Source organism: Onychostoma macrolepis, chromosome 07 (assembly GCF_012432095.1).
Source record: "Onychostoma macrolepis isolate SWU-2019 chromosome 07, ASM1243209v1, whole genome shotgun sequence".
Taxonomy (NCBI): Eukaryota; Metazoa; Chordata; class Actinopteri; order Cypriniformes; family Cyprinidae; genus Onychostoma; species Onychostoma macrolepis.
In genome coordinates, this window is record NC_081161.1 from 13,316,812 (window position 1) to 13,388,900 (window position 72,089).

The 72,089-nt window shown below is 36.4% G+C and overlaps 1 protein-coding gene and 1 long non-coding RNA gene across 2 annotated transcripts in view; both read right to left on the bottom strand.

Annotated features, from left to right (window-relative positions):
* Positions 1-2,942, bottom strand: part of LOC131543604 (collagen alpha-1(XXV) chain) — a 471,411-nt gene extending 468,469 nt beyond the window's left edge. Inside the window, exons 1-2 of the mRNA XM_058781122.1 lie at positions 2,342-2,942; positions 2,090-2,162 (exon numbers count right to left, since the gene is read on the bottom strand). Coding sequence (XP_058637105.1) covers positions 2,090-2,162; positions 2,342-2,638 — 370 coding nt within the window. The 5' untranslated portion in view covers positions 2,639-2,942. The remainder of the gene's footprint in view (positions 1-2,089; positions 2,163-2,341) is intronic.
* Positions 2,943-10,882: 7,940 nt separating this feature from the next.
* Positions 10,883-18,300, bottom strand: LOC131543269 (uncharacterized). The gene is made up of 4 exons (XR_009271862.1): positions 18,184-18,300; positions 17,543-17,575; positions 17,059-17,439; positions 10,883-11,376 (listed from the first exon to the last, which is right to left on the bottom strand). It is a non-coding gene; the product is annotated as an uncharacterized LOC131543269 (long non-coding RNA).
* Positions 18,301-72,089: the final 53,789 nt, after the last annotated feature.

The following is a 72,089-nucleotide window of genomic DNA, read 5'->3' on the forward strand; positions in this document are numbered from 1 at the left end:
TGTGGGGTTGGAGGGTGGGCAAATAAATAAATAAATATCAGGCCTGCAAGCAGCTGCCAACTTTTTTGAGGCATTACTAAAAGGAGGAAGAGATAATGTAAGATTGAGGAACCTGCTGGCCGACGGCACCTTTCTATTAAATAACCTATTGAACAACAACCTGCCCCCCTTGCAGAATGCAGAAAGTGCTGCCAATGCTAAAAAAAAATAAGGCAGTTTGAAGAAACACCCTTTATCAATGTACGAAGTACATGAGTTGGCAATCAACACTGTTGAAAGCAAAGAAGGATAATACAGTCAGTTATTTCCTTCAACTGTAAAACTATAAATTAGTAGTGCTAATAGGAGATATTGTTGGGGTGGTCCAGAGATACAAGTTTTGTTGATGTAATTCATCTGGTGTAAAATATTTCACTTGTTTCATTTTTGCACAAACCAGACACCCATCAAGCAAAAATTAAGAAAGTGCTGTTGATGGAGACTGTGACTTATTATAGTTGTATTATACTTACAATAACTCCTTTCTACTTAATATGACATCCCTCCAAATTTCCTCTCAAAAGGTTGTGTGTAATAGACTATTGATCATTGTTGATGTTGCCATTTTTTCAGCACTAATGATTACCTTTACTTAATTGTTATGGAGGGGCTTAGTACCATGATTTGACTCTGGCTTGCCCATTCAATTTAATTTGACTGAATATGTTGTAATGCATTTTAACCCGTTTGACTAGTCAAACTAATCACAAAAAGTGTCTTCTGTGAAAATTTCTTATTAAACTCATATCTTCTGTGTGCTTGTTTTCTGTTCATGTCCTATAAGCGCACTTTATTTGCTCTGCTACAACATTCAGTCAGTGTTAGTTCAGCCTGACTTTGGATTAATGAACCTCAGCTACAAGTATTTTTTTGTTTCCATCTCCTGGTTGAATTAAGCATTTTCAGTGTTTCAGCCCAAAGACATTCACTCAGCTTTGAAACTGACATATTGTAGTTAGAGGATAAATTACTATTTAGTTGTCATTTGTCATGCAGCAAAATTTAAAAGTAGACTAAAATACACCTTCCACTTATGTTTTGTATGCCTTACAATCAAACAAAAATGAGTGTTGCAAAAAGCACTATTAAAGAAAATAATAATAGGGCACTAGATCATGTAATACAGCAGCTTTGTCCCGCTGAGTGCCCCAAAATGATATACTCCAGAATCTGAATATTAAATTCACATTATCGTCACTTGCCAAATTCATGATGACATTTCTTCTTATCTAGGCCTATCAACCAGACTGATTTCAATCCTGTCTTCTGCATTCTGGTGGACATTACATACCATCAATAACCCCATCACAAACTGCAACTTAAATTTTAGAATGGCAAGCATTTACTCCTCAAAATTAACTAGTATATTTTATGTAACTGATTTTTTTATCACTACTAAATCATATAGTGACCATTACTTTGTTTTGTTTTTTTTAGTAAATATTCATTAGATAATTTCCAATGGCAGTGATTCTTAACTCCAGTACTGGGTACCCACCTACCAGAATGTTTTAGATGTCTCGCTAATTAAAACACCTAATTTAAAGCATTGCTTTCTTAGTGTGTTGAATAGGTAGACATCTAAAACATACTGGGAGGTGGGATCCAAGGACTAGATGAGAAACACTGGTTTATAGCATAGTATAGTTTATAGTATGTATTCCAGTTCTAGTAGTTCTTATTTGTTAGATTATTGTACTTGTTTAAAGACACTAGTTTTAATTTGTTTATAACATTTTGTATCTTTTTTACCTGTCATATATAACAATTAGTCAGAATGGCTAGTTTAATCAAAATATTACTAATAAGATTAACAATATAAATAGATATAATTGTACTACATGTACTTCAACAATTTAAAAAAATAAAAAATAAAATACTAGTCTAAAAATTGGGTACTAGTGTCTTTTGAGTACTAAGAAAACTGGAATCCTAGTTAATAAAAAACACTAATAGGCTAAATAAGAAATAAATACTATATCAAATGAATAGTTAACAGTGAAATTCCACCAGTGAAAACCAACAAAATACATATATATAAAGGCAGTACCTGGTGGGCAGTTGCATTCAGGTGGTGAGACTTGACGGGCAGTCCTTATTCTAACCAAGTGTTCATAAGAACGCTGTCAGAATCAATAGATAAAAGAAACAAGTAAATATTTAGCCCTAAATGAATGTAGGTGACATGAAGGTGCACTGACCACTGTCATACACGAGTGTGGAGTGTTTCGTTTTTGTAAGAAAAGATGACCATGCTGTTAACTCCAATGTCTTGAGTTGAAGCTGTGGATGGAATGCTCACCTGTGACAGCAGCTCGTCCACTCGCTCCTGGATCATTGCATTGAATTGATCCATAGCGATCCCATGAAACGGGTTTAAGACCCCCGCGCCACTTCCAATCTCCAGATCCACGATTCTGTCCTTCATATCACTGGTCTGAACACTCAGTAAAAAGCAAAAGGCGAAGGACACAAGAGAAAACACAAACTGCATCACATCCACTGTAGCTCCAAGACAGTGCCGTCGCTTGCCTTGATCGGTTTCGTTCTCCATTTTCGCCGCGTTTCGGGAATCCTTATTTGCTCCTAAAACCCTCATGACTCACTCTCAACCGTATACTACTATGTGCAATCACCAGTACTGTCGGGAGTAGAATGACCGAGTCTATCACTATGTATTATTTCAATTTGTCTCGGGGCGGTGGGCGCTCATGCACTGAAAGACAGTGTGAGCGGCGACTGGTTTCACGGCTTGTACTAGCCCTCTGCGAACTTGTTGCACTACTGGAAAGAACCCCGTGCACGCGTTTAGCCCAGCCTAAGTCTTACGACGAAGCCGTGACAGATTTTGTGGCAAGAAATGTTAAACCGCAGACGAGTGGCAAATGCTTTGCGCATTCCACACAATCCATTCAACATAACGCCTCTGAATCAACGCGATCCATCAAAAACCTTTAGACCTCACAGAGTCACTCTTTAAATCACCTGGGTGGCATTAATGTTTCTCATGAGAGGTAGTAAGAGCGTATAAAATGTTTCAGTGGGATTTTCCATTGAACAATGATGTTCATAATTATGCACAAATAGGGCATTGTGAGTAAATATATGAGGGACTGTTGATGTTGTTTTAGTTAAGTGTCTTGTAATAAACTACATCACCATATTTGCCTGGTACACGTGAAAGCAGTAAAGAACCTACAGAACCACTACTACATAATTAAAGTAAATAATAATAATAACAATAATAATGTGAAGAACAGAGAGTCAACTGTAATATTAATTGATTGATTGATTGATTGATTGAAAACATGAACACTGTAAATTTTGTGCATAATAACAAATTTTGTGCATAACAACAAAAATAATTCACATCCTTAATGAAGGCATGGACTGCATTAATCTTGTGTTAAGCAAAGACTGCATATTCCAGATTACAGTGTCTGGTAAAATATCACTAGTGCCTCACACAAATGTATGACTATACTATGTGTCAGATTTAAATGTGTTAAATAACATATTCAATTACTTAGTAATTACTGAGTGGCTAAGGTGTTATTTAACGTTTTATATCTGACATTTGTGCTTTAATTTTAGTGGTGACAGCTATTATGGGGGTGGCTTGATGGAGCGCAGGAGATGCAGATAACTTGATCTTGACCCTTAAGAAACTTTAATTAATGCTGTCACGTAACAAATCTGTTTCAAAGATAAAATTAATGAATTGCTAATTACAAAATTGAAATAAAAATGTAAAGCCTGCACTAATACTAGAAATCATGAATACAAATAATTGGGAATCATGTAAAAAAAAAAAAAAAAAATGAAAAAGTAAAATAAAAACAGTGCACATTTCATTTATTGATTATAACATTTATGTAGTTTTGTTCGCTTGGCTGTTTCCTTATAAAAGTCCAGAAATTTGTCAAGTTTTTCATCAGGTGTCTTTTTTAATTATATGATGTCATTAAATTGCTGTCTTGCCGCCAGCCAATCGCTGCATTGCTGATCGTGTTTTCGAGTATCGATATATAGCCCCTGTTAAACCAACCCATGAACACGCAATTATCTCAGATAACTCAATCCAGCCATACTATTCATCAACAACAGGTGCATTCGAAGAACCGAATTAGCCAGATCCTGATTAGCGCGATGATATCATCTTGGATGTGTCATTTGATCTCGGATGTAATAAGCAACGTACGAAAAACAGGCCCCAGTTCTGTTATTGCAACATTCATCATCAAATATTAAAGTTGTTAGCTTCTGTGTAAAAATATAAAGGATTTTCAAGACAAACATAACTCCAAGGTGAGAAAGTGTACTATTATAGATACATATTGTGTTTGTTCTGTAAATCGTTGTTAATATTTAAACAGAGAACAGCCACAGTCTCCACACACTTCTACCTTCAACAGCCTCTTGTAAGTCTACATCACAACAGTGTAACCCATTTATGCAACCAGGTAATTTATAGGTTTTTATTTATAGGTTTCTGTTTGTTTCTTAAATTCTGTTGGTTTTAATATTACATTAAAGGTAGAAAGCTGCAATTTTAACAGGGGTGTGTTCTGCCGACTTTTTATACCCACTGAAGCTACTACTATAGAGCTCCGGATGTCACATGACCCATTCTGCACCACCATGCTGGCAGGCAGGTACAGCAGGGAGCGAATATGAAATGAATGGTGCCAGAATGAGTTTCAAGGCATCAGAGTTCACTTCGCACTTTAATTCGAAAGACATAGACCTGTACATAACAAAACTTAATAGATTAAACATAACAGATCCCTATAATGCCCCCGGGGTATTTTCAACGTGTATCAATAAAGGAACAGACAGCTTTCCTGACCTGCAGTATCCTGATATCTACAACTATCTCATCGGCTTTCCCTCGTCCTACTCTGGAGACTCTTTAAAAGCCTACAAAAGCCTGGAGGGGTACAAATGGACACAATCAAATTTTTTTTGCTGAATATTCAACTTTGGAGTCTGCTGACTAAAAACTGTTATGTCGTCATTGGAAGGGTAAGTCAACTGTGTTGATAGCTGACGTAATCGACCCTATAGCTATCCTTGTAGGTAGCAAAGCATAGCTATATCACTGTGAGTACAGTAGACATCATAAATGTCATGAAGTCTTACCATTTAATTCTGTGTTGGCTAGAACGTTTTATTGCAGTGAACCATTTAGTCGTCTATCGGTATCCTAGAATACGATAAAATTATTTCCCCTTTGCTTTATGGGACAATCGTGTAATATATATATATATATATATATATAAATATATATACAGTATACAGTATATGAAGAGTTCCAATGCAAAAGCCTCTAAAAGCCATCTTGGTCAAAAATTAGATAACGATACTGAGTGAATGATCTCCTCACATAGTTTATGTTCATCAAGAACTTTCCCTTAAAATGCACTAAATCCCAGCCTCAACCCATTCAGAAGTACCAGTACTTACATAGAAACCTATACATACAGCCAGAAAGAAACTAATTTTAAAGAAAAACATCAGATGTACTTAGAGGCTTTTGCATCTGAACTCTTCATATAGTAAATGTATTTTTCAATTAAAGATAACTTATAGATTTAACATTGGCTGCTTTTGGTGCTTGACACTTTTTTATTGGTCATCGTGTTTTACGAATAAGACAGGCTACAAGGTTAAGAAGCTATTAGTTACTTAAATGTAAAATGTTTTTTCTCTATTTTGCAGTAGTGAAAGACGGCTTCCCTTATTGATCACGTCTCGGGTAGATTGCATGTTTTCTTGCGCAGCTGGATGTTGGACTCATAAAAAATAATCACGTTGTTTGTATTTGCCAAAATTGATTTACTGAAGTCAGAGGTGGAAAGTCCAGTGGTCAGAAAGTAAAAGTACTGCCATACGTTTATTCCACCCATGAACTCAGCCAGCTGATTTCACCAGAGATGGAACCAAGTCATTTCTTTCAAGTCACAAGCAAGTCTCGAATCAAATCCCAAGTCCTCAAAGAGGTAAAGTTAATTTAGAATTTATTTGACTGTTTTCAGTTTATTTACATATTAAAGCTTTGTTATACCCTTATCAAGCTACACATGAGCATCCATTTTTATCCTCTTGTCTGTCCACTATACAGTACTCTGTCTTACATTGAACCTAAGGTTAGAAGTCATCCAACAACACCACTTACACTAAACAGAGTTCAATCCCAAAGCTTATGTTGAGATGCCAGAACTGTATTGCTTTCCAATGACCAGATGTGTGCCCACGGCAGGCCAGTGTCCCAGGGGAGAGATGCCCAAGATCTGGCACACTTCCTAAATGACTATCAGTATTCAACCTTTCTAAACAGATATAGAAGAAAGAAAGAAAAAGAAAGAAAGAAAGAAAAGATAGACTGGAGTCATTTATGTGCTGAGGCCATACCATGAAAGGACCAACAGCACAATCTAGTGTTCATAACATGTAGCGCAGTCTACCGAGAGACTAGTAATATCTCATATTTAGTACAATTACACCTTCAACTTCACTGCAGGATTACTCAGTATAAATTACCCCTTTGACTGTGGGCCAACAAAGTGACTACTGAAGAACCATTGCAGAACGAATTACTGATATGGCACAAGACATTGAAACAACACTGAAGCACACCACAAAAAAAAAAAAAAAAAATTCTCTCTGGCCTACGATGAAACAACAGACATAACAAACACCGCCATAACAAATACAGTCATTTGTGTGCATTGAATTACTGCTGAGTTTTATACGACCACGGAACTGTTTTCTCTACAAGCCATGAATGTCACTACTAAAGATGAGGATTTGTTTGAGTAATTTGCAGAGGTGGATAGTCCAGAAAGTAAAAGTCCTGCCGTATGTTTATTCCACCCATGAACTCAGTCAACTGATTTCACCGGAGATGGAACCAAGGCATTCCCTTCAAGTCACAAGCAAGTCTTGAGTCAAATCCCAAGTCCTCAAAGAGTTAAAGTTGAGATAATTAAGTGACTAATTAAATGATGATTGTGCATTAGTGATGAACACCTGCTGTTAACAAGCAGCATCAGTGAAGAAAAGAGAAACACAAGAACTACAACTGACTTCAGCCACAGCCTTGGATGAAATCAGCTGTAGAAGAAGAAAAAAAAAAACACGTTGCCACCATAATTGTGGTCAGTGTTTGCTTTAGTTGGGCTCTTGAGCCTATTAGAAATTTAAAGTAATTTGCTTTTAAGAAAATACAATGTTGGTTCACAATCAACATTTGTGTATTACTGAATCAAACATTGAAATAGCAAATTAATTTACGCTTACTGCTTACAATTCATGATGAACAACTTTGATTTATTGACTAACAAAAGATAAAGTTTTATTAAACAGATGCCACCTTAATGCTTCAATGTAGGCTCAGGCTTTTAGATATGGACACTTATACAATCCTCAACAGTGGTGACAATTATTATTCATACTGCAGTGCATGATAGGAGGTTTTACTATGGTGTTACCCAGCATGCATTGCAGCATGAAGCATTTTGTTGATTGTCACCATTGTTGAGATTCATATGCTGGTTCTTGATGTCTGTGTGTGTCCAAAAAAGTGCAGGAGTTCAAATTTTTACATGCATTACATAGATTTAAAATTCATTCGTTATAACTGTTAGAGCAACACTCTGCTTGCACGCTATAGCTTCACAGGGTTGATTATGCAAAACCTAAACAAAATAAAAGTTATTGTGAATGTAGCCAGGCCAGCTCATGATGACTAATTCATCATATAAAACAGCTAACATCTCCTCTTTGTATAGCACTAACTTCTCTGTCTTACGACACCACATGCATTGCTACAGAAAGAGATTTAACAAAGGAAGTCTAGAGCCCAACTAAAGCAAACACTGATCTCCATGATGGTTGGCATCATTTCAACCAATAAAACATCAACGGCTGATCCTCTGTAATTCTCAATAACAGCAGGTGCTCATCACTAATGCACAATCATCATTTAATTAGTCACTTAATTATCTCATTAACTTTACCTCTTTGAGGACTTGGGATTTGATTCGAGACTTGCTTGTGATTTGAAGGGAATGACTTGGTTCCATCTCTGGTGAAATCAGTTGACTGAGTTCATGGGTGGAATAAACATATGGCAGGACTTTTACTTTCTGACCCCTGAAATTTCCACCTCTGTTTAATTGTATGCCACTGTTCATACATCAACGTCTGTGTGCACATTCCCTAAAGCTTCACAGTGTAATGACAACTGTCATTTCCACCATAAATTTCATAAAAGGCAGAGGGCTAAACAGCCACCAGTTCAAAGAGTTACTGAGTGATCTTGAGTCCGAGAATGGAGATCTGGTTTACCATTGTGAGGTGCAATGGCTGAGTTGTGCAGACATGCTCACATGGTTTTACAAACTGAGGAAAGTAAAAAAAATAAAAATAAATTTTAAAAAATCATGGAGATTAAGGGAAAACATGTTTTGGAACTCAGTGATGACAAGTGGCTGTGTGATTTGGCCTTTATGGTTGACATAACCAAGCACCTGTCAGAGCTGAATGTCAAGCTCCAAGGTCCGAACCAGCTTCTCAATTATCAAACCTGTTACTGTCATCGCTGTTTCATTTCAGGGTAACAGGTTTTGACATTTGGGTAATAGGGATGACATAGATTAGGTGTCACCCTGTTTTTAAAGATTGTCTGTGTAAAATGTAAACATTTTTAAAGGTCACCCTGGGTGTAATTTAAATTCTAATGCTTATATCATCCAGTGGCATATGATCATGAGTTACATTTTAGTTAGTATTATTGGTATTGTTACTATTACTGTTGTTGTTAATGATCAGAATAGGATGATCAGTCTTTTTTTTCTCCATAACTCATTGTCAATAATGCATACGTGTAAATTCAATTGCAAACAAGAGCAGCAAGGTGACTCTTGAACACTGCAAGACTGGGGTGAATGTCTGCAAAGTCAAGTTCTTGGTCTGCTTTCAGTTGATCACATAAAGACCAAGATCTGATCATCTTCCTTGCCTAATAATTGAACCAGATCAGTATGTTTTAAGTTCTATGAGGGAACACAGACAAACAGATGGGCGCATTATCTAATTACAATACCCTTAAAACATTAGATCTCTTAGAAATGTAATGTGCAAAACCAGCAATGAACTGACTTAAACTGAAAAAATTGACTGTTTACTATTGTCATACAACTATGATAAATAAGTGCAAAACAATATAATGCAATTTAAAATTTAAAATTGTAAAACTATACAGTATTATGTAAGCAAATGTGCAGTGTGCTGAAGAATGTGTGTCCTGTCATCCCTGTTACTCTGGTCAGTCCTGTGACTATCATGTCAATCATGTTACTGTCATTAATTTCATAAAAAATATTAAAAATGATATTTGATACAGCCTTCCAGGTTTTTCCATTGTAACTTTAACTATATTTTATTTTGGACAAAGCCCTTTTTTAATGTATGCAGATGGGAGTTTTACTTACTCAAACATGTTCTGAGGGCAGAAAGGAAAATGATTGGTTCACAGATTCAACCAATGAAATTGAAGCAGAGGCGGGGTCAGGAAATTTAAACGTGCGTGTGTGTGGAGGAGGGAATACATCAGACAGATACGTTACGCTTCGTGGGAGGAATTTATAACAAGGTAAGTGAATTTACCATGTATTTTAATGAAACAAACAAAAAAAAAAACATCTCAAACCTTTAGTGAGATAATTACTCAGCTAACACAGTTACGTCGTGACGACGTAACTGGACCGGACCATATACGTCGCAGCGACGTACCAAATAACGTTCCAGCGACGTAACTTTGTGATTCCCATATTCGTCGTGGCGACGTTATTTGTTACGTCGCTGGAACGTGCTGAGAACGTCCTAACAACCAAACCGGCACGTCGTGAGGACGTCACTCTACCGTACCATATTGGTCGCAGCGACGTACCAAATAACGTACCAGCGACGTAACTTTGTGATTCCCATATTCGTCGTGGCGACGTTATAGTGGTACATCGCTGGAACGTGCTGAGAACGTCCTAACGACCAAACCGGCACGTTGTGAGGACGTGACAGTACCGGATCATATTGGTCGCAGCAACGTACCAAGTATGTCCTAAGGACTAAAATACCACGTTAATTTTTAATTTTAATATTTACACCTCGCCTTTAGTCTGGGTCCTGAGAATGTGTTCCGACTATTACCTTGAAAACTCATCTTTGGTGCAAAAAAGAAAACTTATAAAATCTAACAGTAATTTAATTATAGGGGATTTATAGTAAATACATTCATTACATACATGCAGTGCAAACCAATTCAAAAACATTAAATTCTAATAGAAAATAGACAAAAACACAATGCATTCATTCATGAATCAACATTTATTCAGTGTTACTTTCTACAAATACTAAACCAAAACATTACACCTGTTCTTTAACCATGCAAAGTGTTACCAATCAACTGAAAAAGTTTGTGTCTCATTAAGGTTGGGCATAGTTAAATAATGCTGTTATCAGTGAAAATTATCAATAATTATCAGTACTCTTATTGATACAACTCCCTTAATTTGGTGCAAAAAAATAAAGACATGATAAAAAAGATATGAAACAATTCAGTAGATACTTCATTAATATCTGGTGCTGATGTGCTTTAATACAGCTTCACTATCAGAAGATAAACCTAAACAATGTTACAATTACCAAAGAACCATAGTTCTTGGGCTTCTCAGAAGATAAAATAAATAAAGAAAATAACATTCATAAAGAGTAAAGATATGTAAAATGAACAATATAAAGATTTCTAGCATCACTCCTGTATAATTTGGCCCACCCACAAAACATAAACAGTTTTGTTTAGGAAAATGAGCGTGTTGACTTTCTCTGGAGAATGTGTGATCTCTGATTACTGACTGTGGAGAAGACTCTTTCAGACAGTGCTGAGGAGGCAGAGTTAGGTGCTGGACGGCTGTGAGAGACGAGGAAGAGTGTCGTTCTTACCCCAGCAGCAGAAGACAGGCTCTTCTGAGGGAAGGACAGGAGGAGACTCTTCACTCTTCATCTTGTCATGGAGGGTTGATGCAGTGTTTTGCTGTAGAACAAGGCTCCTCCTCAGCACTTGGTCTTCCTCAGCAAAGAGTTCCTTTAGGGCAGAGTCAGAGACTCCAGATTCCTTGCAAACTGGAATCTTTTAATAAAATTTACCATATTATTGTAGTCAGGTTTATTGTTTTTATTATAACACATGACAAAGGTATGAGAAAATTATGTTAAAGGTGTTCTTCCTCCTCTTCGCCGTCCTGAGCCTGCATCGTCAATATCCTTCTCCGGCAGCTGAAAGGGAGGATATCATCATGTTAATGTTGCTAATGTATGAACACAACCAGTCAAAAATCTGCAATCTTTTTTCTTTTTTTAATGTTTTCAAAAGAAATCTCTTCTGCTATATTAATTTGACCAAATTTACAGTACAAAACATTAATATTGTAAAATATATATATATATATTTTTAATTTAAAATAACAGTTTTCATACCCTTTTTCTAATACACTTTAAAATGTATTTCATTCCTGTGAGGCAAAGCTGAATTTTTCAGTAGCCTTTACTCCAGTCTTCAGTGTCACATGATCATTCTCACATACTGATTTGCTGCTTAAGAAACATTTCTGATTATTATCAATCAGTGCATTTACATGCACCTAATCACATTTTTGCCTCTCTGACCAGTGTGCATGTGCTCGTGACGTACGTGAATGACGTGACACGCACCTGCAGGGGTGCGTTTCCCAAAAGCATCGATAGCTAACTATGGTCGTTAGTTCCACGGAACTCTATTGGTAAGTATGGAACTTGTGACCATAGTTGCTTTTGGGAAACGCACCTCAGATTAGAAATGATGGGGAAGAAAGCTTTGCATTTCTGGAGAGCCGAATCACTAAACTCTGTCAGCACACCAGTCTCTGCTCCTTACCCTCATCCAGTGCAGGCAAACCCAGCTGAAGTGACACTGCCATCACTTTGCTATGGTGGCGAAAATGTATGGAATACAAACATACAAACATGTTTTGCATTAGACAAATTAAAACAGCGGCTAGTAACACACCTATTTGTGCTGAGCAGTGGGGTTATGTTATGTGAATAATGGCGGTAAAAAATAACCACAACTCAAATAATACGAATAATGGAAATTGCATATAAGCGGGAGTGAAGAGCTTTGCTCTTGACATGTAAACATCATAATGTGATTAAGTCCTTACTCTGATTATTGGAAATAAATCACATTATTTGTGCACATGTAAACGTAGTCTAGAAACAGTTGTGCTCCTTAATATTTGTGTAAATCGTGATATTTTTCTTCATGATTATTTTATAATATAAGTAAGTTCAAAACATTAAAAAAAAAAGTAAAAAATTAAATCAAATCTTTTGTAATATACGTATTGACCCGAATATAAGGCGATGTTTTTTCTTGGAAATACATCTGAAAAAACGCGGTCGCCTTATATTCGGGTCTAGACTTTGACATGTCAGTAATACACCCACAACAATAGGTGGCGCCAAAAACGCATAAAACGAGTGTGCCATGAAATGTGTAATGTAATGTGTGTTGTAAAGATCGCGAGTGAAAACAAAAGAAAAAGAAACGCTTACAGCGGCACAGTCGTGACTGTCATGTTAGTCTGATGGGAACAAACTTGCTCTGTAAGTGATTTAAAAACATAACACAGTACCCAGATTTGAAGACTACAATAAGATTTCACTTCTACTGATAATAAAATTTTGGTAGGCTACTCTGAGATGGATAGACTAAATGTTATATAATTCAGATGGGCTACCTGTTATTTCAATGGTGTATCAAAAAGTGTATATTTTTCAATGTCATTGTTGGTACATTTTACCAGTATTTACCATACTTTCAAAACAAAAATTAAAATAGGAAAAATATGCAATTTGAAAATAATTTAAGAAAAAATGTGTTTTACTGAGAGAAAAACAAAAACAAGATTTGGTTTTCAAAAAGCCTTTTTCCAAAAGGTACATCTGGAAAAAGGGGGGTTGTCTTATAATCAGGGTCGTCTTATATTCGGGACAATACGGTAATAAGTATTTTCTATCACTTTAATTCAATTTTATGCATCCTTGCTATTAATGTCTTCCCAAAGAAAAAAAAAGAAAAAAATCTTAGTCACTCCAACCTTTTGAACCGTCGTGTAGACCAGTGTTTCCCAATCAGTGTGCCGTGACAGGTCAGGTGTGCCATGGAAGATTATCAAAAGCTTCCTTCTCTATTATATTTCGTTGTTATTATTTTAAATCAGTGCAGTTGGTCATTGTTATCATTAACAACAAGAGAAACTGAGTGCCCATATAGCTACAATAAACTTTATAACCTGCAAACTGATGAAAACGCTAAGCTATTAATTTACTGTCTCAGATGCGGCCGTTCTAATGATGGAGAAAACACAGATCTCTGTCAATCGCTCGTCAAAAACCTTGTTAACTCCATTTGAGTATGATTGTCAGAAATTAAGTGCAAGTGTCTGATCATAGATAAAGCCAAAATACCAACTCTGATGACGCAATGTTTAATTATTGAGAAAAACAACCTTTTCCCTTGGTTTTTATTTTTATTTTTATAATACTTAGTGGTGTGCAGCGGATTTTTACAGGTCAAAACTGTGCAGTGGCAGAAATAAGGTTGGGAAACACTGGTGTAGACAAAAATATTGGGCAGCACAACTGTTTTCAACATTGAAAATAATCATAAATGTTTCTTGATTTCTGAAGGATCATGTGACACTGAAGACTGGAGTAATGATGCTAGAAATCCAGCTTTGATCACAGAAATAAATTATATTTTAGAATATATTTCAATCTTTTGACCAGCTGTGTACATTGCTACATTTAAATGAAAACACAACTTGTAATAAACAATGCACACATTCTCAAAGAACTTACATTGTGATGATTACTTCCTTCCTCGCTGCGGTCTTCTTATTTTTCATCTTTCCTTGAATCTACACAAAATAAACAAAAAAAATAATTAAACAAATAATTTTATAGACAATTTGGATAAGTCACCCGAGACTTTTTGATGGTGGCCACAAACTGTGAATCTTCCTTTTGAAATCTTAAGTGGTTCTCCAGCTTCTCAAGGAAAGGCAGATTCTGGGGCCATTTTCACAGAGAATTTTATCTTACTACTAGGTGTCCTAGCTAGGAGATTTAGCTTAAAACCTATTAACAAAACTCTTAAGGGTCTACAGTAACTAAAAAGAGGGTTGAGTCATTGCATTGACTTTTTTCTTTGTTAAGTTTCCACGCTGAGCATGCATTGAAGCTCTTAATATTGAACTCTCAAAGTGAACCAGATAGACAAATGTAACTTTAAAATGTACATAATTTCTTAAATGAGACCATGCCCCCAGATCCCCCAGACAGAACAAGCAAAGTGATGTGGTTGTGTAAGGTTTAGGAATAGGGGAGAGTCTTTACATTGGTCAAATTTAGGCCAACTCCAATATTTTTTAAACATTTAAAAATGACTAGGAGCTCGGGAGGTGCTCATAAAGGCAGTGGTTCACAGCTGTGGTCCTGGGGACCCATAGCACTGCACATTTTGTATGACTCTCTTGTTAAACACACTTGATTCAGATAATCAGCTCCTTAGGAAAGAGCTCCATGAACTAAACTAAGCTTGTGTCAGTAAAGAGAGATGTATAAAGTGTCCCCAGGTTCAGAATTGAAAACCACTATCATAAGGTACTCTGCTCAGTTAGTAATTTTTCTCATAACAAGACCATATGAACATCAACGATTTAAGCAAAATTCCACCTGACTGGGGAAAAACAAAATCTCTCAAAGCCTCTGGAATTAGACTATTAATTGATATCTATCTAGCTATGAGTAACTGAATTGTGAAATCCAACTAGAGATGCATCCATCCGATACTCAGGATCGGTATCGTCTCTGATACTGGCATTTTTTGCCAGATCGGGTATCGGTCAGAGGAGACCAATCCAAATCCGTTATTGTGCGTGTACTATTCCGTGTTATTTTTAAGCCCCACTAAAGGCACAAAACATTATAAAGCACCATAAAGTTTTGTGCGCTATATTCCAAGTGTTCTGAAGCTGTTCCATAGTTCAGTGTGAGGTACAGATGAATATTTAAATCACTAAATTCAAGTTCATGTAAACTCTTCTCTGCGCTGCGGCTGTCTGTCATCCTCCATTCAGCATTCAAACTGCGTGTCACGTTCGGTTACTACAGTCAAAACAATGAAACTCTCTTTAAGAGCGCACATAAACTGAGATTTAAAACTGTTAAAAGAAAAGGCTCAAACTATCACGCAGATTTAATACACTACACACCAATATCTCTTTCCTTTGTGCTTTGAACATTTCTCTGCGTAACGCTGCGCTGTGACTCCGTGTTGCTTCAAGCGCATCATTCTGCGCACGGGTTGTACATTTGTGCCGCTACACATGACATATGAAAGCAAATAGACATATGATTATAACGATATATTTTCTGTATGTGTTTTGTATACAGCTCGTGGTATTTTTATAACAATGAAGGATGTTGATGACATACAACTGCCTATTATAATCAAAATCAACTATAGATCACAATCGGAAGTTATTAGAAGCACTCGATGATGGTTTTAAGTGACTTATAAACAAACACATTAATAATTACATAAATTTTCAAGTGTAGCTTGATTCTAATTGTACCTCTAATTATATTATAGGATATTCTTGTAAGTATTAAAGATATTTGTGTTTCTGGTGTAGAACCAAACTTTACTTATCAAAATTTAATGCTGTATATTGAGCAGCAGGCGATGTTAAATCCATATCGAGATACACATCTGAGGAAAAATACATTGTTGGTCGGCGCCACCTAGCGTGCATGCGTGAATTAGCACAAGGTGAACAATCGTTTCGCACTCGGTGTGAAAGCACCGTCGTCGGCGATTCACATTGCGCTCAGTGTGGAACGGCCTTTATTTCACTAAAATGTTTCACTAAATGTTTAGATTTTATCAAATTATTGTGCACCCATGATTTTTCTAGAGTATCTTTTGCTGCTGAATTATCCAATAATCTAGTTTATAATAGTATTTTTGTCATAGATTATGATTACCGTATTGACCGAATATAAGACAATGTTTTTTCTTGTAAATACATCTGAAAAATGCGGTCGTCTTATATTCAGGGTCTAGACTTTGACATGTCAATAATACACCCACAACAATAGGTGGTGCCAAAACGCATAAAACGAGTGTGCCATGAAATATGTAATGTAATGTGTGATGTAAAGATCGCGAGTGAAAACAAAAGAAAAAGAAAAGCTTACAGCGGCATGAGTCGTGACTGTCATGTTAGCCTGATGGGACCAAACTTGCTCTAAGTGATTTTTAAACATGACAGTACCCAGATTTGAAGACTACAATAATATTTCACTTCTACTGTTAATACAATTTTGGTAGGCTACTATGAGATGGATAGACTAAATGTTATATAATTCAGATGGGCTACCTGTTATTTTTATGGTATAACAAAAGTGTATATTTTTAAATGTCATTGTTGGTAGGGCTGCACAATTTGGAGAAAAAATCTAATTGTGATTTTCTGATCAAAATTGCGATTTACGATTTAAAATGCGATTTATTACTATTTCATAAAAGAGCTACAGGTTTGTTGTGGTGGTTTTAACAGCACCAAAGAAAGACCAAGCATAACCACAAACTATGCTACACTGTGCTACTGTTTATTTAAAACCTCTTAAACATTGTGTCCATTTTTTTTTTTAAAGTTGTCAGGATGCAAACATCTGTCATGACATTAAGAACTACAGTATCTTAATTAAAGTTAAATTAACAATCATATATAAAATTTTAAACTTTTAAGAACCCAAACACACTGTACTTTCGGCAGGTTTTACGCCCGTTTCACACATGCTCCGTTTGCAGTGCGTATTTTTATCCCTAAATCCAACCCTGTGGATTACCTGTCTCTCCTCCAGAGCCTTTAGTCGTGTGGGTCCAGGAAGGGTGCTTATATGTCTGGATACCGCTGCACAAATCTTTCAGCCACGAGAAATACAGTTCCAGCATGTCTTCAAATCCAGGACAACAGAATGGTCAGGATGATCTGAAACATATAACCTACTGAAATCAATTTAAATGTATTTTGCCTTGCCTGAGTGATGCTGAAACAACCAGGTTTAGTTTTTCACCCAGGATTCGCTGCTTCCTATTGAACAGTCTTCATGATGAATGATCTCTTGATCCTGGATCCTTGCATCTTATTGCACCTTGCACCTGGATCTTGAAACCCATCTCTACTCGTAATAGTTGTCTTGTTGCTGCTGCCCAGATTGTCTCTCCACCTGATGATTAAAAAAAAAAAAAAACTTAGTTTTACAGCAATGAATAAAACATTTATAATACTATGTTGTAACAAATGAGCATCTTTTCTAATAAGCAACTCACTGAATCATTGACTCGACTGGTGGCAGTCAGGACCTAAAAAAAGTGAACCATTTGTTTATTAAAGATTTGTTGAAACTAAAGTATCAGATCTATTTGAGAATGAAACTAGCATAAAAAGCATGCATGTAAAAAAAACACCATTAACACCATTAACGAGCAGATGACACAATTTACAGGCCTGTCACTTGAGGGGGAAAGGTGTAATTATTAATCCCACACACTGAACATGATTTCGGCAGCCTCGGTCTAATTAAACTTTATACAGCAGTTTATATTCAAGTTTACAGTATGGCTAGCATGAGCATCATCGACTAGCGCGAAAGGCAGGCAGTCAAACAAACTAATTAACTTTACTACGGTTAAAGTTTAAAGTATTTGAAAGTGAATACTGTATAGTTTATCGTGTTAAATTTCAAATAACTAAAAGAAAGGTATAACATTTTATCTCAAGGTTTCAACAGTTAACGTTACCTCAGACCACCTCATGAGACTGCTCCTGAGCTAATTAACCAAACAGGGCATTTATTTATTAAATTAAATTGGAAAACCTACAAAAATACAAAACACTACTCATCTTTGGTGACATCTAACGTTATAAATCAGTAAAAACGATGAATACAAGTAGATTTATTAGCGCTTACCTTTTCCTCCGTGTCCGTCTGCTGGAAGTTGACCGTTAATGACGGGCACGCGCACTCTCGCGCAGCAGTACAGACAGTGACACGCCGCGCGCTGCTGGTTTAAATGTTAATTTGTCCCGAGCCCTCTTTCAATAAACCTCATTCTCAGTCATTCACAAACATGTAATTAACAATGATCACCATTTGCTAAGCAAGCTATTTGGTTTTGTTTTGTCCTTAATTTGATGACACATACGTACCTACAAATATAATAATTCATGCCATCTTTTAAAATTTTCCAAAATATAGGCTATCCAAATGGTATCTTAACATAATAATACATGTAGTGCAATAATATGAAAAGTTATCATGAGACCAGCTGACCACGTCGCTACAACGTTCTTCACGGACTAACAAGCGGCGTCTTTTGAGGATGTGCCCACGACGTTTCTGGAGCGTTAGCCAAGATTCTAAAAATGGAACTTTACCACGACGTCCTCACAACGTCGCCATAAAGTAATGTCGCGCTGACCAAAGGACGACCAACTGGCGACGTCGTCACAACGTTCTGTGTTTGCTGGGTAGCGAACAAAGATGCACAGAACAAATAGTATGCATTTTCATTAGACTGCTTCATCAGTCGATCGCACCAAAGCTGCTAATGAGGTAACTGGAGTAAAACATGCTTTTCCAATGTTACCGCGCTATCTGTGAAACCGATATGAGCGACAACATAACTAGTTCAAATCTCCGTGACATTTCATCAGTCAGTTAGCGTTAGCATTAGCATTAGTACTGCTCTCTCAGGGCAGAAGTACTCAATATTCATATTACTGTTCTTTTTACTGAACTATGTATGCACTGTTCTCAGGGCAAGAGTACTCCATATTCATATTAGTGTTATTTTTACTGAACTATGCGCTGCTCTTGGGGCAGGAGTACTCAGTATTAATATCACTGTTCTTTTTACTGAACTATGTGCTGTTCTCAGGGCAGGAGTACTCAATGTTCATATTACTGTTCTTTTTACTGAACTATGTGCTGCTCTCAGGGCAGGAGTACTCAATAGGTCCCTATTACTGTTCTTTTTACTGAACTATGCGCTGCTCTCAGGGCAGGAGTACTCAATATTCATATTACTGTTCTTTTTACTGAACTATGTGCTGCTCTCAGGGCAGGAGTACTCAATATTCATATTACTGTTATTTTTTCTGAACTATGCACTGCTCTCAGGGCAGGAGTACCAACAGGTCTGTATTACTATTATTTTTACTGGACTATGTGCTGCTCTCAGGGCAGGAGTACTCAATATTCATATTATTTTTTTACTGAACTATGCGCTGCTCTCGGGGCAGGAGTACTCAATATTAATATTACTGTTATTTTTACTGAACTATGCACTGCTCTCAGGGCAGGACTAACGTTACTCAATATTAATATTACTGTTATTTGTACTGAACTATGCGCTGCTCTCAGGGCAGAAGTACTCAATATTCATATTACTGTTATTTTTATTGAACTATGCCAGGAGTAACGTTACTCATTATTCATATTACTGTCATTTTTACTGGACTATGTGCTGCTCTCAGGGCAGGAGTACTCAATATTCATATTATTTGTACTGAACTATGCGCTGCTCTCAGGCAGGCACGTGCAGAAGGTGGGGCTTTGGGGGCTCGAGCCCCTGCCCTTTTTCAAAATTATTCAAAAGTGCCCCTCTCAGACAAATAAAACAAGGTAAATAAAACAAAATGCATTTGAATTCTAATTAACATGACAATTTGAACAAAACAGTAACTAATCGCTCAAAAGTCGGAAAATTCCTGTTTATTTTCACATATCTGTCAATCTGAGGCGTTGCTATGGGTTTCGTGCGTTTTGCTCGACTGATATTCCACAGTCTGTTCAGAAACCGAGGCTCTGGAGCCATGGTTCTTTCAGTGAGTGCCTATGGGTCGATGGAAGGAAAAAATAAACTAAACAATATTTTAAACATTTTTCATCAATAATCAAAGCTAGTGTGTCGATTTAATTAAAAATCCACATATTATATATTTCAGAATACTACATAATTCATCAATGCCCGTTTGTCGTATAATACACCAACCAATCATGATCTGGCACGAGAAGTTCAAATACCTGAAGTGGAGCGGTTATTTTCTGTTCTTTTTCATAAATTGGTTGAAAATTACATGGGACAGACTTATTTGTGGAGCGATCTGGATCCGTGGTTTGTCTCATTTTATAAATCACATTACATACAAATTACAAAATGTATGCTAAAAGCACTGCATAAAACCGTGCAGCGCTAAAACTCCAATAATGGTAATCAGTAGGCTATTCAATTCACTTATATTTATGTATGATATACACCGTTTACTATTTGATGAAACTATCATAGTTATTTAAGCCCAAGTGCCACCTACAGGCCTATCATGTGAAGTGTAGGCTGGCGAAATGGTGAGGTGAAAGGACTTTATTATATTACCATTTTTGATAATTATACAGCATTATGAAAGTGTCTTATGCTCATCAAGCCTGCATTTATTTGATCAAAAATACAGAAAAAAAACTGTAGCCTAATATTGTGAATGATTATTACAATTTAAAATAATGTTTTCTATTTTAATATACATTTATACTATTTTAATAAAATCTAATTTATTTCTGTTATTCAAAGCTGAATTTTCAGCATCATTACTTCATTCTTCAATGCATGGTCCTTCAGAAATCATTCTAATACGCTGATTTATTATCAATGTTATGCAATGAAACAGTTGTGCTGCTTTTTTTTAAAATTCTTTTTTTTATTGGAATCTGTGATACTTTTTTGGGGTTCATTGATAAATAAAAAGTTTTAACAGCATTTATTCAAAATAGAGATTTTTTTTCTAACAATGTCAATCTTTATCACTGTTTCTACCAATTTAACAAATCCTTGCTGAGTAAAAACTAATTTCTTAAAAAAATAATAATAATAATACTGACCTTTACTGAGCTATATTGTTACAAAAGTTATATTTTAAATAAATGCTGTTCTTATTTAATTTTTTATTCGTCAAAGAATCCTGAAAAAAGTATCACCGGATTTCAACATTGCTAATAAATCAGCATTGCATAAAATGCATTAATAAGTAAAATTTTGATCAAATAAATGCAGGCTTGTTGACTATAAGTGACTTCTTGCAAAAATATAAAATAGTAATGTATCCAATCTTTTGACCTATAATTATTTTTTTCCTCATATTGCCTTTTTTACATTTGAGCCCCTGCCCCTGAGGAACTCTCTGCACGTCCCTGCTCTCAGGGCAGGAGTACTCAATAGGTTCATGTCACTGTTATTTTTAGTGTACTATTCGCTACATTTATCAAAGTATTTCTGTATGACTATACTTTGCTTGGGCATTTAAGAATGACCTTAACTACATTTCAGATGCTGTGCAATAAGATTGGTCTGCTGGTTAGTCAGGTAATGCCGCCCTGTCGCACAAAGTTACATGACTTTTTTGATGTGCATAGAGGAATTTATTTGCACATTATTTGCATTTACTCTTAATCACACAAGCCAAAAACCACCTCAAGCATTTTGTTTTATTTATTTATTTTTTCCTGGAGCCTCCCCAGTCGACAGCATTGCACATTTTGAAAGTTTTCCTTATTCCTTAGATTACCTTGAGAGACTTTAGGAACAATTTTAAAACCCTTGGTTTAAACTAATCCTGTTCCTAGAGATCTACCTTCCTGCAAAGTTCAGCTTCAGCCATATGCCCTAAACACACTGCACGATTTTCGGCTGTCCCAGGCGAAAGATTGGCATCGTGAAACAATTGTGGCCAATCAGAAATCACCACGATTGCTTCACGAAGGCGGTCTTTTGTCTGGGACAGCCTAATATCATGCAGTGTGTTTCAGGCTTTAATCAAACAAACAAGAACCAGCTAATTAAGCTCTTCAAGAGCACTTTACAGACAGGTGTTTGATCAGGATTGGAGCTGAACTCTGCAGGAAGGTAGATCTCCAGGAACAGGACTGGGCACTCCTGGTTTAAACTGTATGTAGCTGAAAATACAGTAGTCTAAGAAAAAATGATTATAACTGATTTGTTGAATATAACTTGCCAGCAAATAATAATAATAATAATAATGCTCTGTACCCATACTTTTATTTATATATATATATATATATATATATATATTTCAGGACAGAAAGACCAGAATTGGGAAGAAAAAAAAATATCTGGGCCATATTCCCTTTGTATCAGCAGCTTCCTGATGAGGTAAATTTAAAAAAAAAGAAAAATAATTGGTTTCTATTACAATCCATATTTGTACAACTTTATTGACTTTTGCTAGGGTACTTTTTCCATGTTATAAGCTCTATGTTTTCTAGTAGTATTTCTTAGTAGATGTATAGAGAGTAGTATGGTAGAACTATTGCAATGAAGTGCAGATGGTTTACCAAAAACTAAAGTGTACTGTATATTTGTTATCTTATTCAATATGCACTGGTAACTACACACATATAAGGTATCTGTTTTCTGTATATTATTCATAATTGTTTCTGTCTATAGTCCTGGAGAACTCACAAATGCACTGTAGATTAAACTACATTTTTTATTAATTTACATTTTCACATGCTTATAATGACAACAAACCTGTCATTGACTGTGACTGTTTCATGTAGTTTTTCTTCTCTTTGCAGAATAACATTCTTGAAAAAGCAGAAGCCATCATTGGTCCATACTTGGAGTAAGGGAATCTCTGGACTTTCTTTGTAAATTCCTCTAGATTTAGTTGAGAATCTTGTTGATATTTGAAGTGCCCATATTATTTTTTCCCCCAAATATTACTTTTCATGCATTGTAAAATAGCTGTTTGTAAATGTAAAAGGTCTGCAAAAGTTTAAAGATCAGATTTCATGACAAATAAAGTTTTGTCTCCTAAAAGTAAGAATTGATTCTGAACTGCTGTGCTGAAGTGAGTGTCAGAAACTCCAGTCTCACTTCCTGTTAGCAATTACCTGTTAGGTTTGTCTGCATAATGCCAGCCTATGGACTTCATCGGCTGTCCCTCAAACGTCTACTCTAATCTGCCCTCAATCACTGTAGTTGTAGCTGAGGCCAGAGTACAGTAGGCTCTAGGAATGGCAGTGTTTAAGGATGTATTACGTGTCATTTAAGAAATTGTCAAATTTGAGGAAGTTGAAAATCTGATTTTTATCTTTGATCTTATGATTTTACTAGTAATTATGTTTGTTTACATTGCTACATTTCAGATGCTGTGAAGTGAGCTGGTCAGTACTGTAATGTTCCTGGTATGCAAGTTTGCTCCACAAAATAAAGTGGTCCAGGAAATATATGAAAATGAGGATGTTCATGATTCAATATCCTAAACTAAACCCTTCAGGTAAAATACGTTTGTTTTAATTTTTTTTAATTAAATTCTTATTTTTTTCATGACTATCAGTGTAAATTGAAACCAGATTCTTTATGCATTTCAAATGCAGGAAGACGTTGCAAACACATATGGCCTGGTTTAAAGGGAGCACATTCAAACTACAGCAGTTTAATGATACACCTGCTATAACTTTTTGTTGTGAAATGTTCCTGTGGATTATACATGCATTTAATTCTCTGGATTTGTTTGTAATTGTATAAAAATGGAAAGAAGTCATAATTATACTTGATTATTTTATTGTAATATTGGACCTGTAAACTGATTATTTTCAATCAATTTCTTTCATTTTGTTCTTACACAAACAATTGAATTGACATTGAATTAAACAACATTAACAGCACGGAGAAGAAGAAAAAACTAACTATTTTGGCTATTTTTTACATTACAAGCGCAACTGCAATAGACTATGAGAACATTAAGTGGTTGCACATACTGTAGATTGACACTGGGATCTTTTGCAATCACATTTAACACAAGTCAACTCTGTGACAGAAGACCTATCAGATGGTAATTGTTTCTCATGTGAACATATGTAAAAATTTATTTACTCATGGATTTGATGCTTTTTTCACAGTGGAGAAGCAAGATGTGTGATCATATGAACCTAGAAATGCACTGCTGACATGGCCAATTGCATGGTTGTCTGCTATAAATAAATAAAATGGCATATGCTTGGAATAATAAATAAATTTAAATGTAATATACTATTCATTATTTATTTAAATCTCTGGTTTAAAAATAGGAAAATAGACCCACTATAGTTTAAATAGTTTTCTTAAATTTTATCTCTCAAAATGATGGGTGTCATTAAAAATGTGGAGATTAGCAGAAATGCGTTGCAACTTCTTATTTACATGAGGTAAACAAAGCTGCTTGGTTTACATGTTCATGTATGTACTTGTAGGGCTATACATATTTTAAAGTTGTATTGTATACCTGTTACTGCCATAATAATGACCCATTTCAAAAGTTTTTCATGCATTCTGGTCTTTTTGTTCTTAACAGCACTCAATTGTTGTGGTGGAGCAGTTATGAAATATTGTTCTTGTAAATACTTTGCATGCATATTACTGAAAAAAAATACTGAAATGCTAGAAAGTACAACAGTTAGTATATCATGTTAAACGGTGGTCAAAAAGGATTTAAACAGTTAGTTTTGAATCTATTTCTTCTTCTCAGAGATGTGGATTCGGACAGCAATTAAATTACCACATGACTTTATTAATTCGGCCAGGGATTTTTACAGGGATGGTGGGAGAAAAACACTGACATTCTGAATTCGGATGGCAATAAAATCACAGACTAACCCCTGTAAATGCTGAAAATCGCTTACGTCCCCATGAGAACCAATTACCATCCAAATCTGGCTATTATGTGCTTTTATCAGGTGGAACCAAACATACACCATTTTTCATACATCTCCATTTTTGCACCATTTTGGACTCGGCAGCATCAGATGCCTCTTCAGTGGTAGCTCCTTTGATTTGTCGAATTTCTGCCAGCTCGTCCAGGTAACTGAAGAATAAAATAAAAGATCAATCAATAATACAGTAATTGTTTACTGATTTATAAATGTAATGATTTAAAAAAAATAATAATAATTGAATACCCTTAAAAATATGCATACATTTACTAGACTAAAACTAGTAAAAATAAACAGGAAGGTTATGCCAAAATATCAATACTATATAAAAAAAATGAATTATATACTGTGTATATATATATATATATATCTACGCAGTGTAGAATACAATGTATATTATGGGACAACTTGCTTCAGTTTTACAACAGTCAAGAATGGCCAGGGAGCTAACAGCCATGTTTACTGAATATTCTTCATGCTTGATATAATGTGTTGTTTAAAAGAATGAACAATGGTTAGATCATAGAGGATAGCACATAGTATACTAAAAATAACAGTAACACTGACCTATTGAGTACTCCTGCCCTGAGAGCAGCGCATAGTTCAGAGAAAATAACAATAATATGAATATTGAGTACTCCTGCCCTTAGAGCAGCGCATATTACACTAAAAATAACAGTAATAGGGACCTATTGAGTACTCCTGCCCCGAGAGCAACGCATAGTTCAGTAAAAATAACAGGAATATGAATATTAAGTACTCCTGCCCTGAGAGCAGCACATAGTTCAGTAAAAAGAACAGTAATAGGGACCTATTGAGTACTCCTGCCCCAAGAGCAGCGCATAGTTCAGTAAAAAGAACAGTAATAGGGACCTATTGAGTACTCCTGCCCCGAGAGCAACGCATAGTTCAGTAAAAATAATATGAATGTTGAATACTCCTGCCCTGAGAGCAGCACATAGTTCAGTAAAAATAACAGTAATAGGGACCTATTGAGTTCTCCTGCCCTGAGAACAGTGCATAGTTGAGTAAAAATAACACTAATATGAACATTGAGTACTCCTGCCCTGAGAGCAGCACATAGTTCAGTAAAAATAATATGAATGTTGAATACTCCTGCCCTGAGAGCAGCACATAGTTCAGTAAAAAGAACAGTAATAGGGACCTATTGAGTACTCCTGCCCTGAGAACAGTGCATAGTTGAGTAAAAATAACACTAATATGAACATTGAGTACTCCTGCCCTGAGAGCAGCACATAGTTCAGTAAAAATAATATGAATATTAAGTACTCCTGCCCTGAGAGCAGCACATAGTTCGGTAAAAATAACAGTGATATTAATACTGAGTACTCCTGCCCTGAGAGCAGCACATAGTTCAGTAAAAATAACAGGAATATGAATATTAAGTACTCCTGCCCTGAGAGCAGCACATAGTTCAGTAAAAAGAACAGTAATAGGGACCTATTGAGTACTCCTGCCCCAAGAGCAGCGCATAGTTCAGTAAAAAGAACAGTAATAGGGACCTATTGGGTACTCCTGCCCCGAGAGCAGCACATAGTTCAGTAAAAAGAACAGTAATAGGGACCTATTGAGTACTTCTGCCACAAGAGCAGCGCATAGTTCAGTAAAAAGAACAGTAATAGGGACCTATTGAATACTCCTGCCCCAAGAGCAGCGCATAGTTCAGTAAAAAGAACAGTAATAGGGACCTATTGAGTACTCCTGCCCCGAGAGCAGCGCATAGTTCAGTAATAATAATATGAATATTGAGTACTCCTGCCCTGAGAGCAGCACATAGTTCAGTAATAATAATATGAATATTAAGTACTCCTGCCCTGAGAGCAGCACATAGTTCAGTAAAAAGAACAGTAATAGGGACCTATTGAGTACTCCTGCCCGAGAGCAGCGCATAGTTCAGCAAAAGAACAGTAATAGGGACCTACTGAGTACTCCTGCCCCGAGAGCAGCGCATAGTTCAGTAATAATAATATGAATATTGAGTACTCCTGCCCTGAGAGCAGCACATAGTTCAGTAAAAATAACGGTAATATGAATATTAAGTACTCCTGCCCTGAGAGCAGCACATAGTTCAGTAAAAAGAACAGTAATAGGGACCTACTGAGTACTCCTGCCCCGAGAGCAGCGCATAGTTCAGTAATAATAATATGAATATTGAGTACTCCTGCCCTGAGAGCAGCACATAGTTCAGTAATAATAATATGAATATTGAGTACTTCTGCCCTGAGAGCAGCACATAGTTCAGTAAAAATAACAGTGATATTAATACTGAGTACTCCTGCCCCAAGAGCAGCGCATAGTTCAGTAAAAAGAACAGTAATATGAATATTGAGTACTCCTGCCCTGAGAACAGTGCATAGTTCAGTAAAAAGAACAGTAATATGAATATTGAGTACTTCTGCCCTGAGAGCAGTACTAATGCTAATGCTAACGCTAACTGACTGATGAAATGTCACGGAGATTTGAACTAGTTATGTTGTAGCTCATATCGGTTTCACAGATAGCGCGGTAACATTGGAAAAGCAGTTTTACTCCAGTTACCTCATTAGCAGCTTTGGTGCTATCGACTGATGAAGCAGTCTAATGAAAATGCATACTATTTGTTCTGTGCATCTTTGTTCGCTAATTATCTCACTAAAGGTTTGAGATGGGTTTTTTTTTTTTGTTGTTTGTTTGTTTCATTAAAATACATGGTAAATTCACTTACCTTGTTATAAATACCTCCCACGAAGCGTAACGTATCTGTCTGATGTATTCCCTCCTCCACACACACGCACGTTTAAATTTCCTGACCCCGCCTCTGCTTCAATTTCATTGGTTGAATCTGTGAACCAATCATTTTCCTTTCTGCCCTCAGAACATGTTTGAGTAAGTAAAACTCCCATCTGCTTTAATGTATCTCTTGTAAAAATATATATTTTTCTTAATTGACAAGTGGTCACCCTCCAAAATTAGGATTTTATATATTTCAAAATATAAAAACATTTTAAAAAATCCAAAATTTGAAAAAATCCCAGCGAAAAGAGGGATTAAATGTTCATATATGTCACATAGTTCTAATTAAACTATAGTATCTAGTAACACTTGTGTCGGTAACAGGGTTGACAAAAATACCAAAACATGAGGTAGAAAAATAGTCATAAAATAATAAATTACATAGCCTGAGATGGCACAATGCAATTTCTTGTCATTTTAAGGTAACTCGATTTCATGGATATTTAAAAAATGTTGATTAAACATTTTATTTTTAAATTTTTCCAAGTGGAAAAGGCACCAATTTCATAGAGTGACTCAGAAATGTAAATAGCTCTGGATATGAAAAAGGTTCCCCACTCTCATGTATTACAGGCTACATTATTTATTTCCATTAATGTGTTTATTGTGGCTCTAAGAGTCATCTCTAAGGGTCATGCTAACATGCACTCTTCACCACCGTTGCAGAGATTTAAAGAGGGAGCATGAGAAGTCATTCAAAATGGCATATAGCAGGACGACTATCCCAAGCTCAGCTTTCCCAAAAAACAAAAACAATTAAAAAGAAAACAGATTTTTACATGAATGACTAAAATGAAGCAAGTAAATTTACCACCCAGAATGGACAGTTTGCTAATATTTTCTTCCAAGACAACATGGCAGCTGACCTAATCACCCTACATTAGGTCAGATTTAAAATCTCTACAACAGAGGTGCTAAATCCAAAGTTAGCATGACACTCAAGCGCCCTAATAGTCACTTTATTAGAAAATATGTCAGCCAGAATTAAACCATTTACATTCATTGATACACTCTAAAACATTCTGGGTTATTTTTTAACCCAAATACTGGGTTCAGCCCTCTGCGTCATTTAATTGGGTTGTTTTTAATATTTTTAACCAGTTAATGAGTTGTTTTTTAACCCACATGCTGGGTTCAAACTTTTTGGGTCATTTATCCAGGTGCTGGGTAGTTTTTTCTGTAACTAAGTTGCTGGATCATTTTTAATGCTGGGTTATTTTTTTCTACCCAACTGCTGGATTGATCCTGTTTCCGATGAAACAACCCAGCTGCTGAGTTACTTTGGTTACAGTCAGAGCACGTTCTTTTTGAGTCCATTACAGAAGAGAGCAGTTCTCAGCGCTGCCGATTTGGTGCACTTCTTCAGCGAAATAAAGGTTTGTATACATTTTATTTCATTTATAAAGTCTTTACTATGCTGTAAATTGTATTATTTTACGCAACGCAACATAAAGACGAGAAGTCAGTCAGCTGCGTCAGCAGCAGTCACTTCGCATGATGGAAATGCCTTTTGCCTTGCATAAAATAAATTGATTTTATTTGTTATAGTACTGAGTGTAATTTTATTTGATGTTAAAATTTGTTCTCTAATGTCAGTACTGTTTGTTCATGGCCAGGTTTTGGAGCCAGTCACGGCATCTTTCAGCTATGAGTGAAATGTGAGGCCGCAGTCTGAAGTTCGCAGTTACCCTGGCGAACAGCAGCCCTTCACCGGCTCAGATTTCAGTGACACACCGGCACGAGAATTAGCACTATTTCGGTAAAAAGCGATTACAGAGAACGGTTGAATACACTAAAATTAAAATTCTACTTTTAAATGTTACAGTTAATAAGTCTAAAATGCTTGTTAAATGAGTTTAAATACATGTAATATTATAAACTATGCTTAATATTATAAATAAATTTAATTTGCCTTGTATTTTGTCCATGAGTTCTTGCTTAATAATAAATGTTCATATTTTGATTATTGCTGTTGCCTCTAGTAATTCTGTGCGTGTTCTTTATATTTCCAGTCCATTTTAAGCCAGCAATATAATAATATTTAAACAATAGTTGACTTAAATAAAATAACGCAGCATGCACATACACACACACATTAGTGGCCTAATGTAGAAGTTAGCTGAGCAAACTCTGAGTTTCAGAGTAGGTTTAGAATTGGTAAAACCAAACAAATCCAAACTGGATTAGATCAGGGGCCTGTACCATGAAGCCAGATTAGCTGGCTAGCCAGGTAAATTTTAGTTTAGTTTGCACCAGTCCTGGGTTTTAGGTACCATGAAAATGGCTTGGCTTTTAGCTGCGTTCATTGCCATAATAACATACACGCCACGGCAAACCTGCTCCGGGGCAGGTTATGTTCTGAGTTAGAGATCTCAAACTGAAATTGGACCAATCAGATGTGAGCAAAGTGACACATATCTGACACAAAAAAAGTCACACCCCCAGTTTATATTTCTCCAAATTAAAGGTCACTAGTACTAAAAAAACATATTAATTTAAATGGAATGCTTATATTATTTTCTACTTCTGAAACCAACCACATTAAACATATGTCACTTTTTTCCTCAGGTGGCTGAGCCGTGGAAAATTGTTGGAATGGATTTAGAGGGAAAGCTCACACCAACTGAAAATGGCTATCAGTATATATGCGTGATGATAGACTATTTCACAAAGTGGTGTGAGGCTTTCCCACTAAAAACTAAAAGTGCAGAGGAGGTTACAGGTTGCATTGTAAAGTTATTTTACAAATTTGGTGCACCAAAAAGGTTGTTAACTGACCAAGGCACAGAATTTGTGAACAAGGTTAGGGTTATACTATACTTTGAATTAGCTGTTTTTAAATTGTTTCTTTAGGACTTGGGAAAAATATTATAATTACCATTGATTGTTTATATACAGATCAATATGGGTGTCTGTCAGTTACTGAGAATCCAAAGAAGTTTTTGTGCACCGTACCACCCACAGACTAATGGCTTGGTTGAAAGACTTAATGGCACAATTCAAAGGTATGAAATTGACAATTCCCAATAAACTAAACTATTGACTATCGATGGTAGTTGAAGAATGTCTATTCTCTTGTCCCTCACATTAACTGGTTGATGTGTCAAAATGATTACATAAATGAAGAATGTTTTACTATTGATGGTTCTTCTCATAATCCAAGGTCGTTGAGTAAGCTGGTGGGAAAGCAGCCACAAAATTGGGCAGACTACTTGGAGGCCACAATGTTTGGTCTCCGCACAAAAAAGCAAATGACTACACAATATTCTCCATACTTCTTGATGTTTGGACGTGAAGCTAGATATCCATGTGAGGTACCTGACAATTATGAGGTTAGTATTTTACATGTCAGTGTTATTTTCTTATTATCTTTTGCAAACCAAAGTTAAATGCAACTTTTCTTGCCTAGATCAATGAGAGCATTGAGGATATTGTAGCAGAGGAGTGTGTCGCAGAATGCATCAAAAGGCACAACAGGATATTCAAAACTGTACAGGAGAATATTAGTTGCGTTCAACGTAAAATTAAAAAAAGAAAACTGGAAGAGGGATTATCCCTTGAAATCAAAGTTGGAGACCGAGTGTTGCGTCAGAACGTGCAAAGCAGGCAGAGAAAGGGTGGTAAATTGGACCCAGACTACATTGGCCCATACACAGTTATGAATGTGGATGGCAAATCCATTGATTTGAAGGACGATAAAGGACGTTTTTGTCCAAAGATTAACAAGGACCATTTAGTTCATTTTTTGGAGGAGTATCCCTCAAAAGTCCCCAAACTCAGTGATTCCTTTCCCGTTGCGGTATCCTCAGCCCTCACTAACCCACCTGGCTTCACCCCTGCCGCTACCACCCAGCCTCCTGTCTGTGCCGCTACCACCCAGCCTCCTGCCTGTGCCGCTACTGGCTACCATCCAGCCTGCTTTCCAGACTAACTGTCCTGCAAAACTCTGTATATTATTTTGCCAACATGCACGCACATGTTCGTTTAAATAACTTTTTTAGTTGCAATGAATGAAAACTGTTCTCTCTCTCTCTCTATAAAGTGTTACAAGAAATATGGGCAAGAAAAAAAGGTGGGACACTCTGCAGTAAAATTGGCCCATATAAATTATTTACATGGGACATTGAACACCTTAGACCTGGGGAATTGCTCGAAAGTGAGGTAGGTGATGCAAATTATTCATATTCTTAAATTTTCAAATTGTGTTACTGCTTTTGTAAAGAAAAAAAAAAGAAAAGAAAAAAGTCTTCTAGGCATAAACCCATAAGGGTATGCTCTGTAAATTTTTGTTTTATTTGTTTTAGGTTATCAATGCATACTTGTCCTACCTCATAAAAAATTATGCTGGCAAGGCATATGTGCTTGATTCCTTTCAAGCAACAAGTATTTGGCAAGGCAATCCCAGTTCAATGAGTTTTTTTGCTGTGAGAGAACTGGTGAACTGAACTGTTGTTACAATGTTCCATTGCATCTCTAGATGAATCCAGGGGCGTATGATGTTCTTATTGGGACAGTTAATGAGAACAATCACTGGACGCTCCTGGTCTGTTTCTTTCCGTTCTTGTCCTTCACTGTAAATTAAAATCGTTTAAATTCAGAGCAAGATTCATGTATAATAATTTTTGCAGGTGATATATCCTAAAAAATTGAGAATACTGTACCTAAATTCGCTCGGTGAAAACCAAAGTAAACTGGAACACTGTAAAAAGGCTGTAAGGTCAGTACAAATTAATGCCCTTCTTATACATTTTAATTGTTAGTCTTATTACCTTTTATTAACATTTTAAATATTTCCAATTCAAACAAAGCAAATTTATGGCCACAAAAGGAAATCTTGGGGAAAAGTGGGAATGTGGTAAAGTACCACACTGCTTACAGAAAGATGACAATTCACGTGGGGTATTTGTATGCAAAGTACGTATATATTTAAGTGATATTTAAATTGTGAATTTATGCCCTGTTTTCATTACATCATTTTGTAGTTTGCAGAAGCTATTTTGAAAGGAGGTAATTTGGAGTTTGAAAGCACAGTGGCCAACATAAATGTCATTCGCCAAGACATAGGCCTTTGCCTTCTACAAGAAACAGGTATATATAATGTAAATATATATAATATAAAATGGACCACAAGGTACAACTGACACATTCTTTCACCAATATTATGTGCATCACTTTGCTTAATTTATTTCCACAGAGGACCTCTCTGAACTATGCTTAGCCTGTGGGGACAAATATCCATACACAGAAGACACTGAGGACTCTTGGGTCTGCAAATTAGCAAACTGTTCTTCGTTTCACCCTGCTTCAAAACATGTTATAACGTCCGTGTCTCTTTCAGATTCAGTGTGACAGCTGCAACGGATGGTTTCTGGGAATGTGTAAACCGACCCAATATAAAAGATTGTTTTGTTTATCACGGATGCCAAGGCCCTGCTTAATTTTGTATTAAGGCTTTTTCTTTCTTATAATGCACATCTTCAGATAACATGCATTCTGATAAAGCAAACAGAGTGAAATGCATTGTTTTGGGTAATTATCCAATAAATAAAAAGAGGGGAAAAAGTTGACCCCTGTCTCCTCTTTTATAAAAAATCACTATTTAAAATCACATAATCATAATGCTCAAAGTAGGCTAAGTGCATTGTGTCAATATGATCCAAGTGTAATTGTGGTTAAAAACACCGCGGTCAAGTGAGCCGCCATCTGTGAACACCCGGTCAAGTGAGCCGCCACCAGGATTCCGCTGCACGTCTATTTGTGGTATTACGGTACGGAGACACGGAGCGGCCAAAAAGCTGACGAAGACATATATTTCAGCGGTTATGAATTAAATGTGCCCCAAAGCACAAAAAATAAAAGATACAGTTTTATTATGTTCAAATATATTATACTGTGGAGTTTTCCGTAAGAATAAAGTCTGTTAAAATACATTATAGCACTGATTATTTCCTACTATTTTCTACATGCATTATTCAAATTAGTTAATACAAAAATGTCAATAAATTATTTTTCTGAACGACGGAGTCTCTATCTGTGTCAACTTTCCCTGGGTTTTACTGTAGAATTTGGGAGAAAATGAATGCCAGTCTGACACAATGCATTATAGCACACCTTCACATTTAGACAGGCATTATTCAAATTCCTTCAGAGTTAACAAGAAAATTGGAATAAATTATTCTTCAGGACACCCAAGACTCTGTCTGTGTCAAGTTTCATGAGATTTTACTGTAGAATTTGGGAGAAAATTAATGGCAAAGTCTGCCACAATGCATTATAGCACACCTTCATATTTAGACAGGAATTATTCAAATTCCTTCAGAGTTAACAAGAAAATTGGAATTAATTCTTCTTCAGGACACCCAAGACTCTGTCTGTGTCAAGTTTCATGAGATTTTACTGTAGAATTTGGGAGAAAATGAATGCCAGTCTTGACACAATGCATTATAACACACCTTCACATTTAGACAGGCATTATTCAAATTCCTTCAGAGTTAACAAGAAAATTGGAATAAATTCTTCTTCAGGACACTCAAGACTCTGTCTGTGTCAAGTTTCATGAGATTTTACTGTAGAATTTGGGAGAAAATGAATGCCAGTCTGACACAATGCATGATAGCACACCTTTACATTTAGACAGGCATTATTCAAATTCCTTCAGAGTTAACATGAAATTTTCAATGCATTCTTATTCAGGACACCCAAGACTCTGTCTGTGTCAAGTTTCATGAGATTTTACTGTAGAATTTGGGAGAAAATGAATGGCAAAGTCTGCCACAATGCATTATAGCACACCTTCACATTTAGACAGGCATTATTCAAATTCCTTCAGAGTTAACAAGAAAATTGGAATAAATTCTTCTTCAGGATACTCAAGACTCTGTCTGTGTCAAGTTTCATGAGATTTTACTGTAGAATTTGGGAGAAAATGAATGGCAAAGTCTGCCACAGTGCATTATAACACACCTTCACATTTAGACAGGCATTATTCAAATTCCTTCAGAGTTAACATGAAATTTTCAATGTATTCTTATTCGGGACACCCAAGACTCTGTCTGTGTGAAGTTTCATGAGATATTACTGTAGAATTTGGGAGAAAATGAATGCCAGTCTGACACAATGCATTATAGCACACCTTCACATTTAGACAGGCATTATTCAAATTCCTTCAGAGTTAACAAGAAAATTGGAATTAATTCTTCTTCAGGACACCCAAGACTCTGTCTGTGTCAAGTTTCATGAGATTTTACTGTAGAATTTGGGAGAAAATGAATGGCAAAGTCTGACACAATGCATTATAGCACACCTTCACATTTAGACAGGCATTATTCAAATTCCTTCAGAGTTAACAAGAAAATTGGAATTAATTCTTCTTCAGGACACCCAAGACTCTGTCTGTGTCAAGTTTCATGAGATTTTACTGTAGAATTTGGGAGAAAATTAATGCCAGTCTGACACAATGCATGATAGCACACCTTTACATTTAAACAGGCATTATTCAAATTCCTTCAGAGTTAACATGAAATTTTCAATGCATTCTTATTCAGGACACCCAAGACTCTGTCTGTGTCAAGTTTCATGAGATTTTACTGTAGAATTTGGGAGAAAATGAATGGCAAAATCTGCCACAATGCATTATAGCACACCTTCACATTTAGACAGGCATTATTCAAATTCCTTCAGAGTTAACAAGAAAATTGGAATAAATTCTTCTTCAGGATACTCAAGACTTTGTCTGTGTCAAGTTTCATGAGATTTTACTTTAGAATTTGGGAGAAAATGAATGGCAAAGTCTGCCACAATGCATTATAACACACCTTCACATTTAGACAGGCATTATTCAAATTCCTTCAGAGTTAACAAGAAAATTGGAATTAATTCTTCTTCAGGACACCCGAGACTCTGTCTGTGTCAAGTTTCATGAGATTTTACTGTAGAATTTGGGAGAAAATTAATGCCAGTCTGACACAATGTATTATAACACACCTTCACATTTAGACAGGCATTATTAAAATTCCTTCAGAGTTAACATGACATTTTCAATGCATTCTTATTCAGGACACCCAAGACTCTGTCTGTGTCAAGTTTCATGAGATTTTACTGTAGAATTTGGGAGAAAATGAATGCCAGTCTGCCACAATGCATAATAGCACACATTCACATTTAGACAGGCATTATTCCTGGCATAGACCCAAGATGGCGGCGCGATCAGACGCGGCGGCTGCTCCAGGTCCCAAAGACGGTGCATTTTTGTCTTTTAATGTCGTCTGTTCGTCTCCAAATAGTGTAAATTTACCGCTAGTTCATAAGGAAATCACTCCTAAACTCAAATATGTTCGCCAAAGACTTTTGGATATCGACAACGCATACAAAGACCAACTCGCCGCGGCTACTGAGAACCTCTGAGGCCTCTGTTTACTGCTGAAGCCGGACCTCGAGACCGCGGCCTCGCCTACTGTCGCTACCCGCACAAGGCGGCGTCAAGCGGTGTGAGAGAGGGCAGGCGTAAGCGGAGGTATCTGAGATAGGCTGAGGAAAACCCCACAAGACCGGCTCTTCCAACACTCATGCTCTCAAGCGTTCGCTCTCTGGAAAACAAACTGGACTTAATTCAACTCAGTCGATCTACACAGCATGAGACAAGGGATTGTTGTGTGTTTGTTTTCACTGAAACATGGCTGAACGACAACATCCCGGACTCCGCCATTCAGCTGCACGGACTAACTTGCTACCGCGCGGACAGAGATTCATCACTGTCTGGTAAGACTCGCGGCGGTGGCTTGTGTGTGTACGTCAACAAAGAATGGTGTAACAATGCTGGGGTAGTGACAAAACACTGTTCATCGCTGGAGGAGTTTATGTTTGTGAAGTGTCGACCGTTCTATCTGCCGCGGGAGTTCACGGCCATTGTTATTGTCGCGGTATACATCCCACCGTCGCATAAGCGCAAAGGGCGGCGCCGCGAGCTGTACAGCGCCATCAGCGAACAACAAACAAATAACCCGACGGCTTTTTCATCATAGCGGTGACTTCAACCACGCAAACCTAAAGACAGTTTTGCCAAAGTTCTACCAACATGTGAACTTTGCAACAAGGAAATAACACACTGGACTTTGTTTACACAACAGTTAAGGCGCATACAAAGCTGAACCCCGCCCCCACCTCGGGTACTCAGACCACATCTCTGTTATGCTAATCCCAGCATACAGACCACTTCTGAAACTGGCCAAACCGGTTCACAAACAGATCAAGGTATGGCCAGACAATGCCACCTCAGCACTGCAGGACTGCTTCCAGGACACAGACTGGAACATGTTTAAAGAGGCGGCCACCTACAACAACCACACAGACCTGCAGGAGTACACTGAAACTGTGACTGCTTACATCCAAAAGTGCACTGATGATGTGACAGTCACCAAGACCATCACCACACGCGCCAACCAGAAGCCATGGATGACAGCAGAGGTTCGTGGGCTGCTAAAGACCAGAGATGAAGCATTCAGATCAGGAGATAAAGCAGCCCTCAAAACAGCAAGAGCCAATCTGTCCCGCAGCATCAAAAATGCAAAACGGTCATATGCTCAAAAAATCAACAATCACTTCACAGACAGCAGTGACACACGGAGCCTGTGGCAAGCTATTCAGACTATCACAGACTACAAGCCCCCGCCACAGGCCTGTGATGACGACACATCCCTCCCAGATACACTCAACCACTTTTACTCACGGTTTGAAATGCTGAATGACACACCTGCACAAAAACTGCCCACACCTCCCAACGACCAGGCGCTCTGTCTGTCTCCAGCCGACGTAAGGAAGTCCCTATCTAGGATCAACCCACGCAAGGCTGCGGGTCCCGACAACATACCTGGCCGTGTACTGAAAGACTGTGCTGCACAGCTGACAGATGTCCTAACAGATATCTTCAACACCTCGCTGAGCCAGGCAGTCGTCCCCACATGTCTCAAATCCACAACAATCATACCGGTACCAAAGAAATCACCTGTGTCCTGTCTAAATGACTACCGTCCCATAGCACTGACTCCAATCATAATGAAGTGCTTTGAGAGGTTAGTCATGCACAACATCAAAACCAGCCTCCCCAACACACTCGATCCGCTCCAGTTTGCATACCGTCCGAACCGCTCTACGGAAGATGCAATTTCCTCCACTCTCCACCTGGCTCTTACCCACCTAGAAAATAAAGACTCCTACGTTAGAATGCTGTTCATTGACTTCAGCTCAGCATTCAACACAATAATCCCACAACAGCTCATAAATAAACTAAACCTGCTGGGCCTTAACAATTCCCTCTGCAATTGGATCCTGGACTTTCTAACCGGAAGACCTCAGTCAGTCCGTGTCGGCCACAACACCTCGAGCACTACCACACTGAACACAGGTGCCCCACAAGGCTGTGTGCTCAGCCCGCTGCTCTTCACGCTGCTGACCCACGACTGCACTGCCAAGTCCAGCTCCAACCACATCATCAAGTTCGCTGATGACACAACAGTGGTAGGCCTCATCAGCAACAACGATGAAACGCACTACAGAGAGGAAGTGGCACAGCTGGCTGAATGGTGTGGCACTAACAACCTGTCCCTCAATGTGAGTAAGACAAAGGAGGTTGTGATGGACTTCAGGAGAAACTCCGGTGATCACCCCCCACTGACCATCGACAGCTCGCCTGTGGAGAGAGTCAGCAGCACTAAATTCCTGGGGGTGCACATCACAGAGGATCTCACCTGGTCCACCAACACCATGTCACTCTCCAAGAAGGCACAACAGCGCCTACACTTCCTCCGCCGGCTGAAAAGAGCAAGTCTCCCTCCACCCATCCTCACCACTTTCTACAGGGGCACCATTGAGAGTGTGCTGACCAGCTGCATCACTGTCTGGTACGGGAACTGTACTGCAGCAGACCGCAAGACCCTACAACGGACAGTGAACACCGCTGCAAGGATCATCGGTGCCCCTCTCCCCTCCATCCTGGATATTTTCCTCACACGATGCTCCAGCAAAGCCAATAGTATCGTGAAGGACTCCACACACCCTCCCACAGTCTCTTCCAGCTCCTACCATCAGGAAGACGGTGCGGAGCATCAGAGCCCGCTCTGCCAGACTGCTCAACAGCTTTTTCCCCCAGGCTGTGAGAGCCCTGAACTCAAATCACCCCGTCCCTCTCTGAAACCCCATACAAACCCCCTACCTCCTGTAACATGTAACGTGCAATTCGAAGTGTGCTACACACAGGTGAGTGGGCCTGTACAAACCACCTGTAGTAGCACACTCTCCTCTATGCGCACTAGTCACTTTTCACACACACTGCTGTGTGTACACAAATCCACAAAGACTCAGTGATATATGTATGTTTACATGCTCATGCACTACAAATCATCCTGCACTGTTCCCCAGCCAGCTGCTTGAACTCAATGTTTCTCCTTGCACATGTACAGTACTTATCTGAAGCATTCGTATAGTTTGTATAGTTTGTATTTTTTAGTTTGTATAGGTACTTTTTTATAGATAGTATATTTATATTTATAGTCAAAATCTATCAGTAGGATAGTTGTGTATAGGTTTATATTGTCTTACTCCATTGTTGTATGCCTGTATTTATGTAGCACCGTGGTCCTGTGAGGCACGACATTTCGTTCCACTGTATGCCCCCGCATGTAGCGGAATGACAATAAAGCTCAACTTGACTTGACTTGACTTGATTATTCAAATTCCTTCAGAGTTAACAAGAAAATTGGAATAAATTCTTCTTCAGGACACCCAAGACTCTGTCTGTGTCAAGTTTCATGAGATTTTACTGTAGAATTTGGGAGAAAATGAATGCCAGTCTGCCACAATGCATTATAGCACACCTTCACATTTAGACAGGCATTATTCAAATTCCTTCAGAGTTAACAACAAAATTGGAATTAATTCTTCTTCAGGACACTCAAGACTCTGTCTGTGTCAAGTTTCATGAGATTTTACTGTAGAATTTGGGAGAAAATGAATGGCAAAGTCTGCCACAATGCATTATAACACACCTTCACATTTAGACAGGCATTATTCAAATTCCTTCAGAGTTAACAAGAAAATTGGAATTAATTCTTCTTCAGGACACCCAAGACTCTGTCTGTGTCAAGTTTCATGAGATTTTACTGTGGAATTTGGGAGAAAATGAATGCCAGTCTGACACAATGCATTATAACACACCTTCACATTTAGACAGGCATTATTCAAATTCCTTCAGAGTTAACAAGAAAATTTGAATAAATTCTTCTTCAGGACACTCAAGACTCTGTCTGTGTCACGTTTCATGAGATTTTACTGTAGAATTTGGGAGAAAATGAATGCCAGTGTGACACAATACATGATAGTACACCTTTACATTTAGACAGGCATTATTCAAATTCCTTCAGAGTTAACATGAAATTTTCAATGCATTCTTATTCAGGACACCCAAGACTCTGTCTGTGTCAAGTTTCATGAGATTTTACTGTAGAATTTGGGAGAAAATGAATGGCAAAGTCTGCCACAATGCATTATAGCACACCTTCACATTTAGACAGGCATTATTCAAATTCCTTCAGAGTTAACAAGAAAATTGGAATTAATTCTTCTTCAGGACACTCAAGACTCTGTCTGTGTCAAGTTTCATGAGATTTTACTGTAGAATTTGGGAGAAAATGAATGCCAGTCTGCCACAATGCATTATAGCAGACCTTCACATTTAGACAGGCATTATTCAAATTCCTTCAGAGTTAACAAGAAAATTGGAATTAATTCTTCTTCAGGACACCCAAGACTCTGTCTATATCAGCTTTCACTGTGTTTTACTTTACAAATGTGTAATATTCAAAAAAGACAAAAATGTGGTTCAAAAGTTCTGTTATTTAATACTTTACAGGCAAGACACGTTTATTTATGTAGCACATTCGTAATGGCAGGAGACAATAACACATACATAGAGAAAAAGGCTACTTCTTCAAGGCTGCGTTGTTGAAATCCAAGCTCTAATCAGTAACTTTCCCAAAACATTCAGATATGAAGTACTTTTATTCTACGAGTGGTTTTCGACTAATTTTTTTTTTTTTTTGTTATTTGGAAGTTTCAAGAATGAAGTAAACTGTAAATTGGTCATGTACATGAGAGGCCCTAATGACCTAAGCTGTCAAAGAAGAGTATATGTATGTTTTAACATGTTGGGTGCTTTTCTCCAACCAAGGACAGATCATGTTCTAGACATGTAATTCTATGCTATTCAACTTTCACATGAGGAAATCCTTTAAATCATTGAAAATTTCACATAATAATATTAATTAACAACTTCATAAACCACTTGAAATATATATATGGATATATATATTGAAGTAGCAGTGTATTTCAGAATTCAACTCTTCAGAATCAAAAAGTAACAACATAAAAACAACAACATGTATTTCTAAATCATGTTTAAAAACAACACGTTGACCAAAGTGCTTTACACTGTGAGCACAAAGATAAATAAAAAATACACCGAAAACAAGTCACTACTCAGACTCCACCCCTGAGGGCAGTTTGAAGCAATAGAGTAAAGATGCATTTTCAGCAAAAATTGTACACATACCCAATGAGTTACATGATCTAATATGAGGAGAGCGGCTATTCCAGAGACGTTGAGCTGCCACAGAGAAGGCACGATACCCTTTAGTCTTTAATCTGATAAATGAAAATACACAATAAGTTCAGGATCAAGCTTTGCACAAACAGCAATCCCAGGCAGCTTTTCTGGCATGTTCAAACTGTTTTTTGTCCATGTCCACACACGGTACATGAAACCACCTGTTACAGCTGTCGCACCGAATCTGTAAATATAACAAATACAACACCTTTATAAAAGAAAGTCAGATAGTACAAACAGATTGTATCGATAAAACATATTTTAACATGATGTACAAACTTGCTACCAAAAATGCTACTGTCATGGTTACGAGTTGTCTTTTATTATTTACAGTAGTTGGCAATCTGCAATAGTTCTTAATATGAACTTGACAGCTACCAAAGGCCAAGTGCAAGGAAAATAGCTATATCTATTTTCTATTAAAGCCACAAAATGCAAACACTTTAATCCAGTAACCAGAACAGAAGAAAACATTAAAAATCAACACCTTACCCAGTCAGTAAGGGCAGACCCTGGACTTTCCTCTTTTGCACACATGGAACAATTGTTCTCTGCATCAAACACTAATGAAAAACAAAATTGAAAATTTATGACAATACAAAGACACATTTAAAAAAAAAAAAAAAAAAAATTCATACCTGAAGCCTCAAGTAGTTCAAGTGCCATAGCTGTGCGTTCCTCTGCCATTTCTTCTTCAGTAGTCCCAAATTCCATGTTAGGCAATTTAGGAAATGCCTCCATGACTGCCTTTGCCATCTAAAAAAAACAAAAAACAAAGAAACAAAAAAAGACAGAAAGAAAATATGTGATGTACACAAGATAAATACTGTATGTACTGTATATTGCCTACTGTAGTCATTTAAATATTGTAAATAGCTCATCTCCAAATATGAAGCTAAAATAAATACAAAATATAAGCGTGAATACAGCATGTAACTGCACATCTATGTTATTTTACCATCATGACCATCACACCACAGCTATATGTATCTTGCTGAACTGGGTGTTGCATAACAGCTCCTGTGAATTCAATATCTGCCCACTCTCTCTCACGGTGGCGGATAGTCCTTATCTGAAAGTATTCACTGTGTTACAATGAAATGTTAAAATATAATTATTGTTTATATATGTGCAAAAATACTAAAATTTAGACACAATTACATAGATGCAGTGTACATGATTAGATTGAATGAACTAAATTACATAAGAACCGGAATTTTTGAGCAGCAGCTTGAAGGATCCACTAAATACACACAGTGCATCTGTACATCTGCTGCACTGATGTACTGTAACCACAAGAAAAATGACATTATTCCACAAATATTTACCACAACACCAGAAACATGGGAAATGCACATCAATATACAAAGTGTTAAATAAAAACTAACCAGAAACTTCCAGTGTATATTATTAATGTTAACAAAGGACACAATAGCTTGGTACTTGCCAAAGTTAACCTTTAACACATCAAAATTATGTTCATTATATGATATTATCACAGACATTGCTTCAGTTAATAAACATTTATCATTATCATCATGTACATACAGTCAAAATCGTTTACACATCATCAAACGTCTAAACAATTATCAACCTCAAAACCCATTGTACCTTCGCTAAACAAATTTTAGCCCCCATGTATATGTCCTGTTTTGACATATACTTTTTTTATAGACATATACCTGTGTTTGGATGATAACTGTATTTTTTCCTCAGCTATTTGTGGCTATTGCTGTGAAAAGTTCTCTCTTTGTTTCTGTTTGAACAAAAAGTGACAGTTTCAATTAGTTACATTTGCTTTAAAACAATTCTAAGCACTACAATAGGATGTAGCAATAGTAAAAATTACAAAATGCAAGTGTACTTCAGTGTCACTTCAAACCTCTTAATAATAATAAACCTCTTAATAATAATTAACCTCTTAATAATAATCATTCATAATTACTTTCAATGACGGGTCCAGCACTATTCTGAGTTTTTCGCCATACTTCCTCTTCCACTTGAAAGGACTTGAAAACACATACAAAGTTAAATACTTTTACACACAATTAAAAAGAATAAAACAAAAATCTGTACACAGGCCTATTGTTTTTAAAACGTGATCAGGCAAAAAGCAGCAATCTTATTTGGTACTTAGATACTGCCACTGAAGTGACTTTATTAAAAACAAGTATCCCATACTTCCTGCTTCTTTCCGTCTCCATATTCAAGGAGCAGTGCATCATGCATCTTTTGATATACTCTAACAAAGTCATCCAGTCTTGTAAACTGCCTTCTTTGGAGCCGAATTCGCTTGTGTTCGGTTATCTTCAGTGAAGTTCTGAAAATTTAAATTACATCTGTAATCTGTTGAAATTATAAGGGCCATCATTAAGTATGCTTTAATTAGAAAAAATGAGATGCTTCTTGCAACACTTTACCTGTTTCTTTGATTGTTTGACTTTGTTATAGAGCTTACTCAAATTCTGGTATGCTTGCCTTGTCCCATGACGTTCTAGATCCCCTAAAGACAATTAGAACATTGTAAAAGTACTGGACACAAATACTGTATTGATGTATTGTTTAATAAATAGTTCTCTTAAATCAATTTAACTTGACTTAAACCTACCTAACATCATTCCAGACCACAGAACGGCATGCGGGAGGAAGTATTTGGTCAAACAGGAAATGAATGTTGGTGTGCAGTAAGTGTTGGAATCACCATTAAGGTCAAGTGGTGCACTCTTCATTGTTGTTCTGAAATGATCCATGATCTGTGTGGTCCCGACATCATACTGAAAAGCACCTTTCATTATTTCTGACTTATTTCAAATGTATATGCATAATGCATTATTAATAATTTATTCTATTTAACAGCAAGCTGCCTCAGCTATAACTGCCTGACCTTATGACCTTAGAGATGTATACACTCAAAAAAATGATTGGGTCTAAATTTACATTTTATTTAATTCAATTGCATAACAATTTCTCCATCCATTTAGATTACATAGTTTTAACATAAACAAATCAATAAACTTAATGTGAGTCATATGCATCAGTCATACGTGAATGAAACAGGTAAGATTTATGTAATAATTCACAGCAAAGTCCCCACACTGCTCAGTGTTCATGTGTTTCCACACTACAGAGTGTTCAAGTAGAATTGAAGCAGTGCTGGAGTTAAGAAGATAATTATGTGATGATTGATCATTAATGATGAACAGCTGCTGTTAACAAGAAGAATCACCGAAGGAAAGAGAAACACAAGAACTACAACTGACTTCAGCCACAGACGAAGATGAAATCAACTGAAATAAAAGAAGACATTAAATCTCTCAAGATCTGATTAAACAGCATCAGACTGACCAGATTGACTTTATTTCTGTCAGACTTCTAGAGAAGCTCTTATTGAGAATTAACAAAGGTTTAGATGCTTTATTGTTTTGTTTGAAATCACCATCAAAGAGACCAGTGTTTCCTTTTGTTGGGCTCTGGGCTCTTGACCCTTGACATGTTGGTGTTAATATTACACTGGTTGTTTTAACTGTGTGTTTATATAGAACACACTTCATTTAGCCAGCAAAGCTAAGGAAAAAAAAAAGAAAAGAGTTGTGGGCAAATAATCCACCGATCTCATTTCAAGTCCAACATCTGATTGTATGGATGTAATACTGCTTTGGATTTCTTATACAGCTTCAGATCTAGTAGTCTTGTAAAATCAGATAATTTACAAATCACTTTGTGCACAAAAAGTTTTCATCTGTGAAGACCACAGACATCAAGAATCAGTGTATGAATCTCAACAATGGTGACAAAATGCTTCATGTTGCAATGCATGCTGGGTACCAGCATAGTACAAGACTCTCCCATGTATCTCAGCATGCATTGCAGCATGAATAAACAACGCAACTGAATTGTCTGATTATTTTCTTTTATTCTTACTATTTTATTTTACGTATGCTGTTATAGTTGTGACTTTTAGTAGCTTGTTTTGTGATGTTCAGAGTTTTATCTGAATATGTTCTTGACTGTCACCATTGTTGAGATTCATACACTGATTCTTGATGTCTGTGGTCTTTGACTTGCTGCAGATGAAAACTTTATGTGCACAAAGTGATTTGTAAATTATTCAAATTATCTGATATTTACAATACTGCAAGATATGAAGCTACGAAAAAATCTAAAACAGCATAATGTCTATATAATCAGAAATTGGACTTGAAATGAGATCAGTGGATCATCTACCCACAACTCTTTTTTACTTGGCTTCGCTAGCTAAGTGTATTTTAAATGATCACACAATTAAAACAACCAGTATAATATTAACACCAAGATGCCAAGGGTCAAGAGCCCAGAGCCCAACAAAAGGAAACACTGGTCTCTTTGATGGTGATTTCAAACAAAACAATAAAGCATCTAAACCTCTGTTAATTCTCAATAAGAGCTTCTCTAGAAGTCTGACAGAAATAAAGTCAATCTGGTCAATCTGATGCTGTTTAATCAGATCTTGAGAGATTTAATGTCTTCTTTTATTTCAGTTGATTTCATCTTCGTCTGTGGCTGAAGTCAGTTGTAGTTCTTGTGTTTCTCTTTCCTTCGGTGATTCTTCTTGATAAAAGCAGCTGTTCATCATTAATGATCAATCATCACATAATTATCTTCTTAACTCCAGCACTGCTTTAATTCTACTTTAACACTCTGTAGTGTGGAAACACATGAACACTGAGCAGTGTGGGGACTTTGCTGTGAATTATTACATAAATCTTACCTGTTTCATTCACGAATGACTGATGGATATGAATCATATTAAGTTTATTGATTTGTTTATGTTAAAACTATGTAATCTAAATGGATGGAAAAATTGTTATGCAATTGAATTACATAAAATGTTAATTTAGACCAAATCATTTTTTGGAGTGAAAGCAGATGATTTATGGTTTGCGTGGTTGATATCATAGTGGGGAGGTTGGGGAAATTGGCTGTTTCATACATGTTTACCTGTAGCATTGGGGATAATACTGCTGATTTGTGTGCTACCTTGTTGTTTTCGGTGTTTTTCATCCCTGACACAGAAAGCAGTTGTGCATCCGGCGCCATCCTTTGTACCAAAACCACCTATGCATGACACTATTTATTTTACTGATTCTGAGACTGAGTAAACAGACATTTCTTTAATGAAAGGGGTACAAGCAGGTCTGTATCCATGGTATGAGGTACTGTAAACAGAAGGTTAATGAAGAGATGAGATAGGCTATGTGTCGGGAGATTTATATAATTTTCTTCACACAAAAAATGCCTTAAGCTTGTGATGTCTTTTTCACTTATCAGCTAATGAAGGGGTATGTTAAAGCCTTAAAGGAGCACATGCACTCGATGTTCTGATAAATATGTATCCTTAAACTTGTCAAAGAATGACTAAAAGGGGGAAATTGTGTGAGAAATGTATAATTTTATCATATTTAGCCTACATATATTTACTATATGCATATTATTAATATTTACTCATATATATTGCATATTCACATGTTCCAATATTCTTTTATATCACAAGTAATCATACAACATCATATAACTGTTTGAGCACAGGGCCTGGCCTGCTTCTGCCTTTCTCTGCCTTGCACGAGAATATGTCACAATAACCTGCTTGTTCTTGCTTGCTTAGGAAAAACAGGATATCATGATGCTTTTGGGAAGACGCGACGTGAGGAATGAAACATATCGAATGTGTTCATGAGGCTTGCTTAGCCATATAGTCATATTGGGAGATAGCTATTGAAAACATGGGGCAAAGGGGTATAAATGCAGAGAACCATGTTCACTTATTTTTGTCACACATATTGCAGAGCTCACTGCTGTATTGTCTGACCTTCTTGCAAGAGTAAAATCTCAAAAGACTCTGTCTCTGACCGTGTTCTTTATTAAAGAGAGAAATATCTACAACACAAGTCAGAGAAGTAAAGACAGTAGATGAGCACTGGTTTGACCACTCAGACCCTCAACATTTGTAAGCAAACAATATGTGGTGGAGACTGCTTCTGTAAAAGAGACACCTAGGAATTTGACATGCTAATAAAAACAATGCAAAATGCTTCTTTTCACCCTTATGAGTGTGATGGTGTGTTTTGAATCCTAGTGAATTTTCACGCTTGATGTAAACTTTAAGGGTAATGTGTTTAATTTTTTTTTTGTTTTACATTTAATCATTATAAGTGATCAGTAATGATCAGAAGAGAGGACTGTTATATAATTTTGTTTTTTTAATTTTGTTGCTTTTGCATTGATTGCATTAATCTCATTTAAGTACACAACATATAATCTTCCATATCCATAGTATAATATATTTGAAGATAATATAACTGTATCTTTTATAATGTCCATTATTAATATGCATGTTAACAGTTTTTTAGTGTTTTGGACCACATTTTTTGTCTTTTTTGATAATTACACATTTGTACACTAAAACACAGTGAAAGCTGACATAGACAGAGTCTTGGGTGTCCTGAAGAAGGATGTATAGAAAATGTCTTGTTAACTCTGAAGAAATTAGAATAATGCCTGTCTAAATGTCAAGGAATGGTCAGTGCTATAATGCATTGTGGCAGACTTTCCCATTCATTTTCTCCCAAATTCTACAGTAAAATCTCATGACACTTGGCACAGACAGAGTCTTGGGTGTCCTGAAGAAGAATTAATTTCAATTTTCTTGTTAACTCTGAAGGAATTTGAATAATGCCTGTCTAAATGTGAAGGTGTGTTATAATGCATTGTGTCAAGACTGGCATTCATTTTCTCCCAAATTCTACAGTAAAATCTCATGACACTTGGCACAGACAGAGTCTTGGGTGTCCTGAAGAAGAATTAATTTCAATTTTCTTGTTAACTCTGAAGGAATTTGAATAATGCCTGTCTAAATGTGAAGGTGTGTTATAATGCATTGTGTCAGACTGGCATTCATTTTCTCCCAAATTCTACAGTAAAATCTCATGAAACTTGACACAGACAGAGTCTTGGGTGTCCTGAAGAAGAATTAATTCCAATTTTCTTGTTAACTCTGAAGGAATTTGAATAATTCCTGTCTAAATGTGAAAGTGTGTTATAATGCATTGTGGCAGACTTTGCCATTCATTTTCTCCCAAATTCTACAGTAAAATCTCATGAAACTTGACACAGACAGAGTCTTGGGTGTCCTGAATAAGAATGCATTGAAAATTTCATGTTAACTCTGAAGGAACTTGAATAATGCCTGTCTAAATGTAAAGGTGTGCTATCATGCATTGTGGCAGACTTTGCCATTCATTTTCTCACAAATTCTACAGTAAAATCTCATGAAACTTGACACAGACAGAGTCTTGGGTGTCCCGAAGAAGAATTAATTCCAATTTTCTTGTTAACTCTGAAGGAATTTGAATAATGCCTGTCTAAATGTGAAGGTGTGCTATAATGCATTGTGGCAGACTTTGCCATTCATTTTCTCACAAATTATACAGTAAAATCTCATGAAACTTGACACAGACAGAGTCTTGGGTGTCCTGAAGAATAATTTATTCCAATTTTCTTGTTAACTCTGAAGGAATTTAAATAATGCCTGTCTAAATGTGAAGGTGTGCTATAATGCATTGTGTCAGACTGGCATTCATTTTCTCCCAAATTCTACAGTAATATCTCATGAAACTTCACACAGACAGAGTCTTGGGTGTCCCGAAGAAGAATTAATTCCAATTTTCTTGTTAACTCTGAAGGAATTTGAATAATGCCTGTCTAAATGTAAGGTGTGCTATCATGCATTGTGGCAGACTTTGCCATTCATTTTCTCACAAATTCTACAGTAAAATCTCATGAAACTTGACACAGACAGAGTCTTGGGTGTCCCGAAGAAGAATTAATTCCAATTTTCTTGTTAACTCTGAAGGAATTTGAATAATGCCTGTCTAAATGTGAAGGTGTGCTATAATGCATTGTGTCAGACTGGCATTCATTTTCTCACAAATTCTACAGTAAAATCTCATGAAACTTGACACAGACAGAGTCTTGGGTGTCCTGAAGAATAATTTATTCCAATTTTCTTGTTAACTCTGAAGGAATTTAAATAATGCCTGTCTAAATGTGAAGGTGTGCTATAATGCATTGTGTCAGACTGGCATTCATTTTCTCCCAAATTCTACAGTAATATCTCATGAAACTTGACACAGACAGAGTCTTGGGTGTCCCGAATAAGAATACATTGAAAATGTCATGTTAACTCTGAAGGAATTTGAATAATTCCTGTCTAAATGTGAAGGTGTGTTATAATGCATTGTGTCAGACTGGCATTCATTTTCTCCCAAATTCTACAGTAAAATCTCATGAATCTTGACACAGACAGAGTCTTGGGTGTCCTGAAGAAGAATTAATTCCAATTTTCCTGTTAACTCTGAAGGAATTTGAATAATGCCTGTCTAAATGTGAAGGTGTGTTATAATGCATTGTGGCAGACTTTGCCATTCATTTTCTCCCAAATTCTACAGTAAAATCTCATGAAACTTGACACAGACAGAGTCTTGGGTGTCCCGAAGAAGAATTAATTCCAATTTTCTTGTTAACTCTGAAGGAATTTGAATAATGCCTGTCTAAATGTGAAGGTGTGCTATAATGCATTGTGGCAGACTTTGCCATTCATTTTCTCCCAAATTCTACAGTAAAATCTCATGAAACTTGACACAGACAGAGTCTTGGGTGTCCTGAAGAAGAATTAATTCCAATTTTCTTGTTAACTCTGAAGGAATTTGAATAATTCCTGTCTAAATGTGAAAGTGTGTTATAATGCATTGTGGCAGACTTTGCCATTCATTTTCTCCCAAATTCTACAGTAAAATCTCATGAAACTTGACACAGACAGAGTCTTGGGTGTCCTGAATAAGAATGCATTGAAAATTTCATGTTAACTCTGAAGGAATTTGAATAATGCCTGTCTAAATGTAAAGGTGTGCTATCATGCATTGTGGCAGACTTTGCCATTCATTTTCTCAAATTCTACAGTAAAATCTCATGAAACTTGACACAGACAGAGTCTTGGGTGTCCCGAAGAAGAATTAATTCCAATTTTCTTGTTAACTCTGAAGGAATTTGAATAATGCCTGTCTAAATGTGAAGGTGTGCTATAATGCATTGTGGCAGACTTTGCCATTCATTTTCTCACAAATTCTACAGTAAAATCTCATGAAACTTGACACAGACAGAGTCTTGGGTGTCCTGAACAATAATTTATTCCAATTTTCTTGTTAACTCTGAAGGAATTTAAATAATGCCTGTCTAAATGTGAAGGTGTGCTATAATGCATTGTGTCAGACTGGCATTCATTTTCTCCCAAATTCTACAGTAATATCTCATGAAACTTGACACAGACAGAGTCTTGGGTGTCCTGAAGAAGAATTAATTCCAATTTTCTTGTTAACTCTGAAGGAATTTGAATAATTCCTGTCTAAATGTGAAAGTGTGTTATAATGCATTGTGGCAGACTTTGCCATTCATTTTCTCCCAAATTCTACAGTAAAATCTCATGAAACTTGACACAGACAGAGTCTTGGGTGTCCTGAATAAGAATGCATTGAAAATTTCATGTTAACTCTGAAGGAACTTGAATAATGCCTGTCTAAATGTAAAGGTGTGCTATCATGCATTGTGGCAGACTTTGCCATTCATTTTCTCACAAATTCTACAGTAAAATCTCATGAAACTTGACACAGACAGAGTCTTGGGTGTCCCGAAGAAGAATTAATTCCAATTTTCTTGTTAACTCTGAAGGAATTTGAATAATGCCTGTCTAAATGTGAAGGTGTGCTATAATGCATTGTGGCAGACTTTGCCATTCATTTTCTCACAAATTATACAGTAAAATCTCATGAAACTTGACACAGACAGAGTCTTGGGTGTCCTGAAGAATAATTTATTCCAATTTTCTTGTTAACTCTGAAGGAATTTAAATAATGCCTGTCTAAATGTGAAGGTGTGCTATAATGCATTGTGTCAGACTGGCATTCATTTTCTCCCAAATTCTACAGTAATATCTCATGAAACTTCACACAGACAGAGTCTTGGGTGTCCCGAATAAGAATACATTGAAAATGTCATGTTAACTCTGAAGGAATTTGAATAATTCCTGTCTAAATGTGAAGGCGTGTTATAATGCATTGTGTCAGACTGGCATTCATTTTCTCCCAAATTCTACAGTAAAATCTCATGAATCTTGACACAGACAGAGTCTTGGGTGTCCTGAAGAAGAATTAATTCCAATTTTCCTGTTAACTCTGAAGGAATTTGAATAATGCCTGTCTAAATGTGAAGGTGTGTTATAATGCATTGTAGCAGACTTTGCCATTCATTTTCTACCAAATTCTACAGTAAAATATCATGAAACTTGACACAGACAGAGTTTTGAGTGTCCTGAAGAAGAATTTATTCCAATTTTCTTGTTAACTCTGAAGGAATTTGAATAATGCCTGTCTAAATGTAAAGGTGTGCTATCATGCATTGTGGCAGACTTTGCCATTCATTTTCTCACAAATTCTACAGTAAAATCTCATGAAACTTGACACAGACAGAGTCTTGGGTGTCCTGAAGAAGAATTAATTCCAATTTTCTTGTTAACTCTGAAGGAATTTGAATAATGCCTGTCTAAATGTGAAGGTGTGTTATAATGCATTGTGTCAAGACTGGCATTCATTTTCTCCCAAATTCTACAGTAAAATCTCATGAAACTTGACACAGACAGAGTCTTGGGTGTCCTGAAGAAGAATTAATTCCAATTTTCTTGTTAACTCTGAAGGAATTTGAATAATACCTGTCTAAATGTGAAGGTGTGTTATAATGCATTGTGTCAGACTGGCATTCATTTTCTCCCAAATTCTACAGTAAAATCTCATGAAACTTGACACAGACAGAGTCTTGGGTGTCCTGATTAAGAATGCATTGAAAATTTCATGTTAACTCTGAAGGAACTTGAATAATGCCTGTCTAAATGTGAAGGTGTGCTATCATGCATTGTGGCAGACTTTGCCATTCATTTTCTCCCAAATTCTACAGTAAAATCTCATGAAACTTGACACAGACAGAGTCTTGGGTGTCCTGAAGAAGAATTAATTCCAATTTTCTTGTTAACTCTGAAGGAATTTGAATAATGCCTGTCTAAATGTGAAGGTGTGCTATAATGCATTGTGTCAGACTGGCATTCATATTCTCCCAAATTCTACAGTAAAATCTCATGAAACTTGACACAGACAGAGTCTTGGGTGTCCTGAAGAAGAATTTATTCCAATTTTCTTGTTAACTCTGAAGGAATTTGAATAATGCCTGTCTAAATGTGAAGGTGTGCTATAATGCATTGTGTCAGACTGGCATTCATTTTCTCCCAAATTCTACAGTAAAATCTCATGAAACTTGACACAGACAGAGTCTTGGGTGTCCTGAAGAAGAATTATTCCAATTTTCTTGTTAACTCTGAAGGAATTTGAATAATGCCTGTCTAAATGTGAAGGTGTGCTATAATGCATTGTGTCAGACTGGCATTCATTTTCTCCCAAATTCTACAGTAAAATCTCATGAAACTTGACACAGACAGAGTCTTGGGTGTCCTGAAGAAGAATTAATTCCAATTTTCTTGTTAACTCTGAAGGAATTTGAATAATGCCTGTCTAAATGTGAAGGTGTGCTATAATGCATTGTGTCAGACTGGCCATTCATTTTCTCCCAAATTCTACAGTAAAATATCATGAAACTTGACACAGACAGAGTTTTGAGTGTCCTGAAGAAGAATTTATTCCAATTTTCTTGTTAACTCTGAAGGAATTTGAATAATGCCTGTCTAAATGTAAAGGTGTGCTATCATGCATTGTGGCAGACTTTGCCATTCATTTTCTCACAAATTCTACAGTAAAATCTCATGAAACTTGACACAGACAGAGTCTTGGGTGTCCCGAAGAAGAATTAATTCCAATTTTCTTGTTAACTCTGAAGGAATTTGAATAATGCCTGTCTAAATGTGAAGGTGTGCTATAATGCATTGTGGCAGACTTTGCCATTCATTTTCTCACAAATTCTACAGTAAAATCTCATGAAACTTGACACAGACAGAGTCTTGGGTGTCCTGAAGAATAATTTATTCCAATTTTCTTGTTAACTCTGAAGGAATTTAAATAATGCCTGTCTAAATGTGAAGGTGTGCTATAATGCATTGTGTCAGACTGGCATTCATTTTCTCCCAAATTCTACAGTAATATCTCATGAAACTTCACACAGACAGAGTCTTGGGTGTCCCGAATAAGAATACATTGAAAATGTCATGTTAACTCTGAAGGAATTTGAATAATTCCTGTCTAAATGTGAAGGTGTGTTATAATGCATTGTGTCAGACTGGCATTCATTTTCTCCCAAATTCTACAGTAAAATCTCATGAATCTTGACACAGACAGAGTCTTGGGTGTCCTGAAGAAGAATTAATTCCAATTTTCCTGTTAACTCTGAAGGAATTTGAATAATGCCTGTCTAAATGTGAAGGTGTGTTATAATGCATTGTGGCAGACTTTGCCATTCATTTTCTCACAAATTCTACAGTAAAATCTCATGAAACTTGACACAGACAGAGTCTTGGGTGTCCCGAAGAAGAATTAATTCCAATTTTCTTGTTAACTCTGAAGGAATTTGAATAATGCCTGTCTAAATGTGAAGGTGTGCTATAATGCATTGTGGCAGACTTTGCCATTCATTTTCTCACAAATTCTACAGTAAAATCTCATGAAACTTGACACAGACAGAGTCTTGGGTGTCCTGAACAATAATTTATTCCAATTTTCTTGTTAACTCTGAAGGAATTTAAATAATGCCTGTCTAAATGTGAAGGTGTGCTATAATGCATTGTGTCAGACTGGCATTCATTTTCTCCCAAATTCTACAGTAATATCTCATGAAACTTGACACAGACAGAGTCTTGGGTGTCCTGAAGAAGAATTAATTCCAATTTTCTTGTTAACTCTGAAGGAATTTGAATAATTCCTGTCTAAATGTGAAGGTGTGTTATAATGCATTGTGTCAGACTGGCATTCATTTTCTCCCAAATTCTACAGTAAAATCTCATGAAACTTGACACAGACAGAGTCTTGGGTGTCCTGAAGAAGAATTAATTCAATTTTCATGTTAACTCTGAAGGAATTTGAATAATGCCTGTCTAAATGTAAAGGTGTGCTATCATGCATTGTGTCAGACTTTGCCATTCATTTTCTCCAAATTCTACAGTAAAATCTCATGAAACTTGACACAGACAGAGTCTTGGGTGTCCTGAAGAAGAATTAATTCCAATTTTCTTGTTAACTCTGAAGGAATTTGAATAATGCCTGTCTAAATGTGAAGGTGTGCTATAATGCATTGTGTCAGACTGGCATTCATTTTCTCCAAATTCTACAGTAAAATCTCATGAAACTTGACACAGACAGAGTCTTGGGTGTCCTGAACAATAATTTATTCCAATTTTCTTGTTAACTCTGAAGGAATTTGAATAATGCCTGTCTAAATGTGAAGGTGTGCTATAATGCATTGTGTCAGACTGGCATTCATTTTCTCCCAAATTCTACAGTAAAATCTCATGAAACTTGACACAGACAGAGTCTTGGGTGTCCTGAAGAAGAATTAATTCCAATTTTCTTGTTAACTCTGAAGGAATTTGAATAATGCCTGTCTAAATGTGAAGGTGTGCTATAATGCATTGTGGCAGACTTTGCCATTCATTTTCTCCCAAATTCTACAGTAAAATCTCATGAGACTTGACACAGACAGAGTCTTGGGTGTCCTGAAGAATAATTTATTCCAATTTTCCTGTTAACTCTGAAGGAATTTGAATAATGCCTGTCTAAATGTGAAGGTGTGCTATAATGCATTGTGTCAGACTGGCATTCATTTTCTCCCAAATTCTACAGTAAAATCTCATGAAACTTGACACAGACAGAGTCTTGGGTGTCCTGAATAAGAATTAATTGAAAATTTTCTTGTTAACTCTGAAGGAATTTGAATAATGCCTGTCTAAATGTGAAGGTGTGTTATAATGCATTGTGTCAGACTGGCATTCATTTTCTCCCAAATTCTACAGTAAAATCTCATGAAACTTGACACAGACAGAGTCTTGGGTGTCCTGAAGAAGAATTAATTCCAATTTTCTTGTTAACTCTGAAGGAATTTGAATAATGCCTGTCTAAATGTGAAGGTGTGTTATAATGCATTGTGGTCAGACTTTGCCATTCATTTTCTCCCAAATTCTACAGTAAAATCTCATGAAACTTGACACAGACAGAGTCTTGGGTGTCCTGAAGAAGAATTAATTCCAATTTTCTTGTTAACTCTGAAGGAATTTGAATAATGCCTGTCTAAATGTGAAGGTGTGCTATAATGCATTGTGTCAGACTTTGCCATTCATTTTCTCCCAAATTCTACAGTAAAATATCATGAAACTTGACACAGACAGAGTTTTGAGTGTCCTGAAGAAGAATTTATTCCAATTTTCTTGTTAACTCTGAAGGAATTTGAATAATGCCTGTCTAAATGTGAAGGTGTGCTATAATGCATTGTGTCAGACTGGCATTCATTTTCTCCCAAATTCTACAGTAAAATCTCATGAAACTTGACACAGACAGAGTCTTGGGTGTCCTGAAGAAGAATTAATTCCAATTTTCTTGTTAACTCTGAAGGAATTTGAATAATGCCTGTCTAAATGTGAAGGTGTGCTATAATGCATTGTGGCAGACTTTGCCATTCATTTTCTCCCAAATTCTACAGTAAAATCTCATGAAACTTGACACAGACAGAGTCTTGGGTGTCCTGAAGAAGAATGCATTGAAAATTTCATGTTAACTCTGAAGGAATTTGAATAATGCCTGTCTAAATGTAAAGGTGTGCTATCATGCATTGTGTCAGACTTGCATTTATTTTCTCCAAAATTCTACAGTAAAATCTCATGAAACTTGACACAGACAGAGTCTTGAGTGTCCTGAAGAAGAATTAATTCCAATTTTCTTGTTAACTCTGAAGGAATTTGAATAATACCTGTCTAAATGTGAAGGTGTGCTATAATGCATTGTGTCAGACTGGCATTCATTTTCTCCCAAATTCTACAGTAAAATCTCATGAAACTTGACACAGACAGAGTCTTGGGTGTCCTGAAGAATAATTTATTCCAATTTTCTTGTTAACTCTGAAGGAATTTAAATAATGCCTGTCTAAATGTGAAGGTGTGCTATAATGCATTGTGTCAGACTGGCATTCATTTTCTCCCAAATTCTACAGTAAAATCTCATGAAACTTGACACAGACAGAGTCTTGGGTGTCCTGAATAAGAATTAATTGAAAATTTCATGTTAACTCTGAAGGAATTTGAATAATTCCTGTCTAAATGTGAAGGTGTGTTATAATGCATTGTGTCAGACTGGCATTCATTTTCTCCCAAATTCTACAGTAAAATCTCATGAAACTTGACACAGACAGAGTCTTGGGTGTCCTGAAGAAGAATTAATTCCAATTTTCTTGTTAACTCTGAAGGAATTTGAATAATGCCTGTCTAAATGTGAAGGTGTGCTATAATGCATTGTGTCAGACTTTGCCATTCATTTTCTCCCAAATTCTACAGTAAAATCTCATGAAACTTGACACAGACAGAGTCTTGAGTGTCCTGAAGAAGAATTTATTCCAATTTTCTTGTTAACTCTGAAGGAATTTGAATAATGCCTGTCTAAATGTGAAGGTGTGCTATCATGCATTGTGTCAGACTTTGCCATTCATTTTCTCCAAATTCTACAGTAAAATCTCATGAAACTTGACACAGACAGAGTCTTGGGTGTCCTGAAGAAGAATTAATTCCAATTTTCTTGTTAACTCTGAAGGAATTTGAATAATGCCTGTCTAAATGTGAAGGTGTGCTATAATGCATTGTGTCAGACTTTGCCATTCATTTTCTCCCAAATTCTACAGTAAAATCTCATGAAACTTGACACAGACAGAGTCTTGGGTGTCCTGAAGAATAATTTATTCCAATTTTCTTGTTAACTCTGAAGGAATTTGAATAATGCCTGTCTAAATGTGAAGGTGTGCTATAATGCATTGTGTCAGACTGGCATTCATTTTCTCCCAAATTCTACAGTAAAATCTCATGAAACTTGACACAGACAGAGTCTTGGGTGTCCTGAATAAGAATACATTGAAAATGTCATGTTAACTCTGAAGGAATTTGAATAATGCCTGTCTAAATGTGAAGGTGTGTTATAATGCATTGTGTCAGACTGGCATTCATTTTCTCCCAAATTCTACAGTAAAATCTCATGAAACTTGACACAGACAGAGTCTTGGGTGTCCTGAAGAAGAATTAATTCCAATTTTCTTGTTAACTCTGAAGGAATTTGAATAATGCCTGTCTAAATGTGAAGGTGTGCTATAATGCATTGTGTCAGACTTGCCATTCATTTTCTCCCAAATTCTACAGTAAAATCTCATGAAACTTGACACAGACAGAGTCTTGGGTGTCCTGAAGAAGAATTAATTCCAATTTTCTTGTTAACTCTGAAGGAATTTGAATAATGCCTGTCTAAATGTGAAGGTGTGCTATAATGCATTGTGTCAGACTTTGTCATTCATTTTCTCCCAAATTCTACAGTAAAATCTCATGAAACTTGACACAGACAGAGTCTTGGGTGTCCTGAAGAAGAATTAATTCCAATTTTCTTGTTAACTCTGAAGGAATTTGAATAATGCCTGTCTAAATGTGAAGGTGTGCTATAATGCATTGTGTCAGACTGGCATTCATTTTCTCCCAAATTCTACAGTAAAATCTCATGAAACTTGACACAGACAGAGTCTTGAGTGTCCTGAAGAAGAATTAATTCCAATTTTCTTGTTAACTCTGAAGGAATTTGAATAATGCCTGTCTAAATGTGAAGGTGTGTTATAATGCATTGTGTCAAGACTGGCATTCATTTTCTCCCAAATTCTACAGTAAAATCTCATGAAACTTGACACAGACAGAGTCTTGGGTGTCCTGAAGAAGAATTAATTCCAATTTTCTTGTTAACTCTGAAGGAATTTGAATAATGCCTGTCTAAATGTGAAGGTGTGCTATAATGCATTGTGTCAGACTTGCATTCATTTTCTCCAAATTCTACAGTAAAATCTCATGAAACTTGACACAGACAGAGTCTTGGGTGTCCTGAAGAAGAATTAATTCCAATTTTCTTGTTAACTCTGAAGGAATTTGAATAATGCCTGTCTAAATGTGAAGGTGTGCTATAATGCATTGTGTCAGACTGGCATTCATTTTCTCCCAAATTCTACAGTAAAATCTCATGAAACTTGACACAGACAGAGTCTTGGGTGTCCTGAAGAAGAATTTATTCCAATTTTCTTGTTAACTCTGAAGGAATTTGAATAATGCCTGTCTAAATGTGAAGGTGTGCTATAATGCATTGTGTCAGACTGGCATTCATTTTCTCCCAAATTCTACAGTAAAATCTCATGAAACTTGACACAGACAGAGTCTTGGGTGTCCTGAAGAAGAATTAATTCCAATTTTCTTGTTAACTCTGAAGGAATTTGAATAATGCCTGTCTAAATGTGAAGGTGTGTTATAATGCATTGTGTCAGACTGGCATTCATTTTCTCCCAAATTCTACAGTAAAATCTCATGAAACTTGACACAGACAGAGTCTTGGGTGTCCTGAAGAAGAATTAATTCCAATTTTCTTGTTAACTCTGAAGGAATTTGAATAATGCCTGTCTAAATGTGAAGGTGTGCTATAATGCATTGTGTCAGACTGGCATTCATTTTCTCCCAAATTCTACAGTAAAATCTCATGAAACTTGACACAGACAGAGTCTTGGGTGTCCTGAAGAAGAATTAATTCCAATTTTCTTGTTAACTCTGAAGGAATTTGAATAATGCCTGTCTAAATGTGAAGGTGTGCTATAATGCATTGTGTCAGACTGGCATTCATTTTCTCCCAAATTCTACAGTAAAATCTCATGAAACTTGACACAGACAGAGTCTTGGGTGTCCTGAAGAAGAATTTAATTCCAATTTTCTTGTTAACTCTGAAGGAATTTGAATAATGCCTGTCTAAATGTGAAGGTGTGCTATAATGCATTGTGTCAGACTGGCATTCATTTTCTCCCAAATTCTACAGTAAAATCTCATGAAACTTGACACAGACAGAGTCTTGGGTGTCCTGAAGAAGAATTTATTCCAATTTTCTTGTTAACTCTGAAGGAATTTGAATAATGCCTGTCTAAATGTGAAGGTGTGCTATAATGCATTGTGTCAGACTGGCATTCATTTTCTCCCAAATTCTACAGTAAAATCTCATGAAACTTGACACAGACAGAGTCTTGGGTGTCCTGAAGAAGAATTAATTCCAATTTTCTTGTTAACTCTGAAGGAATTTGAATAATGCCTGTCTAAATGTGAAGGTGTGCTATAATGCATTGTGTCAGACTTTGGCATTCATTTTCTCCCAAATTCTACAGTAAAATCTCATGAAACTTGACACAGACAGAGTCTTGGGTGTCCTGAAGAAGAATTAATTCCAATTTTCTTGTTAACTCTGAAGGAATTTGAATAATGCCTGTCTAAATGTGAAGGTGTGCTATAATGCATTGTGTCAGACTTGCATTCATTTTCTCCCAAATTCTACAGTAAAATCTCATGAAACTTGACACAGACAGAGTCTTGGGTGTCCTGAAGAAGAATTAATTTCCAATTTTCTTGTTAACTCTGAAGGAATTTGAATAATGCCTGTCTAAATGTGAAGGTGTGCTATAATGCATTGTGTCAGACTGGCATTCATTTTCTCCCAAATTCTACAGTAAAATCTCATGAAACTTGACACAGACAGAGTCTTGGGTGTCCTGAAGAAGAATTAATTCAATTTTCTTGTTAACTCTGAAGGAATTTGAATAATGCCTGTCTAAATGTGAAGGTGTGCTATAATGCATTGTGTCAGACTGGCATTCATTTTCTCCCAAATTCTACAGTAAAATCTCATGAAACTTGACACAGACAGAGTCTTGGGTGTCCTGAAGAAGAATTAATTCCAATTTTCTTGTTAACTCTGAAGGAATTTGAATAATGCCTGTCTAAATGTGAAGGTGTGCTATAATGCATTGTGTCAGACTGGCATTCATTTTCTCCCAAATTCTACAGTAAAATCTCATGAAACTTGACACAGACAGAGTCTTGGGTGTCCTGAAGAAGAATTAATTCCAATTTTCTTGTTAACTCTGAAGGAATTTGAATAATGCCTGTCTAAATGTGAAGGTGTGCTATAATGCATTGTGTCAGACTGGCATTCATTTTCTCCCAAATTCTACAGTAAAATCTCATGAAACTTGACACAGACAGAGTCTTGGGTGTCCTGAAGAAGAATTTAATTCCAATTTTCTTGTTAACTCTGAAGGAATTTGAATAATGCCTGTCTAAATGTGAAGGTGTGCTATAATGCATTGTGTCAGACTGGCATTCATTTTCTCCCAAATTCTACAGTAAAATCTCATGAAACTTGACACAGACAGAGTCTTGGGTGTCCTGAAGAAGAATTAATTCCAATTTTCTTGTTAACTCTGAAGGAATTTGAATAATGCCTGTCTAAATGTGAAGGTGTGCTATAATGCATTGTGTCAGACTGGCATTCATTTTCTCCCAAATTCTACAGTAAAATCTCATGAAACTTGACACAGACAGAGTCTTGGGTGTCCTGAAGAAGAATTTATTCCAATTTTCTTGTTAACTCTGAAGGAATTTGAATAATGCCTGTCTAAATGTGAAGGTGTGCTATAATGCATTGTGTCAGACTGGCATTCATTTTCTCCCAAATTCTACAGTAAAATCTCATGAAACTTGACACAGACAGAGTCTTGGGTGTCCTGAAGAAGAATTGAAAATTTCAATTTTCTTGTTAACTCTGAAGGAATTTGAATAATGCCTGTCTAAATGTGAAGGTGTGCTATAATGCATTGTGTCAGACTGGCATTCATTTTCTCCCAAATTCTACAGTAAAATCTCATGAAACTTGACACAGACAGAGTCTTGGGTGTCCTGAAGAAGAATTAATTCCAATTTTCTTGTTAACTCTGAAGGAATTTGAATAATGCCTGTCTAAATGTGAAGGTGTGCTATAATGCATTGTGTCAGACTGGCATTCATTTTCTCCCAAATTCTACAGTAAAATCTCATGAAACTTGACACAGACAGAGTCTTGGGTGTCCTGAAGAAGAATTTAATTCCAATTTTCTTGTTAACTCTGAAGGAATTTGAATAATGCCTGTCTAAATGTGAAGGTGTGCTATAATGCATTGTGTCAGACTTTGCCATTCATTTTCTCCCAAATTCTACAGTAAAATATCATGAAACTTGACACAGACAGAGTTTTGAGTGTCCTGAAGAAGAATTTATTCCAATTTTCTTGTTAACTCTGAAGGAATTTGAATAATGCCTGTCTAAATGTGAAGGTGTGCTATAATGCATTGTGTCAGACTGGCATTCATTTTCTCCCAAATTCTACAGTAAAATCTCATGAAACTTGACACAGACAGAGTCTTGGGTGTCCTGAAGAAGAATTAATTCCAATTTTCTTGTTAACTCTGAAGGAATTTGAATAATGCCTGTCTAAATGTGAAGGTGTGTTATAATGCATTGTGTCAAGACTGGCATTCATTTTCTCCCAAATTCTACAGTAAAATCTCATGAAACTTGACACAGACAGAGTCTTGGGTGTCCTGAAGAAGAATTAATTCCAATTTTCTTGTTAACTCTGAAGGAATTTGAATAATACCTGTCTAAATGTGAAGGTGTGCTATAATGCATTGTGTCAGACTGGCATTCATTTTCTCCCAAATTCTACAGTAAAATCTCATGAAACTTGACACAGACAGAGTCTTGGGTGTCCTGAAGAAGAATTAATTCCAATTTTCTTGTTAACTCTGAAGGAATTTGAATAATGCCTGTCTAAATGTGAAGGTGTGCTATAATGCATTGTGTCAGACTGGCATTCATTTTCTCCCAAATTCTACAGTAAAATCTCATGAAACTTGACACAGACAGAGTCTTGGGTGTCCTGAAGAAGAATTAATTCCAATTTTCTTGTTAACTCTGAAGGAATTTGAATAATGCCTGTCTAAATGTGAAGGTGTGCTATAATGCATTGTGTCAGACTGGCATTCATTTTCTCCCAAATTCTACAGTAAAATCTCATGAAACTTGACACAGACAGAGTCTTGGGTGTCCTGAAGAAGAATTAATTCCAATTTTCTTGTTAACTCTGAAGGAATTTGAATAATGCCTGTCTAAATGTGAAGGTGTGTTATAATGCATTGTGTCAGACTTTGGCCATTCATTTTCTCCCAAATTCTACAGTAAAATCTCATGAAACTTGACACAGACAGAGTCTTGGGTGTCCTGAAGAAGAATTTATTCCAATTTTCTTGTTAACTCTGAAGGAATTTGAATAATGCCTGTCTAAATGTGAAGGTGTGCTATAATGCATTGTGGCAGACTTTGCCATTCATTTTCTCCCAAATTCTACAGTAAAATCTCATGAAACTTGACACAGACAGAGTCTTGGGTGTCCTGAATAAGAATGCATTGAAAATTTCATGTTAACTCTGAAGGAATTTGAATAATGCCTGTCTAAATGTAAAGGTGTGCTATCATGCATTGTGTCAGACTTGCATTTATTTTCTCCAAAATTCTACAGTAAAATCTCATGAAACTTGACACAGACAGAGTCTTGAGTGTCCTGAAGAAGAATTAATTCCAATTTTCTTGTTAACTCTGAAGGAATTTGAATAATGCCTGTCTAAATGTGAAGGTGTGCTATAATGCATTGTGTCAGACTGGCATTCATTTTCTCCCAAATTCTACAGTAAAATCTCATGAAACTTGACACAGACAGAGTCTTGGGTGTCCTGAAGAAGAATTAATTCCAATTTTCTTGTTAACTCTGAAGGAATTTGAATAATACCTGTCTAAATGTGAAGGTGTGCTATAATGCATTGTGTCAGACTGGCATTCATTTTCTCCCAAATTCTACAGTAAAATCTCATGAAACTTGACACAGACAGAGTCTTGGGTGTCCTGAAGAAGAATTTATTCCAATTTTCTTGTTAACTCTGAAGGAATTTGAATAACGCCTGTCTAAATGTGAAGGTGTGTTATAATGCATTGTGTCAGACTGGCATTCATTTTCTCCCAAATTCTACAGTAAAATCTCATGAAACTTGACACAGACAGAGTCTTGGGTGTCCTGATTAAGAATGCATTGAAAATTTCATGTTAACTCTGAAGGAACTTGAATAATGCCTGTCTAAATGTAAAGGTGTGCTATCATGCATTGTGTCAGACTGGCATTCATTTTCTCCCAAATTCTACAGTAAAATCTCATGAAACTTGACACAGACAGAGTCTTGGGTGTCCTGAAGAAGAATTAATTCCAATTTTCTTGTTAACTCTGAAGGAATTTGAATAATGCCTGTCTAAATGTGAAGGTGTGCTATAATGCATTGTGTCAGACTGGCATTCATATTCTCCCAAATTCTACAGTAAAATCTCATGAAACTTGACACAGACAGAGTCTTGGGTGTCCTGAAGAAGAATTAATTCCAATTTTCTTGTTAACTCTGAAGGAATTTGAATAATGCCTGTCTAAATGTGAAGGTGTGCTATAATGCATTGTGTCAGACTGGCATTCATTTTCTCCCAAATTCTACAGTAAAATCTCATGAAACTTGACACAGACAGAGTCTTGGGTGTCCTGAAGAAGAATTAATTCCAATTTTCTTGTTAACTCTGAAGGAATTTGAATAATGCCTGTCTAAATGTGAAGGTGTGCTATAATGCATTGTGTCAGACTGCATTCATTTTCTCCCAAATTCTACAGTAAAATCTCATGAAACTTGACACAGACAGAGTCTTGGGTGTCCTGAAGAAGAATTAATTCCAATTTTCTTGTTAACTCTGAAGGAATTTGAATAATGCCTGTCTAAATGTGAAGGTGTGCTATAATGCATTGTGTCAGACTTTGGCATTCATTTTCTCCCAAATTCTACAGTAAAATCTCATGAAACTTGACACAGACAGAGTCTTGGGTGTCCTGAAGAAGAAATTAATTCAATTTTCTTTGTTAACTCTGAAGGAATTTGAATAATGCCTGTCTAAATGTGAAGGTGTGCTATAATGCATTGTGTCAGACTTGCATTTATTTTCTCCAAAATTCTACAGTAAAATCTCATGAAACTTGACACAGACAGAGTCTTGAGTGTCCTGAAGAAGAATTAATTCCAATTTTCTTGTTAACTCTGAAGGAATTTGAATAATACCTGTCTAAATGTGAAGGTGTGCTATAATGCATTGTGTCAGACTGGCATTCATTTTCTCCAAAATTCTACAGTAAAATCTCATGAAACTTGACACAGACAGAGTCTTGAGTGTCCTGAAAAAGAATTAATTCCAATTTTCTTGTTAACTCTGAAGGAATTTGAATAATGCCTGTCTAAATGTGAAGGTGTGTTATAATGCATTGTGTCAAGACTGGCATTCATTTTCTCCCAAATTCTACAGTAAAATCTCATGAAACTTGACACAGACAGAGTCTTGGGTGTCCTGAAGAAGAATTAATTCCAATTTTCTTGTTAACTCTGAAGGAATTTGAATAATACCTGTCTAAATGTGAAGGTGTGCTATAATGCATTGTGTCAGACTGGCATTCATTTTCTCCCAAATTCTACAGTAAAATCTCATGAAACTTGACACAGACAGAGTCTTGGGTGTCCTGAAGAAGAATTAATTCCAATTTTCTTGTTAACTCTGAAGGAATTTGAATAATACCTGTCTAAATGTGAAGGTGTGCTATAATGCATTGTGTCAGACTGGCATTCATTTTCTCCCAAATTCTACAGTAAAATCTCATGAAACTTGACACAGACAGAGTCTTGGGTGTCCTGAAGAAGAATTTATTCCAATTTTCTTGTTAACTCTGAAGGAATTTGAATAATGCCTGTCTAAATGTGAAGGTGTGCTATAATGCATTGTGTCAGACTGGCATTCATTTTCTCCCAAATTCTACAGTAAAATCTCATGAAACTTGACACAGACAGAGTCTTGGGTGTCCTGAAGAAGAATTTAATTCCAATTTTCTTGTTAACTCTGAAGGAATTTGAATAATGCCTGTCTAAATGTGAAGGTGTGCTATAATGCATTGTGTCAGACTGGCATTCATTTTCTCCCAAATTCTACAGTAAAATCTCATGAAACTTGACACAGACAGAGTCTTGGGTGTCCTGAAGAAGAATTAATTCCAATTTTCTTGTTAACTCTGAAGGAATTTGAATAATGCCTGTCTAAATGTGAAGGTGTGCTATAATGCATTGTGTCAGACTGGCATTCATTTTCTCCCAAATTCTACAGTAAAATCTCATGAAACTTGACACAGACAGAGTCTTGGGTGTCCTGAAGAAGAATTAATTCCAATTTTCTTGTTAACTCTGAAGGAATTTGAATAATGCCTGTCTAAATGTGAAGGTGTGCTATAATGCATTGTGTCAGACTGGCATTCATTTTCTCCCAAATTCTACAGTAAAATCTCATGAAACTTGACACAGACAGAGTCTTGGGTGTCCTGAAGAAGAATTAATTCCAATTTTCTTGTTAACTCTGAAGGAATTTGAATAATGCCTGTCTAAATGTGAAGGTGTGCTATAATGCATTGTGTCAGACTGGCATTCATTTTCTCCCAAATTCTACAGTAAAATCTCATGAAACTTGACACAGACAGAGTCTTGGGTGTCCTGAAGAAGAATTAATTCCAATTTTCTTGTTAACTCTGAAGGAATTTGAATAATGCCTGTCTAAATGTGAAGGTGTGCTATAATGCATTGTGTCAGACTGGCATTCATTTTCTCCCAAATTCTACAGTAAAATCTCATGAAACTTGACACAGACAGAGTCTTGGGTGTCCTGAAGAAGAATTGAAAATTCCAATTTTCTTGTTAACTCTGAAGGAATTTGAATAATGCCTGTCTAAATGTGAAGGTGTGCTATAATGCATTGTGTCAGACTGGCATTCATTTTCTCCCAAATTCTACAGTAAAATCTCATGAAACTTGACACAGACAGAGTCTTGGGTGTCCTGAAGAAGAATTAATTCCAATTTTCTTGTTAACTCTGAAGGAATTTGAATAATGCCTGTCTAAATGTGAAGGTGTGCTATAATGCATTGTGTCAGACTGGCATTCATTTTCTCCCAAATTCTACAGTAAAATCTCATGAAACTTGACACAGACAGAGTCTTGGGTGTCCTGAAGAAGAATTTATTCCAATTTTCTTGTTAACTCTGAAGGAATTTGAATAATGCCTGTCTAAATGTGAAGGTGTGCTATAATGCATTGTGTCAGACTGGCATTCATTTTCTCCCAAATTCTACAGTAAAATCTCATGAAACTTGACACAGACAGAGTCTTGGGTGTCCTGAAGAAGAATTAATTCCAATTTTCTTGTTAACTCTGAAGGAATTTGAATAATGCCTGTCTAAATGTGAAGGTGTGTTATAATGCATTGTGTCAGACTGGCATTCATTTTCTCCCAAATTCTACAGTAAAATCTCATGAAACTTGACACAGACAGAGTCTTGGGTGTCCTGAAGAATTAATTCCAATTTTCTTGTTAACTCTGAAGGAATTTGAATAATGCCTGTCTAAATGTGAAGGTGTGCTATAATGCATTGTGTCAGACTGGCATTCATTTTCTCCCAAATTCTACAGTAAAATCTCATGAAACTTGACACAGACAGAGTCTTGGGTGTCCTGAAGAAGAATTAATTCCAATTTTCTTGTTAACTCTGAAGGAATTTGAATAATGCCTGTCTAAATGTGAAGGTGTGCTATAATGCATTGTGTCAGACTGGCATTCATTTTCTCCCAAATTCTACAGTAAAATCTCATGAAACTTGACACAGACAGAGTCTTGGGTGTCCTGAAGAAGAATTAATTCCAATTTTCTTGTTAACTCTGAAGGAATTTGAATAATGCCTGTCTAAATGTGAAGGTGTGCTATAATGCATTGTGTCAGACTGGCATTCATTTTCTCCCAAATTCTACAGTAAAATCTCATGAAACTTGACACAGACAGAGTCTTGGGTGTCCTGAAGAAGAATTATTCCAATTTTCTTGTTAACTCTGAAGGAATTTGAATAATGCCTGTCTAAATGTGAAGGTGTGCTATAATGCATTGTGTCAGACTGGCATTCATTTTCTCCCAAATTCTACAGTAAAATCTCATGAAACTTGACACAGACAGAGTCTTGGGTGTCCTGAAGAAGAATTATTCCAATTTTCTTGTTAACTCTGAAGGAATTTGAATAATGCCTGTCTAAATGTGAAGGTGTGCTATAATGCATTGTGTCAGACTGGCATTCATTTTCTCCCAAATTCTACAGTAAAATCTCATGAAACTTGACACAGACAGAGTCTTGGGTGTCCTGAAGAAGAATTAATTCCAATTTTCTTGTTAACTCTGAAGGAATTTGAATAATGCCTGTCTAAATGTGAAGGTGTGCTATAATGCATTGTGTCAGACTGGCATTCATTTTCTCCCAAATTCTACAGTAAAATCTCATGAAACTTGACACAGACAGAGTCTTGGGTGTCCTGAAGAAGAATTAATTCCAATTTTCTTGTTAACTCTGAAGGAATTTGAATAATGCCTGTCTAAATGTGAAGGTGTGCTATAATGCATTGTGTCAGACTGGCATTCATTTTCTCCCAAATTCTACAGTAAAATCTCATGAAACTTGACACAGACAGAGTCTTGGGTGTCCTGAAGAAGAATTAATTCCAATTTTCTTGTTAACTCTGAAGGAATTTGAATAATGCCTGTCTAAATGTGAAGGTGTGCTATAATGCATTGTGTCAGACTGGCATTCATTTTCTCCCAAATTCTACAGTAAAATCTCATGAAACTTGACACAGACAGAGTCTTGGGTGTCCTGAAGAATTAATTCCAATTTTCTTGTTAACTCTGAAGGAATTTGAATAATGCCTGTCTAAATGTGAAGGTGTGCTATAATGCATTGTGTCAGACTGGCATTCATTTTCTCCCAAATTCTACAGTAAAATCTCATGAAACTTGACACAGACAGAGTCTTGGGTGTCCTGAAGAAGAATTTATTCCAATTTTCTTGTTAACTCTGAAGGAATTTGAATAATGCCTGTCTAAATGTGAAGGTGTGCTATAATGCATTGTGTCAGACTGGCATTCATTTTCTCCCAAATTCTACAGTAAAATCTCATGAAACTTGACACAGACAGAGTCTTGGGTGTCCTGAAGAAGAATTAATTCCAATTTTCTTGTTAACTCTGAAGGAATTTGAATAATGCCTGTCTAAATGTGAAGGTGTGCTATAATGCATTGTGTCAGACTGGCATTCATTTTCTCCCAAATTCTACAGTAAAATCTCATGAAACTTGACACAGACAGAGTCTTGGGTGTCCTGAAGAAGAATTAATTCCAATTTTCTTGTTAACTCTGAAGGAATTTGAATAATGCCTGTCTAAATGTGAAGGTGTGCTATAATGCATTGTGTCAGACTGGCATTCATTTTCTCCCAAATTCTACAGTAAAATCTCATGAAACTTGACACAGACAGAGTCTTGGGTGTCCTGAAGAAGAATTAATTCCAATTTTCTTGTTAACTCTGAAGGAATTTGAATAATGCCTGTCTAAATGTGAAGGTGTGCTATAATGCATTGTGTCAGACTGGCATTCATTTTCTCCCAAATTCTACAGTAAAATCTCATGAAACTTGACACAGACAGAGTCTTGGGTGTCCTGAAGAAGAATTTATTCCAATTTTCTTGTTAACTCTGAAGGAATTTGAATAATGCCTGTCTAAATGTGAAGGTGTGCTATAATGCATTGTGTCAGACTGGCATTCATTTTCTCCCAAATTCTACAGTAAAATCTCATGAAACTTGACACAGACAGAGTCTTGGGTGTCCTGAAGAAGAATTAATTCCAATTTTCTTGTTAACTCTGAAGGAATTTGAATAATGCCTGTCTAAATGTGAAGGTGTGCTATAATGCATTGTGTCAGACTGGCATTCATTTTCTCCCAAATTCTACAGTAAAATCTCATGAAACTTGACACAGACAGAGTCTTGGGTGTCCTGAAGAAGAATTATTCCAATTTTCTTGTTAACTCTGAAGGAATTTGAATAATGCCTGTCTAAATGTGAAGGTGTGCTATAATGCATTGTGTCAGACTGGCATTCATTTTCTCCCAAATTCTACAGTAAAATCTCATGAAACTTGACACAGACAGAGTCTTGGGTGTCCTGAAGAAGAATTAATTCCAATTTTCTTGTTAACTCTGAAGGAATTTGAATAATGCCTGTCTAAATGTGAAGGTGTGCTATAATGCATTGTGTCAGACTGGCATTCATTTTCTCCCAAATTCTACAGTAAAATCTCATGAAACTTGACACAGACAGAGTCTTGGGTGTCCTGAAGAAGAATTTAATTCCAATTTTCTTGTTAACTCTGAAGGAATTTGAATAATGCCTGTCTAAATGTGAAGGTGTGCTATAATGCATTGTGTCAGACTGGCATTCATTTTCTCCCAAATTCTACAGTAAAATCTCATGAAACTTGACACAGACAGAGTCTTGGGTGTCCTGAAGAAGAATTAATTCCAATTTTCTTGTTAACTCTGAAGGAATTTGAATAATGCCTGTCTAAATGTGAAGGTGTGCTATAATGCATTGTGTCAGACTGGCATTCATTTTCTCCCAAATTCTACAGTAAAATCTCATGAAACTTGACACAGACAGAGTCTTGGGTGTCCTGAAGAAGAATTAATTCCAATTTTCTTGTTAACTCTGAAGGAATTTGAATAATGCCTGTCTAAATGTGAAGGTGTGCTATAATGCATTGTGTCAGACTGGCATTCATTTTCTCCCAAATTCTACAGTAAAATCTCATGAAACTTGACACAGACAGAGTCTTGGGTGTCCTGAAGAAGAATTAATTCCAATTTTCTTGTTAACTCTGAAGGAATTTGAATAATGCCTGTCTAAATGTGAAGGTGTGCTATAATGCATTGTGTCAGACTGGCATTCATTTTCTCCCAAATTCTACAGTAAAATCTCATGAAACTTGACACAGACAGAGTCTTGGGTGTCCTGAAGAAGAATTAATTCCAATTTTCTTGTTAACTCTGAAGGAATTTGAATAATGCCTGTCTAAATGTGAAGGTGTGCTATAATGCATTGTGTCAGACTGGCATTCATTTTCTCCCAAATTCTACAGTAAAATCTCATGAAACTTGACACAGACAGAGTCTTGGGTGTCCTGAAGAAGAATTAATTCCAATTTTCTTGTTAACTCTGAAGGAATTTGAATAATGCCTGTCTAAATGTGAAGGTGTGCTATAATGCATTGTGTCAGACTGGCATTCATTTTCTCCCAAATTCTACAGTAAAATCTCATGAAACTTGACACAGACAGAGTCTTGGGTGTCCTGAAGAAGAATTATTCCAATTTTCTTGTTAACTCTGAAGGAATTTGAATAATGCCTGTCTAAATGTGAAGGTGTGCTATAATGCATTGTGTCAGACTGGCATTCATTTTCTCCCAAATTCTACAGTAAAATCTCATGAAACTTGACACAGACAGAGTCTTGGGTGTCCTGAAGAAGAATTAATTCCAATTTTCTTGTTAACTCTGAAGGAATTTGAATAATGCCTGTCTAAATGTGAAGGTGTGCTATAATGCATTGTGTCAGACTGGCATTCATTTTCTCCCAAATTCTACAGTAAAATCTCATGAAACTTGACACAGACAGAGTCTTGGGTGTCCTGAAGAAGAATTAATTCCAATTTTCTTGTTAACTCTGAAGGAATTTGAATAATGCCTGTCTAAATGTGAAGGTGTGCTATAATGCATTGTGTCAGACTGGCATTCATTTTCTCCCAAATTCTACAGTAAAATCTCATGAAACTTGACACAGACAGAGTCTTGGGTGTCCTGAAGAAGAATTAATTCCAATTTTCTTGTTAACTCTGAAGGAATTTGAATAATGCCTGTCTAAATGTGAAGGTGTGCTATAATGCATTGTGTCAGACTGGCATTCATTTTCTCCCAAATTCTACAGTAAAATCTCATGAAACTTGACACAGACAGAGTCTTGGGTGTCCTGAAGAATGAATTAATTCCAATTTTCTTGTTAACTCTGAAGGAATTTGAATAATGCCTGTCTAAATGTGAAGGTGTGCTATAATGCATTGTGTCAGACTGGCATTCATTTTCTCCCAAATTCTACAGTAAAATCTCATGAAACTTGACACAGACAGAGTCTTGGGTGTCCTGAAGAAGAATTAATTCCAATTTTCTTGTTAACTCTGAAGGAATTTGAATAATGCCTGTCTAAATGTGAAGGTGTGCTATAATGCATTGTGTCAGACTGGCATTCATTTTCTCCCAAATTCTACAGTAAAATCTCATGAAACTTGACACAGACAGAGTCTTGGGTGTCCTGAAGAAGAATTAATTCCAATTTTCTTGTTAACTCTGAAGGAATTTGAATAATGCCTGTCTAAATGTGAAGGTGTGCTATAATGCATTGTGTCAGACTGGCATTCA